Raw genomic sequence first — 62,410 nt, forward strand, 5'->3', positions numbered from 1 at the left:
TATCACAATTCCTCCAAGATTTACCCCAAAACATTGCATTTCATTGTCTTCAACTATGTTATAAGGACATTAGATATATTTAGAATAATCTGGGTTTTATTAAACAAACTGCAGTAGATATGAAAACAAATAAAAACACATCAGGCATTATGGTAATTAGTAACATTCAACAGGGTTTCATCAGAAGAGTTCAACGTGTCGTCAAACTGTAGGAAACATTTTTCCAAGAGCATTTAGAACGCTAGAACAGCTGTAACTACATCACTGGTGTCACCATGACTACCCTTCTTTCTCAGGAGCACCATGCTCATTTATTCAGTAGTGGTTTTCTTCCTGAGAGTCTGGCCCACACATCTCTCTCAACCTCTACGTAGGTCGGGATGTCACACGCTGTCGGAGGGGAGGGGGGGGGGGGGTCATCTCAAACTGGATACCTGGGGGTTGTCGTCTCCAGAAGGTTTGGTCCAACACGATGCATACATTTCACTTGTACACTCATTTCATCCGTGCCGAAGGATGATGGTCTGGATAGAAGTCATCATCCTATTCCACTACACACCACTGACCAAGAACACATGGATTTCCCCACTGGATTTCGTCCACAGGTTGTGTATTTCTCTCATTGGCTGGTCTGAAGTGCTTTCAGCAGGAGTAAGGGTGATGACCTGGTGTATTCTCATGGTGGAGGGCACCGTTTTTTAATCGGGCTTGGTGTTATCTCCATATGACACGTTGTGGAGGAGTGGTTCCTCAGTGCTCCTTTCCTCTCCTTGATTATTTTGTTCTACTGTTTTCTGACACTGGTCTCTGTCACTTAAAATCACCAATCTTTTTCTTTCTCCCCTGCCTCAATATTTATTTTCCCCATCTCTGACGCGCTCTCTCTCATCTCTGACAGCTCTCTCTCATCTCTGACGCACTCTCTCTCATCTCTGACGCATTCCCTCTCATCTCTGACAGCTCTCTCTCATCTCTGACGCGCTCTCTCTCATCTCTGACGCGCTCTCTCTCTCATCTCTGACGCGCTCTCTCTCATCTCTGACGCATTCCCTCATCTCTGACAGCTCTCTCTCATCTCTGACGCGCTCTCTCTCATCTCTGACCCGCTCTCTCTCATCTCTGACCCGCTCTCTCTCATCTCTGACCCGCTCCCTCTCATCTCTGACACGCTCTCTCTCATCTCTGAAGCGCTCTCTCTCATCTCTGACGTGCTCTCTCTCATCTCTGACGCGCTCTCTCTCATCTCTGACGGCTCTCTCTCATCTCTGACGCGCTCTCTCTCATCTCTGACACGCTCTCTCTCATCTCTGATACGCTCTCTCTCATCTCTGACGCGCTCTCTCTCATCTCTGACGCGCTCTCTCTCATCTCTGACGCGCTCTCTCTCATCTCTGATACGCTCTCTCTCATCTCTGACGTGCTCTCTCTCATCTCTGATACGCTCTCTCTCATCTCTGACGCGCTCTCTCTCATCTCTGACGCGTTCTCTCTCATCTCTGACGCGCTCTCTCTCATCTCTGACGCGCTCTCTCTCATCTCTGACGCGCTCTCTCTCATCTCTGACGCGTTCTCTCTCAAGGGATTGTTCCCTTTATTCTGGATCAGCATTTTGACATGCTCAACACTTTGTCGTTCTGCTGCTGCTGTGGCACCATCATTCCCTAGATGTTTCAATGGAATAACGTTAAATCAAAGATTATTAGACTGTATAAATGTATACACTATAATCCTTGGGTAATTTAGGAACAACTGAAGTGAAGAGCGTTGCCCAACTCTCCCACCACTAAGCTACCTACCTTAAAACATATTCTTTGTTCACATGGAACACATTACAGCATGTTTTATAAGTGAACATAAACAATATATAATGTGTAATATATTGAATAATTGATTTGTTTAGATACAATATTCATAAATAAAGAAAATAACTCCATCGTCACAAGTTTACAACCATGTTACAATGAAACGTGACGGTTGAGTTTTTTGGCTCAAAATGTCCTCATGTGGTGAAGAACAGGAGACCACATGGTGTGCATGAAATCAATAGATTGTATATTGTTCAGCGTTAAAGTATAATTTTTGACGGGTTATCGTATAATTTTGATAAGTACTAGTTTTCCATCTTGATTTAATGTAACGTGGTTAAGTTGGTCAGCTCAACGATCCCCACTCGACTTTTAACAAAACAACAACATTCAGATATAAAAGAATGCCTGTTTCTGTACAATGCAGTTTAAAAATGGTTGAATGATGTCACTTCCTGTTAATGATGGCGCAGAAGGGTGGACTGACCATTTTTATTGTCAGAGTTTGGTTGGAGTGTCGGGGTTGAGTGTAGGCTGAGGGACAGAGCTAAATTGTGTGTTTTTAATCAATAATCATGCATTTTACTTGATAAAAAAATAACTTTCTCAACAAAATAACATAAATATATGTGTGCATTAATGACATGTTTGAATATTCATTTCCCAAGTAAAGAATTTGTGAAACGCCTGGGGACATCGCACAATTCTTAGTGTCAGTTAAAAAAAATATTTTTAAATAAAGTTTAAATGAATGATATATTAATTTCAATTTATATAGAAAATATTTTCACATTTCATTTTGGTGACCCAATACTTGAAATATAATATCAAAAGTCAGAGCGACTGAAATATTACCCAAGAATGACCCAACAGTAGTTTTATTCTGTCGGTCTTTGAATATTTCAAACATGGACTTTGATCTAGACAGAAATCATTGAAATAATATTGTCTGTCAGTTTGAAGGAAACAAGTTAGTAACAAGCTCCTCAGAATCGAACTTACCAAATCAGTTCCAATTTTACATTTATAACTTAATGAGTACCAAACAACTCTATCTAGATATCTGTGCACTGTTGAAGAGTACCCAGCTACCATTATACAGGCAATTACTTTTAATTGGTCAGGGCCCATAACCACCCTATTCCCTACATAGTGCACTAGGTAGGGAATAGGGTGGTTATGGGCCCTGATCTAAAGTAGTGCACTATCTTAATCATTTCGCTAAACTCATATTAACATCTGCTAACCATGTGTATGTGACAAATAAAATTTGATTTGATTTACTTTAGAACAGGACTCATAACCACCCTATTCCCTACCTAGTGCACTACTTTAGACCAGGGCCCATAACCACCCTATTCCCTACCTAGTGCACTACTTTAGACCAGGGCCCATAACCACCCTATTCCCTACCTAGTGCACTACTTTAGACCAGGGCCCATAACCACCCTATTCCCTACCTAGTGCACTACTTTAGACCAGGGCCCATAACCACCCTATTCCCTACCTAGTGCACTACTTTAGACCAGGGCCCATAACCACCCTATTCCCTAACTAGTGCACTACTTTAGACCAGGGCCCATAACCACCCTATTCCCTAACTAGTGCACTACTTTAGATCAGGGCCCATAACCACTCTATTCCCTACCTAGTGCACTACTTTAGACCAGGGCCCTATATAGGGAATAGGTTGCCATTTGGCGCAGTATCCCAGCATTGCTCTAAGTGGTAGTCAACCAGATATGATTTCAATGATGTGCTTCACACACAACCAGGTGTACTTTACCAGTGCATTCTGAAAGTATTCAGACCCCTTGACTTTTCCCACTTTGTTACAATACAGCCTTACTCTCAAATTGATTAATTAAATAAATCCTCATCAATCTACACACAATACCACATAATGACAAAGCGAAAACAGGTTTTTAGAATTTTTTTGCAAACAAACAGAAATATCTTATTTACATAAGTATTCAGACCTTTTGCTATGAGATTCGAAATTGAGCTCAGTTGCTCACTCTTAAGTGAAAGAAGTTTGGAACCAGCAAGACTTTTCCAAGAGCTGGTCGCCCGGCCAAACTGAGCAATCGGGGGAGAAGGTCCTTGGTCAAGGAGGTGACAAAGTAACCCGATGGTCACCCTGACAGAGCTGAAGAGTTCCTCTGTGGAGATGGGAGAACCTTCCAGAAGGCCAACCATCTTAGCAGCACTCCACCAATCAGGCCTTTATGATAGAGTGGCCAGACGGAAGCCACTCCTCAGTAAAAGGCACATGACTGCCCTCTTGGAGTTGATGAACCCAAGATTGAACTTTTTGGCCTGAATGCCAAGCATCACCTCTGGAGGAAACCTGGCATCATCCCTACGGTGAAGCATGGTGGTGGCAGCATCATGCTGTGGGGATGTTTTTCAGCATCAGGCACTGGGAGACTAGTCAGGATCAAGGGAAGGGTGAACAAAGCAAAGTACAAAGAGATCATTGATGAAAACCTGTTCCAGGGCGCTCAGGACCTCAGACTGCGGCGAAGGTTCACCTTTCAACAGGACAACGACCCTAAATGCAGGAGTGGCTTTGGGACAAGTCTCTGAATGTCCTTGAGTGGCCCGCCAGAGCCCGGACTTGAACCCAGTTGAACATCTCTGGAGAGACCTGAAAATAGCTGTGATAAATGTGATATTTCATTTTTTTAAATATAAATTTGCTAAAAATTCAAAAAACCTGTTTTTGCTTTGTCATTGTGGTGTATTGTGTGTGTAGATTAATCAGTGGAATAAAAAATATATATATTTTAGATTTAGGCTGAAACGTAACAAATGTGGAAAAAGTGAAGGGGTCTGAACATTTTCCGAATGCTCTGTATATGTACGGACACATACATCACAACAACATTCAACATGGGGTATTTTTAAGAAAGCGTACAGTATATCGTGACTCTGTCCTGGAGCCTTGGAAAACATAACAAAGGATCATTCTGTCCGTCAGCCATTTTATTGTCTGATTTGTTCACAACAACAGTCCGTTATACCAACAACACTCCCAAAGACAGTTCACCTCCAGTCTCAGACACCACAGAGACAAGGGAGGAAGGTAGACTATGTTCAGCCTCGCCTGTCTGGCTATCTACAGTGGGGAGAACAAGTATTTGATTCACTGCCGATTTTGCAGATTTTCCTACTAACAAGAGCCACAGAGTTACTAACTCCCCTCCTCTACCAGGGGGCCACAGAGTTACTAACTCCCCTCTCCCACCAGGGGGCCACAGAGTTACTAACTCCCCTCTCCCACCAGGGGGCCACAGAGTTACTAAGTCCTCTCTCCCTTCTACGAGGGGGCCAGTTACTAACTCCTCTCTCCCCTCTACCAGGGGGGCACAGAGTTACTAACTCCCCTCTCCCACCAGGGGCCCACAGAGTTACTAACTCCTCTCTCCCCTCTACGAGGGGGCCACAGAGTTACCAACTCTCCTCTCCCCTCCTCTACCATGGGGCCACAGAGTTACTAACTCCTCTCCCCTCCTCTATCATGGGGCCACAGAGTTACTAACTCCTCTCTCCCCTCTACCAGGGGGCCACAGAGTTACTAACATCTCTCCCCTCCTCTACCAGGGGGCCACAGAGTTACTAACTCCTCTCTCCCCTCTACCAGGGGGCCACAGAGTAACTAACTCCTCTCTCCCCTCTACGACGGGGCCACAGAGTTACTAACTCCCCTCTCCCCTCTACGACGGGGCCACAGAGTTACTAACTCCCCTCTCCCACCAGGGGGCCACAGAGTTACTAACTCCTCTCTCCCCTCTACCAGGGGGCCACAGAGTTACCAACTCCCCTCTCCCCTCCTCTACCAGGGGGCCACAGAGTTACTAACTCCTCTCTCCCCTCTCCCACCAGGGGCCCACAGAGTTACTAACTCCTCTCTCCCCTCTACGAGGGGGCCACAGAGTTACCAACTCCCCTCCTCTACCATGGGGCCACAGAGTTACTAACTCCTCTCCCCTCCTCTATCATGGGGCCACAGAGTTACTAACTCCTCTCTCCCCTCTACCAGGGGGCCACAGAGTTACTAACATCTCTCCCCTCCTCTACCAGGGGGCCACAGAGTTACTAACATCTCTCCCCTCCTCTACCAGGGGGCCACAGAGTTACTAACTCCTCTCTCCCCTCTACCAGGGGGCCACAGAGTAACTAACTCCTCTCTCCCCTCTACGACGGGGCCACAGAGTTACTAACTCCCCTCTCCCACCAGGGGGCCACAGAGTTACTAACTCCTCTCTCCCCTCTACGAGGGGGCCACAGAGTTACCAACTCTCCTCTCCCCTCCTCTACCATGGGGCCACAGAGTTACTAACTCCTCTCCCCTCCTCTATCATGGGGCCACAGAGTTACTAACTCCTCTCTCCCCTCTCCCACCAGGGGCCCACATAGTTACTAACTCCTCTCTCCCCTCTACCAGGGGGCCACAGAGTTACTAACTCCTCTCTCCCCTCTACCAGGGGGCCACAGAGTAACTAACTCCTCTCTCCCCTCTACGACGGGGCCACAGAGTTACTAACTCCCCTCTCCCACCAGGGGGCCACAGAGTTACTAACTCCTCTCTCCCCTCTACGAGGGGGCCACAGAGTTACCAACTCTCCTCTCCCCTCCTCTACCATGGGGCCACAGAGTTACTAACTCCTCTCCCCTCCTCTATCATGGGGCCACAGAGTTACTAACTCCTCTCTCCCCTCTCCCACCAGGGGCCCACAGAGTTACTAACTCCTCTCTCCCCTCTACGAGGGGGCCACAGAGTTACCAACCCCCCTCTCCCCTCCTCTACCATGGGGCCACAGAGTTACTAACTCCTCTCTCCCCTCTACCAGGGGGCCACAGAGTTACTAACATCTCTCCCCTCCTCTACCAGGGGGCCACAGAGTTACTAACTCCTCTCTCCCCTCTACCAGGGGGCCACAGAGTTACTAACATCTCTCCCCTCCTCTACCAGGGGGCCACAGAGTTACTAACTCCTCTCTCCCCTCTACCAGGGGGCCACAGAGTAACTAACTGCTCTCTCCCCTCTACGACGGGGCCACAGAGTTACTAACTCCCCTCTCCCCTCTACGACGGGGCCACAGAGTTACTAACTCCTCTCTCCCCTCTACCAGGGGGCCACAGAGTTACTAACTCCTCTCTCCCCTCTACCAGGGGGCTACAGAGTTACTCACCCCTGTACTCCACTACCAGGGGCCCTCTCTCCCCTCTACCAGGGGGCTACAGAGTTACTCACCCCTGTACTCCACTACCAGGGGCCCTCTCTCCTCTCTACCAGGGGGCTACAGAGTTACTCACCCCTGTACTCCACTACCAGGGGCCCTCTCTCCTCTCTACCAGGGGGCTACAGAGTTACTCACCCCTGTACTCCACTACCAGGGGCCCTCTCTCCTCTCTACCAGGGGGCTACAGAGTTACTCACCCCTGTACTCCACTACCAGGGGCCCTCTCTCCTCTCTACCAGGGGGCTACAGAGTTACTCACCCCTGTACTCCACTACCAGGGGCCCTCTCTCCTCTCTACCAGGGGGCTACAGAGTTACTCACCCCTGTACTCCACTACCAGGGGCCCTCTCTCCTCTCTACCAGGGGGCTACAGAGTTACTCACCCCTGTACTCCACTACCAGGGGCCCTCTCTCCTCTCTACCAGGGGGCTACAGAGTTACTCACCCCTGTACTCCACTACCAGGGGCCCTCTCTCCTCTCTACCAGGGGGCTACAGAGTTACTCACCCCTGTACTCCACTACCAGGGGCCCTCTCTCCTCTCTACCAGGGGGCTACAGAGTTACTCACCCCTGTACTCCACTACCAGGGGCCCTCTCTCCCCTCTACCAGGGGGCTACAGAGTTACTCACCCCTGTACTCCACTACCAGGGGCCCTCTCTCCCCTCTACCAGGGGGCTACAGAGTTACTCACCCCTGTACTCCACTACCAGGGGCCCTCTCTCCTCTCTACCAGGGGGCTACAGAGTTACTCACCCCTGTACTCCACTACCAGGGGCCCTCTCTCCTCTCTACCAGGGGGCTACAGAGTTACTCACCCCTGTACTCCACTACCAGGGGCCCTCTCTCCTCTCTACCAGGGGGCTACAGAGTTACTCACCCCTGTACTCCACTACCAGGGGCCCTCTCTCCCCTCTACCAGGGGGCTACAGAGTTACTCACCCCTGTACTCCACTACCAGGGGCCCTCTCTCCCCTCTACCAGGGGGCTACAGAGTTACTCACCCCTGTACTCCACTACCAGGGGCCCTCTCTCCTCTCTACCAGGGGGCTACAGAGTTACTCACCCCTGTACTCCACTACCAGGGGCCCTCTCTCCTCTCTACCAGGGGGCTACAGAGTTACTCACCCCTGTACTCCACTACCAGGGGCCCTCTCTCCTCTCTACCAGGGGGCTACAGAGTTACTCACCCCTGTACTCCACTACCAGGGGCCCTCTCTCCCCTCTACCAGGGGGCTACAGAGTTACTCACCCCTGTACTCCACTACCAGGGGCCCTCTCTCCCCTCTACCAGGGGGCTACAGAGTTACTCACCCCTGTACTCCACTACCAGGGGCCCTCTCTCCTCTCCTATTTCTCTCCATGTGCTGCCCTTGACAGGTGTATTTTGTCCTGTACACCCAGTATAACCTGGGAATACATACATGTTATGTTATGATGACCTGGGGTATGCTGGGCTGGCAAACGTGGCATGTTACGAATGACTTGTGTTTCTGCTGGGCTGTTCACGGTTGAGCAGAGGCGTTGTGTGAGCTCATCGGAGCAGAAACAAGACCTTTGATCAACAGAGAAGGAATGAAGACATCACACAGATCTCTGGAGAGAAAGTCACTTGGCCGGGAGTCAGTGACTGACTGGGCGCATTCGAGATTACTTTTTTGAAGACTTTGACTAACGTTGGTCACCGCCTTTCACAGAGTGTTGCATTATGGGTATAGAAATTGTCCGACTTGCGACTACTTGTCGATTGCATGAACTTTAAAAAATAATAAAGTGATCAAAAGGTCTTGCAGGTGTTGATGAAGTCTCCTTCAGGTCTCTCTGCAGTAGATACTCACCCACTGTACCATGCCGTCCTCTGCTGCATTGTGGGAGGAACTATGTATCAACCAATCGTTAGGGTGTTTTTTTTTTACCCACGCAAACGTGGCCAAAGAAGTGACTGAAACAGGAAGCGACTTTTCATCGATTCCAAAGCTACGGGTGATACAATTTAAGTCGCTAGAGATTCTCTCTAACCAATTCATTGTACACACGCTACATTTTCAGTTTGTGAGGGTGTGATATGGGGGGAGGGGTATAGAAAACCGTTTATAGCAACAGCAGCTATATAGACACTGCCATGTTGATCTGAGCCTTGCTGTTGGGAAAAACCCCAGTGTCTTTTGGCTGTTGCAGATGCACTTCCCCTGACTTCACTGTGGACTACAGTCGGATTTGTTAGGCTTACCGCTCGAACACACCCACTGACGCTGTTTGGAATGACTGGCTGTGAGGCGCTGACTGACTGGCTGTGAGGCGCTGACTGACTAGTTGTGAGGTGCTGACTGACTGACTGGCTGTGAGGCGCTGACTGACTGGCTGTGAGGCGCTGACTGACTGGCTGTGAGGCGCTGACTGACTGACTAGTTGTGAGGTGCTGACTGACTGACTGACTGGTTGTGAGACGCTGACTGACTGACTGGCTGTGAGGCGCTGACTGACTGACTAGTTGTGAGGCGCTGACTGACTGACTGTGAGGTGCTGACTGACTGACTGGCTGTGAGGCGCTGACTGACTGACTGACTGAGGCGCTGACTGACTGACTGTGAGGTGTCGTTGCCATGGGGATGAAGGAGATTGTGAATAGTAAAATCTGGGATTTGAAAACAACCTAGCGGTCTTTGCTGTAGTAAACGGCTAACTGAGGGTTGGGACTGGAGAAATTCACATTCATAGATCGGACGGCTAGACAGCCAGTCAGAGGATACTACGGTTATATAAACCCTCTGGATCAGATATCCAGTCACAGTCGATGCTTCCTCAGCTCCATACTAGACAGCAACGTACAGCAGGCTACTGCAAAAGAATATAGTGTCAACCTTATGCCGTCGAGCAAACGAGTCTATTCATCAAGGAAGCATACAGGAGGTCCTCGTTAGACAGACCGTTGGTCAGTGAATTGAAACAGGAGGTCCTCGTTAGACAGACCGTTGGTCAGTGAATTGAAACAGGAGGTCCTCGTTAGACAGACCGTTGGTCAGTGAATTGAAACAGGAGGTCCTCGTTAGACAGACCGTTGGTCAGTGAATTGAAACAGGAGGTCCTCGTTAGACAGACCGTTGGTCAGTGAATTGAAACAGGAGGTCCTCGTTAGACAGACCGTTGGTCAGTGAATTGAAACAGGAGGTCCTCGTTAGACAGACCGTTGGTCAGTGAATTGAAACAGGAGGTCCTCGTTAGACAGACCGTTGGTCAGTGAATTGAAACAGGAGGTCCTCGTTAGACAGACCGTTGGTCAGTGAATTGAAACAGGAGGTCCTCGTTAGACAGACCGTTGGTCAGTGAATTGAAACAGGAGGTCCTCGTTAGACAGACCGTTGGTCAGTGAATTGAAACAGGAGGTCCTCGTTAGACAGACCGTTGGTCAGTGAATTGAAACAGGAGGTCCTCGTTAGACAGACCGTTGGTCAGTGAATTGAAACAGGAGGTCCTCGTTAGACAGACCGTTGGTCAGTGAATTGAAACAGGAGGTCCTCGTTAGACAGACCGTTGGTCAGTGAATTGAAACAGGAGGTCCTCGTTAGACAGACCGTTGGTCAGTGAATTGAAACAGGAGGTCCTCGTTAGACAGACCGTTGGTCAGTGAATTGAAACAGGAGGTCCTCGTTAGACAGACCGTTGGTCAGTGAATTGAAACAGGAGGTCCTCGTTAGACAGACCGTTGGTCAGTGAATTGAAACCGGAGGTCCTCGTTAGACAGACCGTTGGTCAGTGAATTGAAACCGTGGGCAAATATAATATTATTCAGTTGTCTGAAATCAAAAATGTTCAAAATGTTTGGTCCTTGTAAAGACTTGGAATATAACGTGAACTTGAGTATCAGAATGGCAGCCTATTCCCTATTACACCGAGTAAACAATAACCACCGTGTTGACTCGAGGGCTTCCCACAACTTGGCTGGATCCAGGGATTTAAAAACATAAAATAAATAGGTGTCATTGATCATGTTTTCTTTTAAATCTGCAATCTGGATCCTTCCACATCCTCGTAGAGGATCTAGGTCATTTTTTAAAACCTCTCTGGGTTATAATGATGATGATATGTGCACCATATTACGTATTGGATCGCAAAACAAATACAACTTTTACATTACCGTGTACTTACCGTGTACTGTAGTTTAACAATAAAATGGTCCTGCTCTGTACTCACATCCCGAAAGAAATTCTCACTACAATACATTTTAATAGAAAATTAGCAAAAACAGATGATCTTGCTACCATGGAAAGGACAACACCTGTCTCGTTGTGGAAAAGTCACCCTGATGAACTCCTTAAGTAAATAGACTAATGACCGTAACTACACCTAATAACTCGTATTTTCAAATTATATGAGCAAAAAAATATTCCACTTTATTCTGGAATGGCAAACCGGACCGGATTAAACAGGCCTATTTACAGAGCATTTAGAAAGTATTCAGACCCCTTCTCCTTTTCCACATTTTATTACGTTACAGCCTTATTCTAAAATGGATTCAATTGTTTTTTTCCTTCATCAATTTTCTCCAAAGTCAAGGGGTCTGAGGGGCCATCACTCCTGAAGGCCAGTTTTATTGCTTCTTTAATCAGCACAACAGTTTTCAGCTGTGCTAACATAATTGTAAAAGGGTTTTCTAATGATCATTTAGCCTTTTAAAATGATAAACTTGGATTAGCTAACACAACGTGCCATTGGAACACAGGAGTGATGGTTGCTGATAATGGGCCTCTGTACGCCTATGGAGATATTCCATTATTTTTTTTTTGCAGTTTCCAGCTACAATAGTCATTTACAACATTAACAATGTCTACACTGTATTTCTGATCAATGTGGTGTTCATTTAAAAATGGACCAAAAATGTGCTTTTCTTTAAAAAATAACAAGGAACATTTCTAAGTGACCTCAAACGTTTGAACATTTAGGAATAACAAATAAAAAAGACAGACATGGTTTAAGACAAAACTTCTGATTAAAAAAAAATACAAAAAAAAATATTTAAATTATACAAAATTCTTGCAACCAATAGAATGTTATGTATATGGGGGGAGGAGGCGACAAAACCATTAGATCACTTGTTTTGGTACTGCCCATATGTATACTGAACAAAGATATAAACACAACACGCAACAATTTCATTGATTTTACTGAGTTACAGTTCATATGAGGAATTCAGTCAATTTAAATCGATTCATTAGGTCCTAATCTATGGATTTCACATGACTGGGAATACAGATATGCATCTGTTGGTCACAGATCACAATTTTTTTAATTTTTTTTTTTTTAAAAAGGGCCTCGTCATTATATTTTTGTGCAATCAAATTGCCATAGATAAAACGCAATTGTGTTTGTTATCAGTAACTTATGTCTGCCCAAACCATAACCCCACTGTCACCACGGGTCCCTCTGTTCACCACGTTGACGTCAGCAAACCGCTCGCCCACACGACGCCATAGACGTGGTTTGCGGTTGTCCCTCTGTTCACCACGTTGACGTCAGCAAACCGCTCGCCCACACGACGCCATAGACGTGGTCTGCGGTTGTCCCTCTGTTCACCACGTTGACGTCAGCAAACCGCTCGCCCACACGACGCCATAGACGTGGTCAGCGGTTGTCCCTCTGTTCACCACGTTGACGTCAGCAAACCGCTCGCCCACACGACGCCATAGACGTGGTTTGCGGTTGTCCCTCTGTTCACCACGTTGACGTCAGCAAACCGCTCGCCCACACGACGCCATAGACGTGGTCTGCGGTTGTCCCTCTGTTCACCACGTTGACGTCAGCAAACCGCTCGCCCACACGACGCCATAGACGTGGTCAGCGGTTGTCCCTCTGTTCACCACGTTGACGTCAGCAAACCGCTCGCCCACACGACGCCATAGACGTGGTTTGCGGTTGTCCCTCTGTTCACCACGTTGACGTCAGCAAACCGCTCGGCCACACGACGCCATAGACGTGGTTTGCGGTTGTCCCTCTGTTCACCACGTTGACGTCAGCAAACCGCTCGGCCACACGACGCCATAGACGTGGTCAGCGGTTGTCCCTCTGTTCACCACGTTGACGTCAGCAAACCGCTCGCCCACACGACGCCATAGACGTGGTTTGCGGTTGTCCCTCTGTTCACCACGTTGACGTCAGCAAACCGCTCGCCCACACGACGCCATAGACGTGGTCTGCGGTTGTCCCTCTGTTCACCACGTCAGCAAACCGCTCGCCCACATGACGCCATAGACGTGGTCAGCGGTTGTCCCTCTGTTCACCACGTTGACGTCAGCAAACCGCTCGCCCACACGACGCCATAGACGTGGTCTGCGGTTGTCCCTCTGTTCACCACGTTGACGTCAGCAAACCGCTCGCCCACACGACGCCATAGACGTGGTCAGCGGTTGTCCCTCTGTTCACCACGTTGACGTCAGCAAACCGCTCGCCCACACGACGCCATAGACGTGGTCAGCGGTTGTCCCTCTGTTCACCACGTTGACGTCAGCAAACCGCTCGCCCACACGACGCCATAGACGTGGTCTGCGGTTGTCCCTCTGTTCACCACGTTGACGTCAGCAAACCGCTCGCCCACACGACGCCATAGACGTGGTCTGGGGTTGTCCCTCTGTTCACCACGTTGACGTCAGCAAACCGCTCGCCCACATGACGCCATAGACGTGGTCTACGGTTGTCCCTCTGTTCACCACGTTGACGTCAGCAAACCGCTCGGCCACATGACGCCATAGACATGGTCTGTGGTTGTGAGGCCGGTTGGACGTACTGACAACTTTATGGTCTAAAAATTAACATTCAATTTTCTCCACTGTGGATTTAAACAAGTGACGTCAATAAGAGATCACAGCTTTCACCTGGTTTCACCTGGATTCACCTGGTCTGTCTGTGTCATGGAAAGAGCTGGTGTTCTTAATGTTTTGTACACTCAGTTTATAGTTGTATTTTTTGGGGGTGTGGTAAAACATGTTTTATATACTCTTGGGTTTCCAACCTCATCTGTACACCTTTTTAAAGTGGTTTGTCTTTCACTTGTCTTGTTTATGTTAATACACCAAACTAGTGTAAGATGTTCAAGTTGTCCCCATGCCAGTCTCCTGTCCCCATGCCAGTCTCCTGTCCTCTGTCCCCATGCCAGTCTCCTGTCCTCTGTCCCCATGCCAGTCTCCTGTCCTCTGTCCCCATGCCAGTCTCCTGTCATCTGTCCCCATGTCAGTCTCCTGTCCTCTGTCCCCATGCCAGTCTCCTGTCCTCTGTCCCCATGCCAGTCTCCTGTCCTCTGTCCCCATGCCAGTCTCCTGTCCTCTGTCCCCATGCCAGTCTCCTGTCCTCTGTCCCCATGCCAGTCTCCTGTCCTCTGTCCCCATGCCAGTCTCCTGTCCTCTGTCCCCATGCCAGTCTCCTGTCCTCTGTCCCCATGCCAGTCTCCTGTCCTCTGTCCCCATGCCAGTCTCCCGCCCTCTGTCCCCATGCCAGTCTCCTGTCCCCATGCTAGTCTCCTGACCTCTGTCCCCATGCCAGTCTCCTGTCCTCTGTCCCCATGCAAGTCTCCAAAATTTATATTTTTCTGCATTTTTTTTGGTCGAAATCACACCTTAAATGAGCTCAACGTGAAACTACAGGGCAAGAACGATTCAGTTTGTGATTTGATGACATCTGTCCGACTCCTTCCAGAGTAAACTGGAAGTGTTCAAGGAGACGGAGCACACGTCCCAAAAGGAACAGATTCAGGGAGAGAGAGATTTTTCTCCTCATGTTGACTTGATAGATGAGCTGATTGGAAACGTCAGAAAATCACTTTGACAGCTTCAGCCTTGGACAGCAGCGCCTTCTTCTAATTTGAGAATCTAATCTTCATCACAGATGTCAGAGGATTTTCAAAGGAGGTGACACAGATCTTCACGTGGGCACGTACTGGATCTCTACAGATGGAATGGATTGATCTGCAAGCAAATGTTGCACTGAGAGAGCACTTTCACTAACTGATCATGACCCTATCAGGCTGTGTCAGACTGTGTTCCCTGGTCTAACCAACTAACTGATCATGACCCTATCAGGCTGTGTCAGACTGTGTTCCCTGGTCTAACCAGCTAACTGATCATGACCCTATCAGGCTGTGTCAGACTGTGTTCCCTGGTCTAACCAACTAACTGATCATGGCCCTATCAGGCTGTGTCTGAGACTGTGTTCTCCTGGTCTAACCAGCTAACTGATCATGACCCTATCAGGCTGTGTCAGACTGTGTTCTCCTGGTCTAACCAACTAACTGATCATGGCCCTATCAGGCTGTGTCAGACTGTGTTCCCTGGTCTAACCAACTAACTGATCATGGCCCTATCAGGCTGTGTCAGACTGTGTTCCCTGGTCTAACCAACTAACTGATCATGACCCTATCAGGCTGTGTCTGAGACTGTGTTCTCCTGGTCTAACCAGCTAACTGATCATGACCCTATCAGGCTGTGTCAGACTGTGTTCCCTGGTCTAACCAGCTAACTGATCATGACCCTTCCTGGCTGTGTCAGACTGTGTCTGAGACTGTGTTCTCCTGGTCTAACCAACTAACTGATCATGACCCTATCAGGCTGTGTCAGACTGTGTTCCCTGGTCTAACCAGCTAACTGATCATGGCCCTATCAGGCTGTGTCTGAGACTGTGTTCTCCTGGTCTAACCAACTAACTGATCATGACCCTATCAGGCTGTGTCTGAGACTGTGTTCTCCTGGTCTAACCAGCTGACTGATCATGACCCTAAAAGGCTGTGTCTGAGACTGTGTTCTCCTGGTCTAACCAACTAACTGATCATGACCCTATCAGGCTGTGTCTGAGACTGTGTTCTCCTGGTCTAACCAGCTGACTGATCATGACCCTATCAGGCTGTGTCTGAGACTGTGTTCCCTGGTCTAACCAACTAACTGATCATGACCCTATCAGGCTGTGTCTGGGACTGTGTTCTCCTGGTCTAACCAGCTGACTGATCATGACCCAATCAGGCTGTTTCTGAGACTGTGTTCTCCTGGTCTAACCAGCTGACTGATCATGACCCAATCAGGCTGTGTCTGAGACGGTGTTCCCTGGTCTAACCAAACTATCAGTACACACCTTGACCCTGTTTGGCTCCACATACAGCTGTGTCTGAGACTGTGTTCCCTGGTCTAACCAAACTATCAGTACACACCTTGACCCTGTTTGGCTCCACATACAGCTGTGTCTGAGACTGTGTTCCCTGGTCTAACCAAACTATCAGTACACACCTTGACCCTGTTTGGCTCCACATACAGCTGTGTCTGAGACTGTGTTCCCTGGTCTAACCAAACTATCAGTACACACCTTGACCATGTTTGTCTCCACATACAGCTGTGTCTGAGACTGTGTTCCCTGGTCTAACAGTATCAGTACACACCTTGACCATGTTTGGCTCCACATACAGCTGTGTCTGAGACTGTGTTCCCTGGTCTAACCAAACTATCAGTACACACCTTGACCCTGTTTGGCTCCACATACAGCTGTGTCTGAGACTGTGTTCCCTGGTCTAACCAAACTATCACTACACACCTTGACCATGTTTGGCTCCACATACAGCTGTGTCTGAGACAGTTTGGTTAGACCAGGGAAAACAATCAGTACACACCGTGACAATGCAGTCTTGTTGTGTGATGATGCAGTCTTGTTGTGTGACGATGCAGTCTTGTTGTGTGATGCAGTCTTGTTGTGTGATGCAGTCTTGTTGTGTGATGCAGTCTTGTTGTGTGACGATGCAGTCTTGTTGTGTGACGATGCAGTCTTGTTGTGTGACGATGTAGTCTTGTTGTGTGACGATGCAGTCTTGTTGTGTGACGATGCAGTCTTGTTGTGTGACGATGCAGTCAGTCTTGTTGTGTGACGATGCAGTCAGTCTTGTTGTGTGACGATGCAGTCAGTCTTGTTGTGTGACGATGCAGTCAGTCTTGTTGTGTGACGATGCAGTCACTCTTGTTGTGTGACGATGCAGTCACTCTTGTTGTGTGACGATGCAGTCACTCTTGTTGTGTGACGATGCAGTCTTGTTTTGTGAAGATGCAGTCTTGTTGTGTGACGATGCAGTCTTGTTTTGTGGTGATGCAGTCTTGTTTTGTGATGCAGTCTTGTGTGACGATGCAGTCTTGTTGTGTGACGATGCAGTCTTGTTGTGTGACGATGCAGTCTTGTTGTGTGACGATGCAGTCTTGCTGTGTGACGATGCAGTCAGTCTTGTTGTGTCTGCATTGAAAATGTGCAATAAATATTGTTGAAATGTCATTGTAATGTAGTTCTTTGTTTATTAGCTATACATATACAAGAACTACATATGATCCCAAATCATGGCGCACGATAGACATTTTAATGGTTTGGACCTTTTGGGGGGGGGGGGGCAGTCACTGGACCTCTGAATTCTAACTGTGCACCCCTGATATATAGTATACTACTGTACCCCAGGGCCCATAGGGGTTGGTATACAGTATACTACTGTACCCCAGGGCCCATAGGGGTTGGTATACAGTATACTACTGTACCCTAGGACCCATAGGGGTTGGTATACAGTATACTACTGTACCCTAGGGCCTATTGGGGTTGGTATATAGTATACTACTGTACCCTAGGGCCCATAGGGGTTGGTATATAGTATACTACTGTACCCTAGGGCCCATAGGGGTTGGTATATAGTATACTACTGTACCCTAGGGCCCATAGGGGTTGGTATATAGTATACTACTGTACCCTAGGGCCCATAGGGGTTGGTATACAGTATACTACTGTACCCTAGGGCCTATTGGGGTTGGTATATAGTATACTACTTTAGACCAGGGCCCATAGGGGTTGGTACAGAGTATACTACTTTAGACCAGGACCCTTAGGGGTTGGTATATAGTATACTACTTTAGACCAGGACCCATAGGGGTTGGTATATAGTATACTACTTTAGACCAGGACCCATAGGGGTTGGTATATAGTATACTACTTTAGACCAGGACCCATAGGGGTTGGTATATAGTATACTACTTTAGACCAGGACCCATAGGGGTTGGTATATAGTACACTACTTTAGACCAGGACCCTTAGGGGTTGGTATATTGTATATTACTTTAGACCAGGACCCATAGGGGTTGGTATATAGTATACTACTTTAGTGCCACTTAGATCTGAAGACACAATGACTGGTGATAGGGGATGATCAGAGGAAACACACCACAATGATCGACGGCCGCCATTTCATTTTCCAGACGATTGTACATGTTGAATCGTCACCTTTGTCAACGCCCAGCAGGTGATCTACTGTGCATGGCTGAAGGTAAGGTTGGTTTGGTCGGTCTGCGCTATGAGAAGAGATCGGGCATTGAATTGTCAATCCGCCAGTAACTGGCTTTGTCAGATATGTTCTCCATCCAGATATTCTGAATGAGAGTTTTCAGTTTTGCAATACAGTCACATTTTATCAACAGACGTCGTTGACTGAGAAAAGACAAAGGTAAACGTTAATAAAAAAAAACGCTAGGCTAAGGCTAAATGCTAGGCTAAGGCTAAATGCTAGGCTAAGGCTAAATTCTAGGCTAAGGCTAAATGCTAGGCTAAGGTTAAATGCTAGGCTAAGGTTAAATGCTAGGCTAAGGTTAAATGCTAGGCTAAGTGTAAAACATATAAAACCACAACAAAACAGTACAAGTAAATAAAACACAAAGTCCGAACACCAAAGAACACGCTATTCCCTATTTAGTGCGCTGCTTTTGATGAGTGCCCATAAATCTCTGGTCAAAAGTAGTGCACTAAATAGGGAATAGGGTGCATTTGAAACACATAATAAAAAGGAAAGCAGTAAATAATATACAGAGCAGGAGGAAATACTTGGTGGGTTAAGTTAACCCCTCCCAGAGTGGATTCTCCCGCAGCCCGCCGAAATCACATTAGCACAATTACAAAAATCCTCATCAACATCCTTCAGTTTAAACTGAAAAAAAGTGGCTGACTAAATACTTTTTTCTTAAAGAGATTTCAGTTTCCTTACATCCTTTCCTTACATCCCCCCCCCCCCGGGAAAACTGTGACTGACTTGACCCACATATAATACTCTAGTAGGTCGTTTTTAACGAGGTGATTTGTAGATCAGTCGGTCTCGACTCGCCTTTTAAAGTCGGCTACAATGTCAAACGCACCCATTGTGAAGCGAGACACCAGACAGAGCATTGTGGGTATTCATGATGGCTGCCCTCAGGAGGGCGACTCAGCTTCATCCTGGTCACTGATGGCAGATGCTGCCAATAACGAGCAAAACTCCAGAGACTTAAAAGGCTGCCATTCAGTCAGTTAGTAAAAACCACTACGAATGGATCAATAACATTTTCTTTAAAAGGCCGAGCGGATTGGTCCACTGGCTCACACTGAAAGCTGATTGGCCACAATGCACAGCATGTCATCATCAGGGTGTTGGATCTGGGCTGGCTGGATCGTCCTCTCTCTTGGTTTAGGACGAGTAGGGACTAGGGGGTATGAGTTAGGGCATAGGGAGATGGGTTTAGGGTCTAGGGTGTGACCCCTCTTGGTACATACTGCAGCACAGTCTCGATGGTAGAAAGTAGGGTCTAGGGTGTCATCCCGTCTTGGTCCATTCTGCAACCCAGACTCGAGGCAAGGGGTTAGAGTCTAGGGTGTGACCCCTCTTGGTACATACTGAAGCACAGTCTCGATGGTAGGGAGTAGGGTCTAGGGGGGTAGGGTGTCATCCCCTCTCGGGCCATACTGCAACCCAGACTCGAGGCAAGGGGTTAGAGGCTAGGGAGTGACCCCTTCTTGGTCCATACTGACACCCAGAGCCTCTATATCATTACTGATATCAGAGATCATACGGTCCCATTCGTCTCCTTCGGAGGGCACAAGCCCTTCGTCAGACCCACCCCCGTCCCCTCCCACCGCCCCGTTCCCATTGGTGGTTGAGTCGGAGGCGGAGCTGGCGGTGCGGCGGTAGCGTCCGAAGCTGTCAGTGATGATGCCACGACCGTCCTTAACACCGATGGTCTCCAGGAAGTTCTCAAAGTGTTGGCTGTCCTTCTCTGGGATGAACGGCCTCAGACCTGGATGGACGTGGGATCGTAAAGGGGGAAAAAGGACAATGCACAGACAGTCTGAATCACAGAACCAGGGGCTCTAAGGAGCCAAGTAAATTTAGCAGCACAATGAAAATTATTTTAGGTATTAAAGCTAGAGTCCCTCAATTTCTCTAGACTCACAGGTGCTCCTAAATTAACAATCCAGGACACACAGCACATATGTAGGCACATAAAATGGTCCCACTGTAGAACCCCGAGAGCCTTAAGTGAACTGAAATAGTGCTGACTCATTTCACAGTCAAGCTGAAACAGCAAGGTCCTGTTCAATAAAGGCACAACGAAAGCAAAAACAGGGATTGGGAAACACGAAATAAGCATTCTCAATGGTCAAGCTCAGGTAAACATCTCCCGTTCGTTTCACAACTGTTTCCTGCTGCTCGCCTTGACCTCTAAACACATCCCAGGTTCGACCTTTTACCCTGTGACCCCCATACAGGAAGTGGTTCTCACCCAGTAGGAGGAACTTCCTGCTGTCCCCGTAGAGCTGGCGAAGGTTGATACAGAACTCATGGACGGACGCTCCGTTACGGTACTCATGAAGAAGAGTAGCAAACTGCTGGATCTCCTGAGACGACAACTTGGTACGCAACTTAGAGGAAAAGAGGGCGGAGGGAGGGAGAGAGAGAGAGAGAGAGAGAGAGAGAGAGAGAGAGAGAGAGAGAGAGAGAGAGAGAGAGAGAGAGAGAGAGAGAGAGAGAGAGAGAGAGAGAGAGAGAGAGAGAGAGAGAGAGAGAGAGAGAGAGAGAGAGAGAGAGAGAGAGAGAGAGAGAGAGAGAGAGAGAGAGAGAGAGAGAGAGAGAGAGAGAGAGAGAGAGAGAGAGAGAGAGAGAGAGAGAGAGAGAGAGAGAGAGAGAGAGAGAGAGAGAGAGAGAGAGAGAAAAGGGGGAGAGAAAAGGGGGAGAGAAAAGGGGGAGAGAAAAGGGGGGAGAGGGGAGGGAAAAAGGTTAAAGAAAAATAAAATGAGATGAGCCTAAAAGAGGGTTAGCTGCAACTAAACAGCTGTACATACTATATAGATCACCAAAGCCTCATACATCAAATCAAACATTATTTGTCACATTCGCCGAATACAACAGGTGTAAACCTTACCGTGAAATGTTTACTTACAAACCCTTAACCAAGAACTGCGTAGTTCAAGAAATAGAGTTGAGATATTTACTAAATAGACTAAAGTAAAAACAATTAAATAACAATGACGATGGCTACAGTGGCAAGAAAAAAGTATGAACCCTTCGGAATCACCTGGATTTCTGCATAAATTAGTCAAACAATTTGATCTGATCTTCATCTATGTCACAGCGATAGACAGACAGTCTGCTTAAACTAATAACACAAACAATTATACGTTTTAAATGTCTTGATAAACTTGGGAAATCTGTCGATGATAGCAAGCTGTCCAGGCCCTGAGGCAGGAAACAGTGATGCTCCCTCCACCATACTTTAAAAAATGTTTTCTCCACACATGGTGTTGTGTGTTCCTTCCAAAACAACTCAACTGTAGTTTCATCTGTCCACAGAATATTTGGCCAGAAACGCCGCTCCTTCAAGAGTTACAGAGTTATTAGTTTAAACACATAGTGCTTGTCTATTTTTGTGACTTAGATGAAGATCAGATCAAATTTGATGACCAATTTATGCAGAAATCCGGGTAATTCCAAAGGGTTCACATACTTTTATTGACAAGTGGTATACATTGTTCAGCAGTCTTATTGCTTGGGGTCTAAGCTGTTTTGGACCTAGGCTTGGTGCTCCGGTACCGCTTGCCGTATAGTAGCACAGAGAAAAGTCTATGACTTGTGTGACTGGAGTCGCACAATTATTTGGCCGTTTCTCTGACACCGCCTGGTATAGAGGTCCTGGATGGCAGGAAGCTTGGCCCCAGTGATGTACCGGGCCGTATGCACTACCCTCTGTAGCGTCTTACGGTCAGATGCCGAGCAATTGCCGTACCAGGCGATGAGGCAACCGGTCAGGATGCTCTCGATGGTGCAGCTGTAGAACTTTTTGAGGATCTGGGGACCCATGCCAAATCTTTTCAGTCTCCTGAGGGGGAATAGGCGTTGTCGTGCTCTCTTCAGGACTGTCTTGGTGTGTTTCGACCATGATAGTTTGGTTGTGATGTGGACACCAAGGAACTTGAAACTGTCGACCCGCTCCACTACAGCCCCATTGATGCGAATGGGGGCGTGTTCTGCCCTCTTTTTCCTGTAGTCCACGATCAGCTCCTTTGTCTTGCTCATGTTAAGGGAGAGGTTGTTATCCTGAAACCACACAGCCAGGTCTCTGACCTCCTCCCTATAGGCAGTCTCATCGTTGTCGGTAATCAGGCCTACCACTGTTGTGGCTTCAGCTAACTTAATGATGTTGCTGGGGTCGTGGGTGAACAGTGACTACAGGAGGGGACTAAGCACGCACCCCCGAGGGGCCCAGTGTTGAGGGTCAGTGTGGCAGATGTGTTGTTGCCTACTTTTACCACCTGGGGGCGGCCTGTAAGAAAGCCCAGGATCCAGTTGCAGAGGGAGGTGTTTAGTCCCAGGGTCCTTAGCTTAATGATGAGCTTTGTGGGCACTACGATGTTGAACACTGAGCTGTAAATCAATGAACAGCATTCTCACATAGTAGTTCATTTTGTCCAGGTGGGAAAGGGCAGTGTTGAGTGCGATTGAGATTGCGTCATCCGATCTGTTGGGGTGATATGCAAATTGAAGTGGGTCTAGGGTTTCCGGGAGATAAATGGTGTTGATGTGAGCCATGACCAGTCTTTCAAAGCACTTCATGGCTCTCGACGTGAGTCATTTAGGCAGTTTACCAACGCTTCCTTGGGCACAGGGACTATGGTGGTCTGCTTGAAACATGTAGGTATTACAGACTTGGTCAGGGAGAGGTTGAAAATGTCAGTGTAGACACTTTCCAGGTGGCCCGATGATAATTTATTGTTTGCTTATGGCCTTGTACAGCTCTTTGAGTGCAGTCTTAGTGCCAGCATCTGTTTGTGGTGGTAAATAGACGGCTACAAAAAATATAGATGAGAACTCTCTTGGTAGATAGTGTGGTCTACAGCTTATCATGAGGTGCAATACCTCAAGACTTCTTTAACATTAGACAATGTGCACCAGCTGTTATTGACGAATAGAAACACCCCCACCACCCCTCGTCTTACCAGACGTAGCTGTTCTGTCCCGCCGTTGCACGGAACACCCAGCCAACTGTATAGTATATCCGTGTCGTCGTTCAGCCACGACTTGGTTGAAACATAAGATATTACAGTTTAATACCCCGTTGGTAGGATAGTCTGGAACGGAGATCATCCAGTTTATTCTCCAGTGATTGCATGTTGTCTGATAGAACGGATGGTAGAGGCGGGGTTACCCACTCGCCGACGATGCACCCTGATCTCTGCCCCATGTACTTCTGTCTTTTCTTCACGCGAATGACGGGGATTTGGGCCTGTTCTCCGGATAGCAGTGTATCCTTCTCGTCGGACTCATTAAAGTAAAAAAAAATCTTCATCCAGTTCGAGGTGAGTAATCACTGTTCTGATATCCAGAATCTCTTTCCGGTCATAAGAGACGGTAGCATCAACATTATGTACAAAATAAGTTACAAACAATGTGAAAAAAAACCCCACACAAAATAGCCGTTGGTTAAACGGCAGACATCCTCTCAGGCACCGTTATAGATCTATACACGCACAGACACACAACACATCCACCCTACCGTGGTCATGTAGTCTTGTAGCAGCTCTGTGGCGGTGGTGCTCAGCTCTCCTTCGCTGGCTGTCTTGGTCTGAGGGGAGGCTGGGGTGGAGGTGGGGGACGGAGAGTCGCCCCCTGCCTCTAGAGAACCCTGGAAAGAACTATAGAACAAACAGAACCACATCAACAGAACCCTACAGAACTATATCATTAAAACCCTACAGAACCAAATCACAAAAAGCCTTACAGAACCACATCATTAAAACCCTACAGAACCACATCATTAAAACCCCTACAGACCCATATAATTAAAACCCCTACAGAACCACATCATTAAAACCCCTACAGAACCACATCACTAAAACCCAACAGAACCACATCATTAAAACCCTACAGAACCACATCACTAAAAACTAAAGACCAGTACAGCTGGTCAGTACAACACAAGACATGTAACCAGAGGTCTCTTCACAGTACAGACACTCGTCAGTACAACACAAGACATGCAACCAGAGGTCTCTTCACAGTACAGACACTCGTCGGTACAACACAAGACATGCAACCAGAGGTCTCTTCACAGTACAGACACTCGTCGGTACAACACAAGACATGTAACCAGAGGTCTCTTCACAGTCCCCAAGTCCAGAACAGAGGCTGGGAAATGCACATTATTAAATAGAGCCATGACTACGTGGAAGACTCTGGTAACCCAGGTAACTCAAGCCTCAAGTCTCTGGTAACCCAGGTAACTCAAGCCTCAAGTCTCTGGTAACCCAGTTAACTCAAGCCTCAAGTCTCTGGTAACCCAGGTAACTCAAGCCTCAAGTCTCTGGTAACCCAGGTAACTCAAGCCTCAAGTCTCTGGTAACCCAGGTAACTCAAGCCTCAAGTCTCTGGTAACCCAGGTAACTCAAGCTAGCAATAAAACCAGTTTAAAAAACACACCAAATAACACCTTACTGCTCAAAGGGGACTGTGAAAAGACACAGCCATTTTGTATATCTTGTATTGTAATTTTCACTGTACTATGTATTAGACCTAGATATTATGTACTGATACGTAGGCTACAGTCTAATAATGTTCTGTACTATGTATTAGACCTATATATTATGTACTGATACGTAGGCTACAGTCTAATAATGTTCTGTACTATGTATTAGACCTAGATATTATGTACTGATACGTAGGCTACAGTCTAATAATGTTCTGTACTATGTATTAGACCTAGATATTATGTACTGATACGTAGGCTACAGTCTAATAATGTTCTGTACTATGTATTAGACCTAGATATTATGTACTGATACGTAGGCTACAGTCTAATAATGTTCTGTACTATGTATTAGACCTAGATATTATGTACTGATACGTAGGCTACAGTCTAATAATGTTCTGTACTATGTATTAGACCTAGATATTATGTACTGATACGTAGGCTACAGTCTAATAATGTTCTGTACTATGTATTAGACCTAGATATTATGTACTGATACGTAGGCTACAGTCTAATAATGTTCTGTACTATGTATTAGACCTATATATTATGTACTGATACGTAGGCTACAGTCTAATAATGTTCTGTACTAGGTATTAGACCTAGATATTATGTACTGATACGTAGGCTACAGTCTAATAATGTTCTGTACTATGTATTAGACCTATATATTATGTACTGATACGTAGGCTACAGTCTAATAATGTTCTGTACTATGTATTAGACCTATATATTATGTACTGATACGTAGGCTACAGTCTAATAATGTTCTGTACTATGTATTAGACCTATATATTATGTACTGATACGTAGGCTACAGTCTAATAATGTTCTGTACTATGTCTTAGACCTAGATATTATGTACTGATACGTAGGCTACAGTCTAATAATGTTCTGTACTATGTATTAGACCTAGATATTATGTACTGATACGTAGGCTACAGTCTAATAATGTTCTGTACTATGTATTAGACCTATATATTATGTACTGATACGTAGGCTACAGTCTAATAATGTTCTGTACTATGTATTAGACCTATATATTATGTACTGATACGTAGGCTACAGTCTAATAATGTTCTGTACTATGTATTAGACCTAGATATTATGTACTGATACGTAGGCTACAGTCTAATAATGTTCTGTACTATGTATTAGACCTAGATATTATGTACTGATACGTAGGCTACAGTCTAATAATGTTATGTATTAGACCTAGATATTATGTACTGATACGTAGGCTACAGTCTAATAATGTTCTGTACTATGTATTAGATCTAGATATTGTGTACTGATACGTAGGCTACAGTCTAATAATGTTATGTACTATGTATTAGACCTAGATATTATGTACTGATACGTAGGCTACAGTCTAATAATGTTATGTACTATGTCTTAGACCTAGATATTATGTACTGATACGTAGGCTACAGTCTAATAATGTTCTGTACTATGTATTAGACCTAGATATTATGTACTGATACGTAGGCTACAGTCTAATAATGTTCTGTACTATGTATTAGACCTAGATATTATGTACTGATACGTAGGCTACAGTCTAATAATGTTCTGTACTATGTATTAGACCTAGATATTATGTACTGATACGTAGGCTACAGTCTAATAATGTTATGTCTTAGACCTAGATATTATGTACTGATACGTAGGCTACAGTCTAATAATGTTCTGTACTATGTATTAGACCTAGATATTATGTACTGATACGTAGGCTACAGTCTAATAATGTTATGTACTATGTCTTAGACCTAGATATTATGTACTGATACGTAGGCTACAGTCTAATAATGTGTACTGATACGTAGGCTACAGTCTAATAATGTTCTGTACTATGTATTAGACCTAGATATTATGTACTGATACGTAGGCTACAGTCTAATAATGTTCTGTACTATGTCTTAGACCTAGATATTATGTACTGATACGTAGGCTACAGTCTAATAATGTTCTGTACTATGTATTAGACCTAGATATTATGTACTGATACGTAGGCTACAGTCTAATAATGTTCTGTACTATGTCTTAGACCTAGATATTATGTACTGATACGTAAGCTACAGTCTAATAATGTTCTGTACTATGTATTAGACCTATATATTATGTACTGATACGTAGGCTACAGTCTAATAATGTTCTGTACTATGTATTAGACCTAGATATTATGTACTGATACGTAGGCTACAGTCTAATAATGTTCTGTACTATGTATTAGACCTAGATATTATGTACTGATACGTAGGCTACAGTCTAATAATGTTCTGTACTATGTATTAGACCTAGATATTATGTACTGATACGTAGGCTACAGTCTAATAATGTTATGTCTTAGACCTAGATATTATGTACTGATACGTAGGCTACAGTCTAATAATGTTCTGTACTATGTATTAGACCTAGATATTATGTACTGATACGTAGGCTACAGTCTAATAATGTTATGTACTATGTCTTAGACCTAGATATTATGTACTGATACGTAGGCTACAGTCTAATAATGTGTACTGATACGTAGGCTACAGTCTAATAATGTTCTGTACTATGTATTAGACCTAGATATTATGTACTGATACGTAGGCTACAGTCTAATAATGTTCTGTACTATGTCTTAGACCTAGATATTATGTACTGATACGTAGGCTACAGTCTAATAATGTTCTGTACTATGTATTAGACCTAGATATTATGTACTGATACGTAGGCTACAGTCTAATAATGTTCTGTACTATGTCTTAGACCTAGATATTATGTACTGATACGTAAGCTACAGTCTAATAATGTTCTGTACTATGTATTAGACCTATATATTATGTACTGATACGTAGGCTACAGTCTAATAATGTTCTGTACTATGTATTAGACCTAGATATTATGTACTGATACGTAGGCTACAGTCTAATAATGTTCTGTACTATGTATTAGACCTAGATATTATGTACTGATACGTAGGCTACAGTCTAATAATGTTCTGTACTATGTATTAGACCTAGATATTATGTACTGATACGTAGGCTACAGTCTAATAATGTTATGTCTTAGACCTAGATATTATGTACTGATACGTAGGCTACAGTCTAATAATGTTCTGTACTATGTATTAGACCTAGATATTATGTACTGATACGTAGGCTACAGTCTAATAATGTTATGTACTATGTCTTAGACCTAGATATTATGTACTGATACGTAGGCTACAGTCTAATAATGTGTACTGATACGTAGGCTACAGTCTAATAATGTTCTGTACTATGTATTAGACCTAGATATTATGTACTGATACGTAGGCTACAGTCTAATAATGTTCTGTACTATGTCTTAGACCTAGATATTATGTACTGATACGTAGGCTACAGTCTAATAATGTTCTGTACTATGTATTAGACCTAGATATTATGTACTGATACGTAGGCTACAGTCTAATAATGTTCTGTACTATGTCTTAGACCTAGATATTATGTACTGATACGTAGGCTACAGTCTAATAATGTTCTGTACTATGTATTAGACCTATATATTATGTACTGATACGTAGGCTACAGTATGTGTGACATTTCACATTTATGTATTTCAGTCCTCGACTAATAATGTTCTGTACTATGTATCATCTCATGTTTCATGTGGACCCCAGGAAGAGTAGCTGATGCTTTTGCAGCGGCTAATGGGGATCCTAATAAAATACCAATACCAACCGCCGCCTGAGAACCGCCGGCTGAGAACCGCCGCCTGAGAACCGCCGCCTGAGAACCGCCGCCTGAGAACCGCCGCCTGAGAACCGCCGCCTGAGAACCGCCGCCTGAGAACCGCCGCCTGAGAACCGCCGCCTGAGAACCTTGGAACTAACTGCATAACACACAGGCATAATTCTAGCTACTTACAAGGTGCTGGCCTCTGCTTCGAATGATTCCTTAAGGTCCACCTTGCTTGAAGAGTCGTCTTCACAATTAGAAAACATAAATGGATTCATATTAATTATCAAAACAACAACAAAATAAAACTGTTTTTTATTGCTGCTCTAGGTAACATTGAAAACATTTTGAGCTGGGCAGAGCCTCATCCCTATAGAGAGCACGAGGTTGGTGGCTACTTAATTGGGTAGGACGAGCTCGAAGGTAATGGCTGGAGCGGAAATCAGTAGAATGGTATCAAATACATCCAACACATGGTTTCCATGGTTCCCAGGTATTTGATGCCATTCCATTCGCTCCCCGTTCCAGCCATTATTATGAGTCGTCCAACCTCTCAGCAGCCTCCACTGGTAAGAGAGAGGTGTCAGTGTCTGTGCGGGATTGATTGATGTGTTCATTGATTGAGGTCTTCACCACTGTAGAGAGAGAGGTGTCTGGTGGGGGTGGTGGCTCCGTCAAAGATGGCTCTGTCCAGGAAGTCTATAGTGGACTCAGTATAAACTATCTGAAACACCTGGCTGAGTAAGAGACACAGCTCCTCTGCTGCTGTCTGCAGACGACAGGAAACAGAGGTAAAGATCAACAAAGGGGGAAATGGTTTGGGAACATAGCCAACAGTCTGAGAAAAGGTAGTTGTGTGTTTTGTCGATAGCCAGCAGGAGGAGGAGGCAATGTGTGTGTGTGTTAGATACCTTGTTGTCTACAGCCAGTACTAGCAGACAGCAGACCTCTACCAGTACAGCCCCGCTCTCAGACAGAGAGCTGAGGGTCTGGGACTTAGACAGGTCAGGACAGGTACTGGGGCACGGGGACACACCTGCCTCCTGGGCTGGAGAAGCAGAGAGAGAAAGCACACCATCATTACAATCATAATAATCAGCCTTCCTTTTGAAGATGGGTCCATACGCATCTAGATAGATGTTCTCCTCTGATTCAGGAACAATACATATCTAGATACATGGGCTCTGATACAGGAACGATACATATCTAGATACATGGGCTCCTCTGATAGAGGAACGATACATATCTAGATACATGGGCTCTGATACAGGAACGATACATATCTAGATAGATGTTCTCCTCTGATTCAGGAACAATACATATCTAGATACATGGGCTCTGATACAGGAACGATACGTATCTAGATACATGGGCTCTTCTGATACAGGAACGATACGCATCTATATAGATGGGCTCCTCTGATACAGGAACGATACGCATCTATATAGATGGGCTCCTCTGATACAGGAACGATACGCATCTAGATAGATGGGCTCCTCTGATACAGGAACGATACGCATCTAGATACATGGGCTAGATACATACCTAAAGTGGTTAGGTACCTGTCTTGAGCACCACCAGGTGCAGAGAGATAAGGTAAAGGGGGTTAGGTACCTGTCTTGAGCACCACCAGGTGTAGCGGGATAAGGTAAAGTGGTTAGGTACCTGTCTTGAGCACCACCAGGTGTAGCGGGATAAGGTAAAGTGGTTAGGTACCTGTCTTGAGCACCACCAGGTGTAGCGGGATAAGGTAAAGTGGTTAGGTACCTGTCTTGAGCACCACCAGGTGTAGCGGGATAAGGTAAAGTGGTTAGGGTACCTGTCTTGAGCACCACCAGGTGCAGTGAGTCGTCTCGTATGTATGCCACGGCAGCGATGTCGTGGATGGGAACACGCAGTATGATGTCCTCTCCATCCCGCCACACCAGCTTCACATTATAGGCCGACAGACTGACCACTGCATCCTGCTCCGAAGTAAGCTGACCCGCCAACTGGTGGGACTTCTAGGTAACCAGGAAATGACGTCACAGTTTCACTCATGTTGTTCCCATCGCAAAACACAAAATATCCCCTGACTCTACCATTTATAATAATTTAAGTTTAAAATGTAGTATTTTCTTTGTAACGTCGTAGCAAAGTCAAATATCAGAGGCTTTACTCAAAACGATTAATAAATCTTGACTTTTAAATTCTTTAGTTTAAATTCTATAGTGAACTATATAAAGGATCCATTTGAGATGCAACTTACCCTGGCATTGTCAATGAGCTGTAGCACCTCTGTTCGACTGGAGGGGTTCAGGTATCCTGGTACTGACGTCAGCTGGCCCAAGTACTACAGAACACACAGGTCACAGTGGAACAGAGAATATAGACACTTCATTATTAGGGTTTTTCAGAAGCTGTGGGGAAACCTGGGATGCAAAGCTATCACCAACACTATTAGCTCTTAGTCAGGTCCTCCTCTGTGCCCTGAGAGCCTTGACCTCTGACCTCTCACCTTGACTTCCTTCTCTACGTAGTCATTGAGCAGGATGTCAGGGTCGATGCGGTGGTCGGGGAGGGAGAGGGAGAAGGTGTGGAGGGCACGGCGTTCTGTAGTCTTCTCCTGAGCCTTTTTATCTCTACCCTTTTCTCCCTTCAGAAACACACGCTTGAAGGGAGACACGATACCCGGCTGCAGGGGGAGGTAGAGGGAGGGGGAGGTAGAGGGGGAGGGAGAGGGAGGGGGAGGTAGAGGGAGGGAGGGAGGGAGGGAGAGGTAGACGGAGGGAGGGAGAGAGTGAGAGGGGATGGAAAGAGAGGAGGTAGGGAGGGTAGAGAAATAGTGACAGGGGAAGGGAGGGGAGAGGTATCGTATTAATTCACAGTAACAACAAAGTATCAATAATATAAAGTCACCTAGGCCAGAGTATCTTTATGTTTATCTATAGGCTAAGCCAGCACATCCATATCAGGCTAAGCCAACACATCCGTATCAGGCTAAGCCAACACATCCATATCAGGCTAAGCCAACACATCCATATCAGGCTAAGCCAACACATCCATATCAGGCTAAGCCAACACATCCATATCAGGCTAAGCCAACACATCCATATCAGGCTAAGCCAACACATCCATATCAGGCTAAGCCAACACATCCGTATCGGGCTAAGCCAACACATCCGTATCGGGCTAAGCCAACACATTCGTATCGGGCTAAACCAACACATCCGTATCGGGCTAAGCCAACACATCCGTATCGGGCTAAGCCAACACATCCATATCAGGCTAAGCCAACACATCCATATCAGGCTAAGCCAACACATCCATATCAGGCTAAGCCAACACATCCATATCAGGCTAAGCCAACACATCCATATCAGGCTAAGCCAACACATCCATATCGGGCTAAACCAACACATCCATATCGGGCTAAACCAACACATCCATATCGGGCTAAACCAACACATCCATATCGGGCTAAACCAACACATCCATATCAGGCTAAGCCAACACATCCATATCGGGCTAAGCCAACACATCCATATCAGGCTAAGCCAACACATCCATATCGGGCTAAACCAACACATCCATATCGGGCTAAACCAACACATCCGTATCGGGCTAAGCGAACACATCCGTATTGTGTTTACTCTGGCCTTGTCCGTTCTGCTGCCCCTGTGTGTTTCCTCTGTTGGAAGCAGCGCGAGCTACTAGTTGTTAAAGCATTGGGCCAGTAACTGAAATGTTGCTGGTTTGAATACCTTAGCCGACAAAGTGAAAAATATGTCAATGCACCCTTGAGCACTTAACCCTAATGTGCTCCAGGGGCGCTGTACTACCATGGCTGACCATTGTGTGAGAAAAAATACGTATTTAAAGGATTTGTTTGGTCTTGGCCATAGTGGAGTTTGGAGTGTGACTGTGAGGTTGTGGACAGGTGTCTTTTATACTGATAACAAGTTCAAACAGGTGCCGTTAATACAGGTAACGAGTGGAGGACAGAGGAGCCTCTTAAAGAAGAAGTTACAGGTCTGTGAGAGCCAGAAATCTTGCTTGTTTGTAGGTGACCAAATACTTATTTTCCAACCATAATTTGCAAATAAATTCATTAAAAATCCTACAATGTGATTTTCTGAATTTTTTTTCTCATTTTGTCTGTCATAGTTGAAGTGTACCTATGATGAAAATTACAGGCCTCTCTCATCTTTTTAAGTGGGAGAACTTGCACAATTGGTGGCTGACTAAATACTTTTTTGCCCCACTGTATTTCTGTTCTACCAAAGCTGTGTTTTTGTAAAAGGATGGTCTTCATCCACTCTAGTAGACGGGACACTAACTATTTAACTTAAAAAATATATATTTTTGAAACATTTAACTTTCACACGTTAACAAGTCCAATACACCAAATGAAAGATAAACATCTCGTTAATCTACCCATCGTGTCCGTTTTCAAAAAGGCTTTACAGCGAAAGAACAACATGTGATTATGTTAGGTCATAGCCAAGTTACAAAAAACACACACAGCCATTTTTCCAGCCAAAGATAGGAGTCACAAAAAAGCAGAATTATAGATAAACTTAATCATTAACCTCTGATTATCTTCATCAGATGACACTCATAGGACATCATGTTACACAATACATGTATGTTTTGTTCGATAAAGTGCATATTTATATCCAAAAATCTCAGTTTACATTGGTGCGTTAAGTTCAGTCATGTTTTGCTTCCAAAACATCCGGTGATTTTGCAGAGAGTCTGATTTTGCAGAGAGTCACATCAATTTCCAGAAATACTCATAATAAACATTGATAAAAGATACAAGTGTTATTCACAGAATTAAAGATAGACTTCTCCTTAACTTCTTGCTCCTACTTGAGACGCAGATGTCTCAAGTAGACACCTGGAAATGCAAATGCGCTACGCTAAATGCTAAATGTACTCGTTAAAACTCAAACAATCATCAAAATGCACATGCAGGGTATTGAATTAAAGCTACACTCGTTGTGAACCTAGCCAACAAGTCAGATTTTTAAAATGCTTTTCGGCGAAAGCATGAGAAGCTATTATCTGATAGCATGCAACACCCCAAAATGCCTGAATGCGACGTAAACAAAGATTTAGCGTAGCCGGCGCTACACAAAACGCAGAAATAAAATATAAAACATTCATTACCTTTGACGAGCTTCTTTCTTGGCACTCCTATATGCCCCATAAACATCACTATTGGGTCTTTTTTTCGTTTAAATCGGTCCATATATACCCAAAATAGCTTTCTATGGAAGCTGTGTAATTCAGAAAAAAACCTTGTTTTAAAACGCAGCGTCATTTTTTTAAATTAAAAAAGTCGACGATAAACTTTCACAAAACACTTCGAAATACTTTTGTAATCCAACTTTAGGTATTAGTAAACGTTTATAATCTATCAAAATGATTACAGGGCGATGTATATTCAATAGCTCCTCGTCTTCAAATCAATGGCTGAAAATGTGCACCTCACAACATCCTGGCGGAGACCGGAAGAAATTGAATCCAGTTAGTTGGATTTACCAACAAAAAAGTCCTTGGAAAATGACGACAATGGCGACACCGTGTGGAATCTGTAGGAATTGCATGCAGGTCCATAATTAATTTTGTGCCCTTTTAACAACCCATGAAAGTGACGCATGGAAATTATTTTTAGCTTTCAGAGAGCAGTTTTTCTTGCGCTTTTCGATGAAACACACAATCTGTTATAGTCACAGCCGTGATTTAACCAGTTTTAGAAACTTCAGAGTGTTTTCTATCCACACATACTAATCATATGCATATACTATATTCCTGGCATGAGTAGCAGGACGCTGAAAAGTTGCAAGATTTTTAACAGAATGTTCGAAAAAGGAGGGGGTAGACTTAAGAGGTTTTAATGCAACCGCTGTGTCAGATTTCAAAAAGACTTTACGGAAAAAGCACACCATGCAATAATCTGAGTATGGCGCTCAGACGACAAATCAAGCCAGACAGATATCCTCCATGTTGGAGTCAACAGAAGTCAGAAATAACATTATAAATATTCACTTACCTTTGATGAGCTTCATCTGAATGCACTCCCAGGAATCCCAGTTAAACAATAAATGTTTGATTTGTTCGATAAAGTTCATAATTTATGTCCAAATTCCTCCTTGTTGTTAGCGCATTCAGCCCAGTAATCCATCTTCATGAGGCGCGAGCACTAGGTCTAGACAAAGTCCAAAAGTTCCGTTACAGTCCGTAGAAATGTCAAACGAAGTATAGAATCAATCCTTAGGATGTTTTTAACATAAATCTTCAATAATGTTCCAACCGGAGAATTCCCTTGTCTGTAGAAAAGCAATGGAACGGGAGCTAACTCTCTCGTGACCGCGCATCACAGGCTCGTGGCACTCTGCCAGACCACTGACTCAAAGAGCCCTTATGAGCCCCTCCTTTACAGGAGAAGCCTCAAACAAGTTTCTAAAGACGGTTGACATCTAGTGGAAGCCTTAGGAAGTGCAATTTGACCCCATAGACACTGTGTTTTCGATAGGCCAAGCTTTGAAAAACTACAAACCTCAGATTTCCCACTTCCTGGTTGGATTCTTCTCAGGTTTTCGCCATATGAGTTCTGTTATACTCAGACATCAATCAAACTGTTTTAGAAACTGCAGAGTGTTTTCTATCCAAATCTACTAATTATATGCATATATTAGCAACTGGGACTGAGTAGCAGGCACTTTACTCTGGGCACGCCTTTCATCCAAACGAGAAAATGCTGCCCCCTATCCCAAACAGGTTAACAACACTTTCTGATAAAAACTAGTTCATTGCATCCGCCATGGAGCCCAGTTTCATAATAGGACCATATGTCCCAGCTGCCTGCCGTAGTTTTGAGGTAATCACGAAAAAAAACAGGCCTTATTTTAGAGCATTTTTCACCCTGCCAGCTCCTATTAGTTCTATTGAGCACCGAGGCACCAACTTGTCTTCCAAGCGTTCTAATCCCAGCCTATTGTTCTATGTCACAATGCCTGCTTTGCTATTGATGACAATGAGACCTGCCCACGTTGTTGGTAGTTCAAATTTAAAACAACAAAAAATTACTCATGGAACTCCTGAGGTCGACCCATTGTTTCCTATAGGGGAAACATGTCTGTCTATTTCGCCAAATGTCTTGCAACGTGCATATTTAGATTTTTTAAAAGTCGGACACCATTTTTAAAAATCTGGAGAATCTCCTCTTTCTAATGATTTAACTCTGGGCAACGAGCTCGGTTGTCATCAAACGCTAGCCCCCAAATACTTTTTGCCCTTGGAACACTGCGCTCCCCCCATTGTTTTCCTATGGAGAGGCATGCCGGTCTATTTTGTCAAATACTTCACACCAGAGCCCTACGGCACCCTATTCCCTATATAGTGCACTACTTTAGACCAGAGCCCTATGGAACCCTAATCCCTATATATATAGTGCACTACTTTAGAGCAGAGCCCTATGGTACCCTAATCCCTATATATATAATGCACTACTTTAGATCAGAACCCTATGGAACCCTAATCCCTATATATATAGTGCACTACTTTAGATCAGAACCCTATGGAACCCTAATCCCTATATATATAGTGCACTACTTTAGAGCAGAGCCCTATGGAACCCTATACAGTGCACTACTTTAGACCAGAGCCCTATGGAACCCTAATCCCTATATAGTGCACTACTTTAGAGTAGAGCCCTATGGAACCCTATTCAGTGCACTACTTTAAAGCAGAGCCCTATGGAACCCTATTCAGTGCACTACTTTAGACCAGAGCCCTATGGAACCCTATTCAGTGCACTACTTTAGACCAGAGCCCTGGGGGACAAAGCCTTACTATCTCTGGTAGCAGCCCACGTTACGCAATATTGCAGGTTCCCAGCATATTCACCATCAGCATTTCAGCGCTGAAATAAAACACTACCCAAAGCATGACATTAGCTATGTGGTTTTATATGACGCTGCTGTGAACATTACATAAAAACCTGCTGTTGTATACACACACACAGCGCGCGTGGCACACACACACACACACACACACACACACACACACACACACACACACACACACACACACACACCTGGCCGGAACATGGTTCTGAGTTACAAACCACAGATATTGATTAGGTATATAAAAATTTTAAAAAAAAACATCCACATCTTCCTTCTGCTTCTTCTCCAAATGTAAAAAAAAAAAGTTGAACACATGTTAACTCTACACTTGCAATGTAGAAGACCTAAGTGTGGAGTTCCTGTTCAGGTTAGCTGCCGAAGAGCAAAAACTAAAACACCACCAAATACAACAGCAAGAGAAGCAGCAACATGAAGAGCTCCATTAGAGCGTTGACAATGTCACCCATGACGACAGATCAGATAACGAATAATAATAAAACAACAAAAGGAAACTAACTTTTCCCAGCGTAGACGCGTATTCCTACCTCAGTCTCCATTTAGCCTCAATGAAAGAGGAGCTGTTGTCTGTGTCTGTTTGAGGCACTTACTGGGCGGTGTCTGACAGAGATAGTCTAGTCACTGAGCGGTGTCTGACAGAGATAGTCTAGTCACTGAGCGGTGTCTGATAGAGATACTCTAGTCACTGAGCGGTGTCTGACTGATAGCCTGGGAGGTATCTGACTGATAGCCTGGTCGGTGTCTGACTGATAGCCTGGTAAGTGTCTGACCGATAGCCTGGTAAGTGTCTGACCGATAGCCTGGTAAGTGTCTGACCGATAGCCTGGTAAGTGTCTGACCGATAGCCTGGTAAGTGTCTGACCGATAGCCTGGTAAGTGTCTGACCGATAGCCTGGTAAGTGTCTGACCGATAGCCTGGTAAGTGTCTGACCGATAGCCTGGTAAGTGTCTGACCGATAGCCTGGTAAGTGTCTGACCGATAGCCTCGTAAGTGTCTGACCGATAGCCTGGTAAGTGTCTGACCGATAGCCTGGTAAGTGTCTGACCGATAGCCTGGTAAGTGTCTGACCGATAGCCTGGTCCCTGGGGGGTGTCTGACTGATAGCCTGGTCCCTGGGGGGTGTCTGACTGATAGCCGGGTCCCTGGGGGGTGTCTGACTGATAGCCGGGTCCCTGGGGGGTGTCTGACTGATGGTCGGGTCCCTGGGGGGTGTCTGACTGATGGTCGGGTCCCTGGGGGTTGTCTGACTGATGGTCGGGTCCCTGGGGGATGTCTGACTGATGGTCCCTGGGGGGTGTCTGACTGATGGTCCCTGGGGGGTGTCTGACTGATGGTCCCTGGGGGGTGTCTGACTGATAGCCGGGTCCCTGGGGGGTGTCTGACTGATAGCCTGGTCCCTGGGCGGTGTCTGACTGATAGCCTGGTCCCTGGGAGGTGTCTGACTGATAGCCTGGTCCCTGGGAGGTGTCTGACTGATAGCCTGGTCCCTGGGAGGTGTCTGACTGATAGTCTGGTCCCTGGGTGTAAAGCCTGCTGCTTCATTCACCTACGTGTAACAGTTGGTACGTGAAGACTGACTGACACACACAGTACGTGTTTGTGTGTGTCTTTCTCCAGAGGAAAGGGAGTGTTTCTGCTTCTCTATGCTGAGACACAAGAAGAGGAAGTGTATCAACCGCCAATTTCCTGTGATGGCACGTGCTGCACAAGTCGACTGTTTGAGTAACTTTTAAAATCTTTGTGAATGCACAAGTCCTGAACTCCTTCACACACAAGTCGTTTTCTGTCAGCAACAATCTGACACACGATCCTCCACTCCACTACAAGACTAGCTGGTCGTGCATTATTTAACATGCCTCTCATCTCACCAGTAAGCCTAGTAGACTAGAGGACAGGCGTATTAACACTGCATGAGACATGTGTAATGAAACACCACACTGTCCACAGCTACTACGGGTGACCCTGCCCTGACCAGGGGCCTCATTTATCCAAGGTGTGTGCGTACAAAAAGAAGACGACTAAACTGCTCGCCTTGACAGTATGGGTAGGCTACAGTAGTGTTGTGCGATAAGATTAGGAGTAGAGGTCGACCGACTATGATTTTAGTATGGGTAGGCTACAGTAGTGTTGTGCGATAAGATTAGGAGTAGAGGTCGACCGACTATGATTTTAGTATGGGTAGGCTACAGTAGTGTTGTGCAATAAGATTAGGAGTAGAGGTCGACCGACTATGATTTTAGTATGGGTAGGCTACAGTAGTGTTGTGCAATAGGATTAGGAGTAGAGGTCGACCGACTATGATTTTAGTATGGGTAGGCTACAGTAGTGTTGTGCGATAGGATTAGGAGTAGAGGTCGACCGACTATGATTTTTCAACGCCAATACGGATTATTGGAGGACCAAAAAAAGCCGATACCGATTGAATCGGCTGATTTTCACACGCACACACACACACACACACACACACACACGTAATAAATGACAATTACAACTTAATATAATACATTCAATTGATTTAGTCTCAAATAAATATTGAAACATGTTCAATCTGGTTTAAATAATGCAAAAACAAAGTGTTGGAGAAGAAAGTAAAAGTGCAATATGTGCCATGTAAGAAAGCTAACGTTTCAGTTCCTTGCTCAGAACATGAGAACATATGAAAGCTGGTGGTTCCTTTTAACATGAGTCTTCAATATTCCCAGGTAAGAAGTTTTAGGTTGTAGTTATTATAGGACTATTTCTCTCTATACCATTTGTATTTCATTGACTATTGGATGTTCTTATAGGCACATTAGTATTGCCAGTGTAACAGTATAGCTTCCGTCCCTCTCCTCGCCTCTACCTGGGCTCGAACCAGGAACACATCGACAACTGTCACCTTGAAGCATCGTTACCCATCGCTCCACAAAAGCTGCGGCCCTTGCAGAGCAAGGGGAACAACTACTCCAAGTCTCAGAGCAAGGGGAACAACTACTCCAAGTCTCAGAGAAAGGGGAACAACTACTCCAAGTCTCAGAGAAAGGGGAACAACTACTCCAAGTCTCAGAGAAAGGGGAACAACTACTCCAAGTCTCAGAGAAAGGGGAACAACTACTCCAAGTCTCAGAGAAAGGGGAACAACTACTCCAAGTCTCAGAGAAAGGGGAACAACTACTCCAAGTCTCAAAGCAAGGGGAACAATAAATCCAAGTCTCAGAGCAAGGGGAACAATAAATCCAAGTCTCAGAGCAAGGGGAACAACTACTCCAAGTCTCAGAGCGAGGGGAACAACTACTCCAAGTCTCAGAGCAAGGGGAACAACTACTCCAAGTCTCAGAGCGAGGGGAACAACTACTCCAAGTCTCAGAGCGAGTGACGTTTTAAAAGCACTTTTACTTTCTTCTCCAACACTTCGTTTTTGCATTATTTTCATTATTTATTTGAGGCTAAATTTATTTTATTGATGTATTATATTAAGTTAAAATAAAAGTGTTCATTCAGTATTGTTGTAATTGTCATTATTACAAATAAATAAATACAACATTTTGGGCCTCCATTAATCGGTATCGGTATTGAAAAAAATCATAAATCGGTCGACCTCTAAAAAGCTTGGAAAATTCCAGAAAATTATGTCATGGCTTTAGAAGCATCTGATTGACATCATTTGAGGCTAATTGACATCATTTGAATCAATTGGAGGTGTACCTGTGGATGTATTTCAAGGCCTACCTTCATACTCAGTGCCTCTTTGCTTGACATCATGGGAAAATCAAAATAAATCAACCAAGTCCTCAGACAAAAAAATTGTGGACCTCCACAAGTCTGGTTCATCCTTGGGAGCAATTTCCAAACACCTGAAGGTACCATGTTCATCTGTACAAACAAAACGCAAGTATAAACACCATGGGACCACGCAGTCGTCATACCGCTCAGGAATTAGACGCATTCTGTCTCCTAGAGATGAACGTACTTTGGTGCGAAAAGTGCAGATCAATCCCAGAACAACAGCAAAGGATCTTGTGAAGATGCTGGAGGAAGCAGGTACAAAAGTATCTATATCCACAGTAAAACGAGTCCTATTTCGACATAACCTGAAAGGCCGCTCAGCAAGGAAGAAGCTACTGCTCCAAAACCGCCATGAAAAAGCCAGACTACAGTTTGCAACTGCACATGGGGACAAATATTGTACTTTTTGGAGAAATGTCCTCTGGTCTGATGAAACAAAAATAGAACTGTTTGGCCCTAATGACCATCGTTATGTTTGGAGGAAAAAGGGGGAGGCTTGCAGGCCGAAGAACACCATCCCAACCGTGAAGCACGGGGGTCATGTTGTGGGTGTGCTTTGCTGCACATCACAAAATAGATGGCATCATGAGGATATATGATGTAGGATATATGATGTGGACATATTGAAGCAACATTTCAAGACATCAGTCAGGAAGTTAAAGCTTGGTCGCAAATGGGTCTTCCAGATGGACAATGACCCCAAGCATACTTCCAAAGTTGTGACAAAATGGCTTCAGGACAACAAAGTCAAGGTATTGGAGTGGCCATCACAAAGCCCTGACCTCAATCCTATAGAACATTTGGGGCAGAACTGAAAAAGCATGTGCGAACAAGGAGGCCAACAAACCTGACTCAGTTACACCAGCTCTGTCAGGAGGAATGGACCAAAATTCACCCAACTTATTGTGGGAAGCCCAAGTTAAACAATTGAAAGGCAATGCTACCAAATACTAATTGAGTGTATGTGAACTTCTGACCCACTGGGAATGTGATGAAAGAAATAAAAGCTGAAATAAATCATTCTCTCTACTATTATTCTGACATTTCACATTCTTAAAATAAAGTGGTGATCCTAACTGACCTAAGACAGGGAATTGTTACTAGGATTAAATATCAGGAATTGTGAAAAACTGAGTTAAATGTATTTGGCTAAGGTGTATGTAAACTTCAGACTACAACTGTACGTCAATGTATGTGTGCAGCAATAAACTGAGGTTACCTTATTACCCCCCCTCTGCTGGCCCCTAATACACCCCCCCTGCTGGCCCGTAATACACCCCCCCCCCCCCCCCCCCCCCCCCTGCTGGCCCCTAATACACCCCCCCTTGCTGGCCCGTAATACACCCCCCCCTGCTGGCCCATAATACACCCCCCCATGCTACTGGCCCGGGCCGTAACACACACACACACACCCCCTGCCACTGGCCCAGCCCGTATAAACACCCTGCCACTGGCCCTTATAAACACCCTGCTACTGGCCCGTATAAACACCCTACCACTGGCCCGTATAAACACCCTGCTACTGGCCCGTATAAACACCCTGCTACCGACCCGTGAAGGCTACACTGCTTGCTTCCCAAATGGCACCCTATTCCCTGTATAGTGCACTATTTTACACTACAGCCCTATTCCCTATAAAGGGCACTACTTTTGACCCTATGGGAAGCCCTATGGGAAGCCCTATGTGTCCTGGTCAAAAGTTGTGCCCTTTATAGGGAATAAACACTAACTGGCATTAACATGCGGCTAACGGTTTACCAGACAGGTAGTCTGAATATATACAACAGCACCATCTAGTGGACAGTATCAGACACTACTGTTTCTGTCTAGTGGATTACATAGCACTGTCTGTTTCTTCACAGGCACTTTCAACAACACCCTCCAATCCACTCCCCCAAGCACAGTGGTTTGTGACCATGACAGGGTATACAGACTTTTGTTCCTGCGCAGCAAAGAAAAATTAAAAAAAATAATTAAAAAAAAACTTTATTCAGCAAACCAACTGCTCATAACTAGGCCTGCAGGCCATCTAGAAGTTTCTCCAGGATCAGAGTCGGTGAGGTCTGGTGATGACTACTGAGTTTAAAGCCTGGCATACACTAAATATATAGAGGACACTCTGGGTTCGGCAGGATCAAAAGGACAGGACAGGAAATACCCCTCGTGTGGACTCAGATGATGACCACCACCTAACAACGCCTTCCCAGACTTCAAAAAGTAGGGCTTAAACATTTCCCCACCTTGCTAATCTCAATACACAAAGGACGAGAGAGTTATGGCTATAGTTTTTCTAACGAGGAAACAAGACTGGATAAAAAGATGGTAGGCAAGTTCCCGGTTGGAGTTCCAGTCCCCAGGGTTGGAGTGTAGTGTGGGCAGACGACAGAAAGCAGTGTAACTTCCTGTCTGGTTTATGTAAGCCCTCCTCCCTCCTCCCTCCTCCCTTCAGCAGCCTGAACCACAGAGGGGGAAACATCCATGTCTGTGTCAACCAGAGAGGGAAACATGTGCACCACTCCTTCAAGTGAAACGAAAACACTTTCTTGTTCCACGTGAGGATCATCCAACTGATTAAATATAAATAATACGACTCCTTGCCTCTCCTCTCCTCCCCTCCTCTCCTCTGCCCTCCTCTCCTCCTCTCCTCCCCTCCCCTCCCCTCCTCTCCTCTGCCCTCCTCTCCTCTCCTCTGCCCTCCTCTCCCCACCCCTCCTCTCCCCTCCTCTCCTCTCCCCTCCCCTCCCCTCCTCTCCTCTCCTCTCCTCTTCTCCTCCCCTCCTCTCCTCTCCTCCCCACCCCTCCCCTCCTCCTCTCCTCTCCTCCCCACCCCTCCTCACCCCTCCCCTCCCCTCCTCTCCTCCCCACCCCTCCCCTCCCCTCTCCTCCTCTCCTCTCCCCTCCCCTCTCCTCCCCTACTCTTCCCTCCTCCTCCCCTCCTCTCCTCTCCTCCCTTAGTCCAGTTGTTTTACAGCTTAACAGTGTGTGTAGTGTCCATTGTAGTGTCCATTGTAGTGTCCATTGTAGTGTACAGTGTAGTGTACAGTGTAGTGTCCATTGTAGTGTACAGTGTAGTGTCCATTGTAGTGTACAGTGTAGTGTACAGTGTAGTGTCCATTGTAGTGTACAGTGTAGTGTCCATTGTAGTGTACAGTGTAGTGTCCATTGTAGTGTACAGTGTAGTGTCCAGTGTAGTGTCCATTGTAGTGTCCATTGTAGTGTCCAGTGTAGTGTCCATTGTAGTGTACAGTGTAGTGTCCAGTGTAGTGTCCATTGTAGTGTACAGTGTAGTGTCCATTGTAGTGTCCATTGTAGTGTCCATTGTAGTGTCCATTGTAGTGTACAGTGTAGTGTCCATTGTAGTGTACAGTGTAGTGTCCATTGTAGTATCCATTGTAGTGTCCATTGTAGTGTACAGTGTAGTGTCCATTGTAGTGTACAGTGTAGTGTACAGTGTAGTGTCCATTGTAGTGTCCAGTGTAGTGTACAGTGTAGTGTCCATTGTAGTGTCCATTGTAGTGTCCATTGTAGTGTCCATTGTAGTGTACAGTGTAGTGTCCATTGTAGTGTCCATTGTAGTGTCCATTGTAGTGTACAGTGTAGTGTACAGTGTAGTGTCCATTGTAGTGTCCATTGTAGTGTCCATTGTAGTGTCCATTGTAGTGTACAGTGTAGTGTACAGTGTAGTGTCCATTGTAGTGTACAGTGTAGTGTCCATTGTAGTGTCCATTGTAGTGTACAGTGTAGTGTCCATTGTAGTGTCCATTGTAGTGTCCATTGTAGTGTACAGTGTAGTGTCCAGTGTAGTGTCCATTGTAGTGTCCATTGTAGTGTACAGTGTAGTGTCCATTGTAGTGTCCATTGTAGTGTCCATTGTAGTGTACAGTGTAGTGTCCATTGTAGTGTCCATTGTAGTGTCCATTGTAGTGTACAGTGTAGTGTCCAGTGTAGTGTACAGTGTAGTGTCCATTGTAGTGTCCATTGTAGTGTACAGTGTAGTGTCCATTGTAGTGTCCAGTGTAGTGTCCATTGTAGTGTACAGAGAGAGAACGATTCAGAAGAAGAAACTCTGCCTGCCAAGTGTCTACTGTGAATGACACTGCAGACCACAGATGGAATGATTCACATCAGTCCTGATTCATTAGCCCCGATTCACCAGCCCCGATTCACCAGCCCCGATTCATCAGCCCCGATTCATCAGCCCCGATTCATCAGCCCCGATTCATAAGCCCCGATTCATCAGCCCCGATTCAAATGTTTAAGATATGATGAGTTCATCGGTCCACAGACCCCAAACCGATCCAAACGTAGCATTCATCGGTCAGAAAATCAATTAAAAAAATATATATTATGGATTGCCGATTCACTATTTTTGTTGTTGCTCATTTTGCATTCTTTCTATCTTCTGAAAATACCCCCCCCCCCCCCAAAAAAATGTGATGACAACTGATGCGTTCTCTCATTCAGAGTTGAACTGCACGGAACAGTGTTGACAGCCAGTGATCTTCAAGTCATGTTGGATGCCGAACAACCCCAGAGGGAATATCAGTAGTCAAACTGGGCACCGAGCTTCACAAGTCAAAAAATACCATGTCCTAAAAAATTAAATAAATAAAAATATTCTGTGACATCACAGCGTAGGATTAAAAGTTCAAAACTGTGATTTTCCAAAACCTACAGAGTTTCTTGTTTAATAAGGGAGGGTATTTTCTTGCTCCCCAGGTTTGCATTTAAAAATAAAAAAGTTTAAACTTTGGGTAATGGGGTGGCAGGGTAGTCTAGTGGTTAGAGTGGAGGGGCGGCAGGGTAGCCTAGTGGTTAGAGTGGAGGGGCGGCAGGGTAGCCTAGTGGTTAGAGTGGAGGGGCGGCAGGGTAGTCTAGTGGTTAGAGTGGAGGGGCGGCAGGGCAGCCTAGTGGTTAGAGTGGAGGGGCGGCAGGGCAGCCTAGTGGTTAGAGTGGAGGGGCGGCAGGGCAGCCTAGTGGTTAGAGTGGAGGGGCGGCAGGGTAGCCTAGTGGTTAGAGTGGAGGGGCGGCAGGGTAGCCTAGTGGTTAGAGTGGAGGGGCGGCAGGGTAGCCTAGTGGTTAGAGTGGAGGGGCGGCAGGGTAGTCTAGTGGTTAGAGTGGAGGGGCGGCAGGGCAGCCTAGTGGTTAGAGTGGAGGGGCGGCAGGGCAGCCTAGTGGTTAGAGTGGAGGGGCGGCAGGGTAGCCTAGTGGTTAGAGTGGAGGGGCGGCAGGGTAGCCTAGTGGTTAGAGTGGAGAGGCGGCAGGGTAGCCTAGTGGTTAGAGTGGAGGGGCGGCAGGGTAGCCTAGTGGTTAGAGTGGAGGGGCGGCAGGGTAGCCTAGTGGTTAGAGTGGAGGGGCGGCAGGGTAGCCTAGTGGTTAGAGTGGAGGGGCGGCAGGGTAGCCTAGTGGTTAGAGTGGAGGGGCGGCAGGGTAGTCTAGTGGTTAGAGTGGAGGGGCGGCAGGGCAGCCTAGTGGTTAGAGTGGAGGGGCGGCAGGGCAGCCTAGTGGTTAGAGTGGAGGGGCGGCAGGGTAGCCTAGTGGTTAGAGTGGAGGGGCGGCAGGGCAGCCTAGTGGTTAGAGTGGAGGGGCGGCAGGGCAGCCTAGTGGTTAGAGTGGAGGGGCGGCAGGGTAGCCTAGTGGTTAGAGTGGAGGGGCGGCAGGGTAGCCTAGTGGTTAGAGTGGAGGGGCGGCAGGGCAGCCTAGTGGTTAGAGTGGAGGGGCGGCAGGGTAGCCTAGTGGTTAGAGTGGAGGGGCGGCAGGGTAGTCTAGTGGTTAGAGTGGAGGGGCGGCAGGGTAGCCTAGTGGTTAGAGTGGAGGGGCGGCAGGGCAGCCTAGTGGTTAGAGTGGAGGGGCGGCAGGGTAGCCTAGTGGTTAGAGTGGAGGGGCGGCAGGGTAGTCTAGTGGTTAGAGTGGAGGGGCGGCAGGGTAGCCTAGTGGTTAGAGTGGAGGGGCGGCAGGGCAGCCTAGTGGTTAGAGTGGAGGGGCGGCAGGGTAGACTAGTGGTTAGAGTGGAGGGGCGGCAGGGTAGCCTAGTGGTTAGAGTGGAGGGGCGGCAGGGTAGCCTAGTGGTTAGAGTGGAGGGGCGGCAGGGCAGCCTAGTGGTTAGAGTGGAGGGGCGGCAGGGCAGCCTAGTGGTTAGAGTGGAGGGGCGGCAGGGTAGCCTAGTGGTTAGAGTGTAGGGGCGGCAGGGTAGCCTAGTGGTTAGAGTGGAGGGGCGGCAGGGCAGCCTAGTGGTTAGAGTGGAGGGGCGGCAGGGTAGCCTAGTGGTTAGAGTGTAGGGGCGGCAGGGTAGTCTAGTGGTTAGAGTGGAGGGGCGGCAGGGTAGCCTAGTGGTTAGAGTGGAGGGGCGGCAGGGCAGCCTAGTGGTTAGAGTGGAGGGGCGGCAGGGTAGCCTAGTGGTTAGAGTGTAGAGGCGGCAGGGTAGCCTAGTGGTTAGAGCGTTGGACTAGTAACCGAAAGGTTGCAAGTACATATCCCCGAGCTGACAAGGTACAAATCTGTCGTTCTGCCCCTGAACAAGACAGTAAACCCACCGTTCCTAGGCCGTCATTGAAAATAAGAATCTGTTCTTAACTGACCTGCCTAGTTAAATAAAGGTCAAATTAATAAATTAAATTAAATTAAATTAAAATTAAAATGTCATCAGGCAGAACGTTTACAGTTGATATGTTTCTCTTCTTCAAAACGTAGAAACGCAGTGTTTTCACATACAGTATGTTGTTGGTGTTGTGCTGGAGATCAATACAACATTTGAAGAATTGGCAGAGTTGCCCTTTCAACACTACGAGTTTATTATCACTTTTTAACTATTAAATTAATCACCTAACGAGAACAGCAATCACTTTTACGTGGTACACTGCATGGCTGAAGAGAGGAGAAAATCGCTCCGTACATCTTCCAAAATAGTAAAAACAATTTGATTTTGATCCAAAGTTGTGCTATATATATATATATATATATATATTCACCGGCTATGTCAAAGGTAATTTGTAAACAATAAATATTGATACATTAACTAGCTCAAACACTTAATCTGCCAAACTTACAAGTTAACTAGTGGGAGATGAGATTTCAGAACCAAAGTGTGGGGGGGGGGGGGGGGACAAAAGACGTTTATATTCCCCCCCTTAATTTGATAGTGGGTGGTAGATCCCTTAGTCTCCTGTACGGCTCAGATCAGGTGCCTACATAGGATCCACCATAGACACACACAGAAGTCCACTCAGAGAGGCCCAGCTCATCCGCAGCACATCTTAATGTAGAATGGAACATGAATGTGATTATGCATCGAATCATATCGATTCGTTCTCCAATCAGACCGAATCATTTCAAACTAAAACGTATCGTTCCAGTTTCATATCGGAGCCCATGTGGATACGTATCGAATCATCTTGAAAGTGAAAGATGCACAACCTTACTGTCAATAAACACACCCCTACTGTCTATAAACACACCCCTACTGTCAATAAACACACCCCTACTGTCAATAAACACACCCCTACTGTCAATAACACACCCCTACTGTCAATAAACACACCCTTACTGTCTATAAACACACCCCTACTGTCAATAAACACACCCCTACTGTCAATAAACACACCCCTACTGTCTATAAACACACCCCTACTGTCAAACCTTCCCCTCGGCAGCTGACACTATAAACACACCCTTACTGTCAATAAACACACCCCTACTGTCAATAAACACACCCCTACTGTCAATAAACACACCCCTACTGTCTATAAACACACCCCTACTGTCTATAAACACACCCCTACTGTCAATAAACACACCCCTACTGTCAATAAACACACCCCTACTGTCAATAAACACACCCCTACTGTCAATAAACACACCCCTACTGTCAATAAACACACCCCTACTGTCAATAAACACACCCCTACTGTCAATAAACACACCCCTACTGTCAATAAACACACCCTTACTGTCAATAAACACACCCCTACTGTCAATAAACACACCCCTACTTACAAACCTTCCCCTACTGTCAATAAACACACCCCTACTGTCAATAAACACACCCCTACTGTCTATAAACACACCCCTACTGTCAAACCTTCCCCTACTGTCAATAAACACACCCCTACTGTCAATAAACACACCCCTACTGTCAATAAACACACCCCTACTGTCAATAAACACACCCTTACTGTCTATAAACACACCCCTACTGTCAATAAACACACCCCTACTGTCAATAAACACACCCCTACTGTCTATAAACACACCCCTACTGTCAAACCTTCCCCTCGGCAGCTGACACTATAAACACACCCTTACTGTCAATAAACACACCCCTACTGTCAATAAACACACCCCTACTGTCAATAAACACACCCCTACTGTCTATAAACACACCCCTACTGTCTATAAACACACCCCTACTGTCTATAAACACACCCCTACTGTCAATAAACACACCCCTACTGTCAATAAACACACCCCTACTGTCAATAAACACACCCCTACTGTCAATAAACACACCCCTACTGTCAATAAACACACCCCTACTGTCAATAAACACACCCCTACTGTCAATAAACACACCCCTACTGTCAATAAACACACCCTTACTGTCAATAAACACACCCCTACTGTCAATAAACACACCCCTACTTACAAACCTTCCCCTACTGTCAATAAACACACCCCTACTGTCAATAAACACACCCCTACTGTCTATAAACACACCCCTACTGTCAAACCTTCCCCTACTGTCAATAAACACACCCCTACTGTCAATAAACACACCCCTACTGTCAATAAACACACCCCTACTGTCTATAAACACACCCCTACTGTCAAACCTTCCCCTCGGCAGCTGACACTATAAACACACCCCTATTGTCCATCCTTCTCGACAGCTGACACTATAAACACACCCCTACTGTCAATCCTTCCCCTCAACAGCTGACACTATAAACACACCCCTACTGTCAACCCTTCTCTATGACAGCTGACACTATAAACACACCCCTACTGTCAATAAACACACCCCTACTGTCAATAAACACACCCCTTCTGTCAATCCTTCTCCTCGACAGCTGACACTATAAACACACCCCTACTGCCAATAAACACACCCCTACTGTCAATAAACACACCCCTACTGTCAATCCTTCTCTATGACAGCTGACACTATAAACACACCCCTACTATCATTCCTTCTCTATGACAGCTGACACTATAAACACACCCCTACTATCATTCCTTCTCTATGACAGCTGACACTATAAACACACCCCTACTGTCAATCCTTCTCTATGACAGCTGACACTATAAACACACCCCTACTGTCAATAAACACACCCCTACTGTCTATAAACACACCCCTACTGTCAATCCTATAAACACACCCCTACTGTCTATAAACACACACCTACTGTCTATAAACACACCCCTACTGTCAATAAACACACCCCTACTGTCAATAAACACACCCCTACTGTCAATAAACATACCCCTACTGTCAATAAACACACCCCTACTGTCAATCCTTCTCTATGACAGCTGACACTATAAACACACCCCTACTGTCAATAAACACACCCCTACTGTCAACAAACACACCCCTACTGTCTATAAACACACACCTACTGTCTATAAACACACCCCTACTGTCTATAAACACACCTCTACTGTCAATAAACACACCCCTACTGTCAACAAACACACCCCTACTGTCTATAAACACACACCTACTGTCTATAAACACACCCCTACTGTCTATAAACACACCCCTACTGTCTATAAACACACCCCTACTGTCAATAAACACACCCCTACTGTCAATAAACACACCCCTACTGTCAATAAACACACCCCTACTGTCAATAAACACACCCCTACTGTCAAACCTTCTCTATGACAGCTGACACTATAAACACACCCCTACTGTCATTCCTTCTCTATGACGGCTGACACTATAAACACACCCCTACTGTCAATAAACACACCCCTACTGTCAACAAACACACCCCTACTGTCAATCCTATAAACACACCCCTACTGTCAATCCTTCTCTATGACAGCTGACACTATAAACACACCCCTACTGTCAATCCTTCTCTATGACAGCTGACACTATAAACACACCCCTACTGTCAATAAACACACCCCTGTCTATAAACACACCCCTACTGTCTATAAACACACCACTACTGTCTATAAACACGCCCCTACTGTCTATAAACACACCCCTACTGTCAATCCTATAAACACACCCCTACTGTCAATCCTATAAACACACCCCTACTGTCAACCCTTCTCTATGACAGCTGACACTATAAACACACCCCTACTGTCTATAAACACATCCCTACTGTCAATAAACACACCCCTACTGTCAATAAACACACCCCTACTGTCAATAAACACACCCCTACTGTCAATAAACACACCCCTACTGTCAATAAACACACCCCTACTGTCAATCCTTCTCTATGACAGCTGACACTATAAACACACCCCTACTGTCATTCCTTCTCTATGACGGCTGACACTATAAACACACCCCTATTGTCCATCCTTCTCGACAGCTGACACTATAAACACACCCCTACTGTCAATAAACACACCCCTACTGTCAATAAACACACCCCTACTGTCAATCCTTCCCCTCGACAGCTGACACTATAAACACACCCCTACTGTCAACCCTTCTCTATGACAGCTGACACTATAAACACACCCCTACTGTCTATAAACACATCCCTACTGTCAATAAACGCACCCCTTCTGTCAATCCTTCTCCTCGACAGCTGACACTATAAACACACCCCTACTGCCAATAAACACACCCCTACTGTCAATAAACACACCCCTACTGTCAATCCTTCTCTATGACAGCTGACACTATAAACACACCCCTACTATCATTCCTTCTCTATGACAGCTGACACTATAAACACACCCCTACTATCATTCCTTCTCTATGACAGCTGACACTATAAACACACCCCTACTGTCAATCCTTCTCTATGACAGCTGACACTATAAACACACCCCTACTGTCAATAAACACACCCCTACTGTCTATAAACACACCCCTACTGTCAATCCTATAAACACACCCCTACTGTCTATAAACACACACCTACTGTCTATAAACACACCCCTACTGTCAATAAACACACCCCTACTGTCAATAAACACACCCCTACTGTCAATAAACACACCCCTACTGTCAATAAACATACCCCTACTGTCAATAAACACACCCCTACTGTCAATCCTTCTCTATGACAGCTGACACTATAAACACACCCCTACTGCCATTCCTTCTCTATGACAGCTGACACTATAAACACACCCCTACTGTCAATAAACACACCCCTACTGTCAACAAACACACCCCTACTGTCTATAAACACACCCCTACTGTCTATAAACACACCCCTACTGTCAATAAACACACCCCTACTGTCAATAAACACACCCCTACTGTCAATAAACACACCCCTACTGTCAATAAACACACCCCTACTGTCAATCCTTCTCTATGACAGCTGACACTATAAACACACCCCTACTGTCATTCCTTCTCTATGACGGCTGACACTATAAACACACCCCTACTGTCAATAAACACACCCCTACTGTCAATCCTATAAACACACCCCTACTGTCAATCCTTCTCTATGACAGCTGACACTATAAACACACCCCTACTGTCATTCCTTCTCTATGACAGCTGACACTATAAACACACCCCTACTGTCAATAAACACACCCCTACTGTCTATAAACACACCCCTACTGTCAATAAACACACCCCTACTGTCAATAAACACACCCCTACTGTCAATAAACACACCCTTACTGTCAATAAACACACCCCTACTGTCAATAAACACACCCCTACTTACAAACCTTCCCCTACTGTCAATAAACACACCCCTACTGTCAATAAACACACCCCTACTGTCTATAAACACACCCCTACTGTCAAACCTTCCCCTACTGTCAATAAACACACCCCTACTGTCAATAAACACACCCCTACTGTCAATAAACACACCCCTACTGTCTATAAACACACCCCTACTGTCAAACCTTCCCCTCGGCAGCTGACACTATAAACACACCCCTATTGTCCATCCTTCTCGACAGCTGACACTATAAACACACCCCTACTGTCAATCCTTCCCCTCAACAGCTGACACTATAAACACACCCCTACTGTCAACCCTTCTCTATGACAGCTGACACTATAAACACACCCCTACTGTCAATAAACACACCCCTACTGTCAATAAACACACCCCTTCTGTCAATCCTTCTCCTCGACAGCTGACACTATAAACACACCCCTACTGCCAATAAACACACCCCTACTGTCAATAAACACACCCCTACTGTCAATCCTTCTCTATGACAGCTGACACTATAAACACACCCCTACTATCATTCCTTCTCTATGACAGCTGACACTATAAACACACCCCTACTATCATTCCTTCTCTATGACAGCTGACACTATAAACACACCCCTACTGTCAATCCTTCTCTATGACAGCTGACACTATAAACACACCCCTACTGTCAATAAACACACCCCTACTGTCTATAAACACACCCCTACTGTCAATCCTATAAACACACCCCTACTGTCTATAAACACACACCTACTGTCTATAAACACACCCCTACTGTCAATAAACACACCCCTACTGTCAATAAACACACCCCTACTGTCAATAAACATACCCCTACTGTCAATAAACACACCCCTACTGTCAATCCTTCTCTATGACAGCTGACACTATAAACACACCCCTACTGTCAATAAACACACCCCTACTGTCAACAAACACACCCCTACTGTCTATAAACACACACCTACTGTCTATAAACACACCCCTACTGTCTATAAACACACCTCTACTGTCAATAAACACACCCCTACTGTCAACAAACACACCCCTACTGTCTATAAACACACACCTACTGTCTATAAACACACCCCTACTGTCTATAAACACACCCCTACTGTCTATAAACACACCCCTACTGTCAATAAACACACCCCTACTGTCAATAAACACACCCCTACTGTCAATAAACACACCCCTACTGTCAATAAACACACCCCTACTGTCAAACCTTCTCTATGACAGCTGACACTATAAACACACCCCTACTGTCATTCCTTCTCTATGACGGCTGACACTATAAACACACCCCTACTGTCAATAAACACACCCCTACTGTCAACAAACACACCCCTACTGTCAATCCTATAAACACACCCCTACTGTCAATCCTTCTCTATGACAGCTGACACTATAAACACACCCCTACTGTCAATCCTTCTCTATGACAGCTGACACTATAAACACACCCCTACTGTCAATAAACACACCCCTGTCTATAAACACACCCCTACTGTCTATAAACACACCACTACTGTCTATAAACACGCCCCTACTGTCTATAAACACACCCCTACTGTCAATCCTATAAACACACCCCTACTGTCAATCCTATAAACACACCCCTACTGTCAACCCTTCTCTATGACAGCTGACACTATAAACACACCCCTACTGTCTATAAACACATCCCTACTGTCAATAAACACACCCCTACTGTCAATAAACACACCCCTACTGTCAATAAACACACCCCTACTGTCAATAAACACACCCCTACTGTCAATAAACACACCCCTACTGTCAATCCTTCTCTATGACAGCTGACACTATAAACACACCCCTACTGTCATTCCTTCTCTATGACGGCTGACACTATAAACACACCCCTATTGTCCATCCTTCTCGACAGCTGACACTATAAACACACCCCTACTGTCAATAAACACACCCCTACTGTCAATAAACACACCCCTACTGTCAATCCTTCCCCTCGACAGCTGACACTATAAACACACCCCTACTGTCAACCCTTCTCTATGACAGCTGACACTATAAACACACCCCTACTGTCAATAAACACACCCCTACTGTCAATAAACACACCCCTTCTGTCAATCCTTCTCCTCGACAGCTGACACTATAAACACACCCCTACTGCCAATAAACACACCCCTACTGTCAATAAACACACCCCTACTGTCAATCCTTCTCTATGACAGCTGACACTATAAACACACCCCTACTATCATTCCTTCTCTATGACAGCTGACACTATAAACACACCCCTACTATCATTCCTTCTCTATGACAGCTGACACTATAAACACACCCCTACTGTCAATCCTTCTCTATGACAGCTGACACTATAAACACACCCCTACTGTCAATAAACACACCCCTACTGTCTATAAACACACCCCTACTGTCAATCCTATAAACACACCCCTACTGTCTATAAACACACACCTACTGTCTATAAACACACCCCTACTGTCAATAAACACACCCCTACTGTCAATAAACACACCCCTACTGTCAATAAACACACCCCTACTGTCAATAAACATACCCCTACTGTCAATAAACACACCCCTACTGTCAATCCTTCTCTATGACAGCTGACACTATAAACACACCCCTACTGCCATTCCTTCTCTATGACAGCTGACACTATAAACACACCCCTACTGTCAACAAACACACCCCTACTGTCTATAAACACACCCCTACTGTCTATAAACACACCCCTACTGTCAATAAACACACCCCTACTGTCAATAAACACACCCCTACTGTCAATAAACACACCCCTACTGTCAATAAACACACCCCTACTGTCAATAAACACACCCCTACTGTCAATCCTTCTCTATGACAGCTGACACTATAAACACACCCCTACTGTCATTCCTTCTCTATGACGGCTGACACTATAAACACACCCCTACTGTCAATAAACACACCCCTACTGTCAATCCTATAAACACACCCCTACTGTCAATCCTTCTCTATGACAGCTGACACTATAAACACACCCCTACTGTCATTCCTTCTCTATGACAGCTGACACTATAAACACACCCCTACTGTCAATAAACACACCCCTACTGTCTATAAACACACCCCTACTGTCAATAAACACACCCCTACTGTCAATAAACACACCCCTACTGTCAATAAACACACCCTTACTGTCAATAAACACACCCCTACTGTCAATAAACACACCCCTACTTACAAACCTTCCCCTACTGTCAATAAACACACCCCTACTGTCAATAAACACACCCCTACTGTCTATAAACACACCCCTACTGTCAAACCTTCCCCTACTGTCAATAAACACACCCCTACTGTCAATAAACACACCCCTACTGTCAATAAACACACCCCTACTGTCTATAAACACACCCCTACTGTCAAACCTTCCCCTCGGCAGCTGACACTATAAACACACCCCTATTGTCCATCCTTCTCGACAGCTGACACTATAAACACACCCCTACTGTCAATCCTTCCCCTCAACAGCTGACACTATAAACACACCCCTACTGTCAACCCTTCTCTATGACAGCTGACACTATAAACACACCCCTACTGTCAATAAACACACCCCTACTGTCAATAAACACACCCCTTCTGTCAATCCTTCTCCTCGACAGCTGACACTATAAACACACCCCTACTGCCAATAAACACACCCCTACTGTCAATAAACACACCCCTACTGTCAATCCTTCTCTATGACAGCTGACACTATAAACACACCCCTACTATCATTCCTTCTCTATGACAGCTGACACTATAAACACACCCCTACTATCATTCCTTCTCTATGACAGCTGACACTATAAACACACCCCTACTGTCAATCCTTCTCTATGACAGCTGACACTATAAACACACCCCTACTGTCAATAAACACACCCCTACTGTCTATAAACACACCCCTACTGTCAATCCTATAAACACACCCCTACTGTCTATAAACACACACCTACTGTCTATAAACACACCCCTACTGTCAATAAACACACCCCTACTGTCAATAAACACACCCCTACTGTCAATAAACATACCCCTACTGTCAATAAACACACCCCTACTGTCAATCCTTCTCTATGACAGCTGACACTATAAACACACCCCTACTGTCAATAAACACACCCCTACTGTCAACAAACACACCCCTACTGTCTATAAACACACACCTACTGTCTATAAACACACCCCTACTGTCTATAAACACACCTCTACTGTCAATAAACACACCCCTACTGTCAACAAACACACCCCTACTGTCTATAAACACACACCTACTGTCTATAAACACACCCCTACTGTCTATAAACACACCCCTACTGTCTATAAACACACCCCTACTGTCAATAAACACACCCCTACTGTCAATAAACACACCCCTACTGTCAATAAACACACCCCTACTGTCAATAAACACACCCCTACTGTCAAACCTTCTCTATGACAGCTGACACTATAAACACACCCCTACTGTCATTCCTTCTCTATGACGGCTGACACTATAAACACACCCCTACTGTCAATAAACACACCCCTACTGTCAACAAACACACCCCTACTGTCAATCCTATAAACACACCCCTACTGTCAATCCTTCTCTATGACAGCTGACACTATAAACACACCCCTACTGTCAATCCTTCTCTATGACAGCTGACACTATAAACACACCCCTACTGTCAATAAACACACCCCTGTCTATAAACACACCCCTACTGTCTATAAACACACCACTACTGTCTATAAACACGCCCCTACTGTCTATAAACACACCCCTACTGTCAATCCTATAAACACACCCCTACTGTCAATCCTATAAACACACCCCTACTGTCAACCCTTCTCTATGACAGCTGACACTATAAACACACCCCTACTGTCTATAAACACATCCCTACTGTCAATAAACACACCCCTACTGTCAATAAACACACCCCTACTGTCAATAAACACACCCCTACTGTCAATAAACACACCCCTACTGTCAATAAACACACCCCTACTGTCAATCCTTCTCTATGACAGCTGACACTATAAACACACCCCTACTGTCATTCCTTCTCTATGACGGCTGACACTATAAACACACCCCTATTGTCCATCCTTCTCGACAGCTGACACTATAAACACACCCCTACTGTCAATAAACACACCCCTACTGTCAATAAACACACCCCTACTGTCAATCCTTCCCCTCGACAGCTGACACTATAAACACACCCCTACTGTCAACCCTTCTCTATGACAGCTGACACTATAAACACACCCCTACTGTCAATAAACACACCCCTACTGTCAATAAACACACCCCTTCTGTCAATCCTTCTCCTCGACAGCTGACACTATAAACACACCCCTACTGCCAATAAACACACCCCTACTGTCAATAAACACACCCCTACTGTCAATCCTTCTCTATGACAGCTGACACTATAAACACACCCCTACTATCATTCCTTCTCTATGACAGCTGACACTATAAACACACCCCTACTATCATTCCTTCTCTATGACAGCTGACACTATAAACACACCCCTACTGTCAATCCTTCTCTATGACAGCTGACACTATAAACACACCCCTACTGTCAATAAACACACCCCTACTGTCTATAAACACACCCCTACTGTCAATCCTATAAACACACCCCTACTGTCTATAAACACACACCTACTGTCTATAAACACACCCCTACTGTCAATAAACACACCCCTACTGTCAATAAACACACCCCTACTGTCAATAAACACACCCCTACTGTCAATAAACATACCCCTACTGTCAATAAACACACCCCTACTGTCAATCCTTCTCTATGACAGCTGACACTATAAACACACCCCTACTGCCATTCCTTCTCTATGACAGCTGACACTATAAACACACCCCTACTGTCAATAAACACACCCCTACTGTCAACAAACACACCCCTACTGTCTATAAACACACCCCTACTGTCTATAAACACACCCCTACTGTCAATAAACACACCCCTACTGTCAATAAACACACCCCTACTGTCAATAAACACACCCCTACTGTCAATAAACACACCCCTACTGTCAATCCTTCTCTATGACAGCTGACACTATAAACACACCCCTACTGTCATTCCTTCTCTATGACGGCTGACACTATAAACACACCCCTACTGTCAATAAACACACCCCTACTGTCAATCCTATAAACACACCCCTACTGTCAATCCTTCTCTATGACAGCTGACACTATAAACACACCCCTACTGTCATTCCTTCTCTATGACAGCTGACACTATAAACACACCCCTACTGTCAATAAACACACCCCTACTGTCTATAAACACACCCCTACTGTCTATAAACACACCCCTACTGTCTATAAACACACCCCTACTGTCTATAAACACGCCCCTATGGTCTATAAACACACCCCTACTGTCAATAAACACACCCCTACTGTCAATAAACACACCCCTACTGTCAATAAACACACCCCTACTGTCAATCCTATAAACACACCCCTACTGTCATTCCTTCTCTATGACAGCTGACACTATAAACACACCCCTACTATCATTCCTTCTCTATGACAGCTGACACTATAAACACACCCCTACTGTCAATAAACACACCCCTACTGTCTATAAACACACCCCTACTGTCTATAAACACACCCCTACTGTCTATAAACACACCCCTACTGTCTATAAACACGCCCCTATGGTCTATAAACACACCCCTACTGTCAATAAACACACCCCTACTGTCAATAAACACACCCCTACTGTCAATAAACACACCCCTACTGTCAAGCCTATAAACACACCCCTACTGTCAACCCTTCTCTATGACAGCTGACACTATAAACACACCCCTACTGTCAATAAACACACCCCTACTGTCTATAAACACACCCCTACTGTCTATAAACACACCCCTACTGTCTATAAACACACCCCTACTGTCAACCCTATAAACACACCCCTACTGTCAATCCTTCTCCTCGACAGCTGACACTAAAAACACACCCCTACTGTCAATCCTCTCCTTGACACCCCTTCCTTTCAGATGAGAGAGAGAAAGAGAAGAACATCTGTGAGTGACCTGCTCAATGACAGTTGACACCAAGAACACATCCATTTCCCCAGTTATTTTTTTTTTTACAGTAGACTTGGGCAATATCCAGATTGGCATACCTTTATAATGACCTTTTGCCATACCAGGATATTCAGTAATATTAATGTGTTTATTATTATTATTATTATTATATATATATTTTTATTTAACCTTTATTTAACTAGGCAACTCAGTTTAAGAACAAATTCTTATTTACAATGACGGCCAAACCCGGACGACGCTGGGCCAATTGTGCGCCGCCCTGCGGGAATTCTATCACGGCCAGTTGTGATACAGCCTGGATTCGAACCTGGGTGTCTGTAGTGACGCCTGAAGCGCTGAGATGCAGTGCCTCAGACCGCTGCGTCCCATTCGGGATCTATCCTGTAGTACTGAAGTTGAGGCCACAACCAATGGAAATTCCTAACACATATCATACAAAACTCTAATTCCTAACACATATCATACAAAACTCTAATTCCTAACACATATCATACAAAACTCTAATTCCTAACACATATCATACAAAACTCTAATTCCTAACACATATCATACAAAACTCTAATTCCTAACACATATATGAAATGGATGAGGAACATCCACAAACTAATAAATAACATACTAAATGGAACAACACATAACACATACTAAATGTAACAACACATGCTAAATGGAGGAAGACATGTATATTTACATCTACCCCCGAGTCCAGGTTGGTTGAGCATGAATGATGTTTTCAAAATGCATGTTACCAACATCCTTGAGATTGTCTTAACTTTGTGGCCAAGTGTGAGATCTTAGTTAGTGAGCTGAAAGACATTAAATGTTACCACCCTGACGGTATATAAACTGCGCAAAGGACGTTCATTTACTATTTTGTAGAAATGACACAAGGCGCATTTAGAGAAATATCGGCCAGAATTGTAACAACATAACGTGATGTTTTTTAGTCAGTTACGAAAGTATAATGATGACAATCACGAAACAAGAGAGAGAGAAAACGACGCCCTGAAACCAAGCCTGTTTCTACCACACTGTAACTACCTAAATAAAGTTAGTCACGTACCTTCTTCACTTTCTTCACATCCTCTTCCATTTCTATGTGTTGATCCTCTTCATGCTCACTTCAACAGATTTCTCCCAACAACTCTCTTAGAGACACACTGATAATCTTTGACATTTCCACCCAAAGTAAAAAATAAAAACAAATAGCATAGCTAGTGGGCCTTCTGTGATCATAAAATGTGTGGAATAATAACAGTTTGTAACTTCGATAACATTCAAATTCTCGCGTTGTCAAAAAAAACTAACGACACTTATTTCCTTATGTCAGATAGCAGTGACTTGGTATTATGATTAAAACAACTACATGGAAAAGATAAGGGGAATACAGCACAGACAAAACAGCATGAACTTTTCTACCGTGTCGCCATTTTGAGTGTTCTTCTTCGGTGTCATGGTGTTCAGCACGTTTTGTTTGTGCATGCTGCCACCTACTGTGCGGAAGTGATCAGTCACCTTCCATTTTGTGATACAAAAATTAAAACCAAGAGGGAAAATAGAAAAATACTACTGACAAGGCCCACGGACTGGGAGGACGGGATTCATTCATTTTATCATATTTATCCAATGCCAAATCACTGTGTCTTGTTTGCAATGAAACTGTCCCTGTTTGCAAATAATTCAATCTAAGATATTTTAAGGAATCTGAGTATGGTCCTTTCAAAAGTTAGACCAACCTTTCCACCCCAGACAGAGTAGACCTACCTTTCCACCCCAGACAGAGTAGGTCTACCTTTCCACCCCAGACAGAGTAGGTCTACCTTTCCACCCTAGACAGAGTAGACCTCATGATGCAGCTTTAACCACTGGTTACTCTTCTTCTGTGGTTTAACCGCTGGTTACTCTTCTTCTGTGGTTTAACCGCTGGTTACTCTTCTTCTGTGGTTTAACCGCTGGTTACTCTTCTTCTGTGGTTTAACCCAACGAGAGAAGGTATTTTCCTTAAAGCTGTCTGAGTTTAAACATCTTAGATTACTTCCCATGCAAAGTCAACCTCTGAATGTCAATGTAACAAAACAGTGATATAGACATGGGTATTTTACAGGTTATTTCTACCATAAAACACTGTGGACCAAATCACACTCAGTGTCCAAAACATTATGAACACCTTCCTAATATTGAGCTGCACCCCTATTTTTCTTGCTCTCAGAACAGCCTCAATTCATTGGGACATGAACTCTGCAGTGTGTTGAAAGCGTTCCACAGGGATGCTGGTCCAAAACGTCTCACAGTTGTTTCAAGTTGGCTGTGTTTGTCACGACATCCACCGAAGGTGACTCCTCTCCCTGTTCGGGCGGTGCTCGGCGGTCGTCGTCGCCTGGTCTACTAGCTCCCACCGAAGGTGGCTCCTCTCCCTGTTCTGGGCGGTGCTCGGTGGTCGTCGTCGCCTGGTAATCTAGCTCCCACCGAAGGTGGCTCTTCTCCCTGTTCGGGCGGTGCTCGGCGGTCGTCATCGCCTGGTCTACTAGCTGCCACCGAAGGTGGCTCCTCTCCCTGTTCGGGCGGTGCTCGGCAGTGTCGTCGCCTGGCCTACTAGCTCCCACCGAAGGTGGCTCCTCTCCCTGTTCTGGGCGGTGCTCGGTGGTCGTCATCGCCCGGCCTACTAGCTCCCACCGAAGGTGTCTCCTCTCCCTGTTCGGGTGGTGCTCGGCGGTCGTCGTCGCCTGGTCTACTAGCTGCCACCGATCCATTTTTCCTTTTCGTTTGTGTCTGTCTGTATTGTTTACACCTGTGTCTTATTAGTTGATTTCGGTGGGTATATTTACCTCCGCTGCCGGCTAGTCTTTTGTGCGGGATTGTTTTCTGGTGTTAGGTTATTGAGGTGTCTGCACCACGGGGTTTCTTTTCCTCAAGGCAGTTGTGCCGTTTGGTCTTGTGTTTAGGAGTAGAGGTTTCTCCTCCTTGTGTCGCGCTTCATTTACCTGTGTGTGTGGCGACCTCGTTTGGGCGTGTTTTCAGTCCCATGTTTGTAGTTGAGTTGGGACTTCCTTGCTCTCCTGCTCCTGGCTCCTGCACCTCCCTTCATTAGGAGGCACGTAACAGTGTATCCTTTGGGTGGTGG

At 45.3% G+C, this 62,410-nt stretch overlaps 1 protein-coding gene across 2 annotated transcripts; it reads right to left on the reverse strand.

Annotated features, from left to right (window-relative positions):
• Positions 1–17,656: 17,656 nt before the first annotated feature.
• LOC139414877 (CCM2 scaffold protein) lies at positions 17,657–60,731 on the reverse strand. Of its 2 annotated transcripts, none has more exons than XM_071162471.1 (10): positions 60,353–60,731; positions 31,065–31,241; positions 30,816–30,899; positions 30,387–30,570; positions 29,479–29,615; positions 29,201–29,336; positions 28,757–28,814; positions 23,895–24,033; positions 20,628–20,766; positions 17,657–20,141 (listed from the first exon to the last, which is right to left on the reverse strand). In XM_071162471.1, the coding sequence occupies exons 1-10, from the start codon at positions 60,380–60,382 to the stop codon at positions 19,843–19,845; spliced, it is 1,383 nt and encodes a 460-aa protein (XP_071018572.1). In that variant the 5' UTR covers positions 60,383–60,731; the 3' UTR covers positions 17,657–19,842. The 2 variants fall into 2 exon arrangements, with proteins under 2 accessions (XP_071018572.1, XP_071018573.1); XM_071162472.1 differs by lacking the exon at positions 60,353–60,731 and adding an exon at positions 37,011–37,058.
• Positions 60,732–62,410: the final 1,679 nt, after the last annotated feature.

Source organism: Oncorhynchus clarkii, chromosome 8 (assembly GCF_045791955.1).
Source record: "Oncorhynchus clarkii lewisi isolate Uvic-CL-2024 chromosome 8, UVic_Ocla_1.0, whole genome shotgun sequence".
Classification (NCBI taxonomy): domain Eukaryota; kingdom Metazoa; phylum Chordata; class Actinopteri; order Salmoniformes; family Salmonidae; genus Oncorhynchus; species Oncorhynchus clarkii.

What these genes read in the sequence shown, in the direction of transcription:
- LOC139414877 (XM_071162471.1), bottom strand. Translation starts at nt 60,382, where the DNA reads ATGGAAGAGGATGTGAAGAAAGTGAAGAAG. An exon ending in GAAGCAGAGGCCAGCACCTT is followed by an intron (nt 24,034 to 28,756) that starts GTAAGTAGCTAG and finishes TTTGTTCTATAG; the next exon opens with TTCTTTCCAGGGTTCTCTAG. An exon ending in TACAAGACTACATGACCACG is followed by an intron (nt 20,767 to 23,894) that starts GTAGGGTGGATG and finishes TTTTCCTCTAAG; the next exon opens with TTGCGTACCAAGTTGTCGTC.